The sequence below is a fragment of the Corvus cornix genome, chromosome 1, assembly GCF_000738735.6.
Source record: "Corvus cornix cornix isolate S_Up_H32 chromosome 1, ASM73873v5, whole genome shotgun sequence".
NCBI classification, from domain to species: domain Eukaryota; kingdom Metazoa; phylum Chordata; class Aves; order Passeriformes; family Corvidae; genus Corvus; species Corvus cornix.
In genome coordinates, this window is record NC_046332.1 from 84,050,298 (window position 1) to 84,122,386 (window position 72,089).

At 43.2% G+C, this 72,089-nt stretch overlaps 1 protein-coding gene and 1 long non-coding RNA gene across 2 annotated transcripts; one reads left to right on the top strand and one right to left on the bottom strand.

Annotated features, from left to right (window-relative positions):
- Positions 1-9,144: 9,144 nt before the first annotated feature.
- On the bottom strand, positions 9,145-25,688 carry SHOX (short stature homeobox). The gene is made up of 5 exons (XM_039569821.1): positions 24,666-25,688; positions 21,263-21,471; positions 16,832-16,889; positions 16,653-16,741; positions 9,145-15,222 (listed from the first exon to the last, which is right to left on the bottom strand). Exons 1-5 carry the CDS (start codon positions 24,937-24,939, stop codon positions 14,977-14,979), a joined length of 876 nt encoding a protein of 291 aa, XP_039425755.1. The 5' UTR covers positions 24,940-25,688; the 3' UTR covers positions 9,145-14,976.
- On the top strand, positions 14,974-22,531 carry LOC120411768. Its single transcript, XR_005604294.1, has 3 exons — positions 14,974-15,141; positions 15,524-15,651; positions 21,468-22,531. It is a non-coding gene; the product is annotated as an uncharacterized LOC120411768 (long non-coding RNA).
- Positions 25,689-72,089: the final 46,401 nt, after the last annotated feature.

A 72,089-nucleotide genomic window follows, 5' to 3' on the forward strand; every position in this document is an offset into this window, starting at 1 on the left:
GTTGTTCTATAATAGTTTACAGATCCTAGCTAGCATTACTCTCCCTTCATGTAAGCATAAAGACACCTAGATCAAGGAGGTATACCTTGCTACGCCCTATAAACTTCATAGATTACAGCCCAAGTGAAAGGCTGAGACTAGACTAGCTTGTGACCTAGCTGCTCTGTGCATGATAACAGTAAGGCTGTTACTTTTCCAAAATTCAGCGTTGCTCTGGCAGTGAGGGAACTCCATCACCATTTTTGAGAAAACTGTGAAAACTTATGTGATCTCGCTTTATCTCATTGTAGTGGTTTGGTCTAAAATACTCATTACTGTTTACCTTCTGTGAGATAAGAATTAGGAGAAAAGCAAAGCAGGCACAAAACTTGAAAGAATATAAAGAAGTTTATTAACAGACCTAAAGAAAGAAAGAGGGGGAAAAAAAATCATACCACACCTTCAGAACACTTCTCCTCCCCCCCACCTTTCTCCCTTCTCCCACTGACAAGGTAAAAAGACAACCCTTGAGATGTTCAGTCTGTTTACCACTTCCATAATAACCTTGTTCGGTCCATTTAGGAAGAGGAGTCTCTCTTGCCCGTGCTATGAACACGTTATCACAACAAGACAGCCACCTGGGTTGGTTCTCTGCTCGCATGTGAGTCCCTTCCCACGACTTGCAGCTTTTCCCACAACTGCTTTCGAGGGTCCACTCTTGAATTACTGGGGTACAATTTTAAGGTTGAGCCGTTCAGAAACAAAAGTTCTCTTCACCCATCTCTGGGAGCATTTCATCTCTAAGAACAGAGGCCCTCCTCCTTCCCTGGGAGCAAAGGGTCCTCCTCATCTTCATCTCTAGGACTATCTCTGGGAGCATCTCTAGGAACAGAGGTCTTCCCCTTTCCATGTGGAGTAAGAGTCCTCACCGCTTCCATCACTCTCTGTTCAAACTTCTCATCAAATTACAGCTGTTTCAGCATCTGCCTATCTCAGTGCAGGTGCTTTTGCTCACAAGTACAAGTTGAACACTCCACCCCCCATGCCTTCATGAAATTACAATGGGATACTCTGATAGATCATAGCTTTACAACAGAATTTCAGCTTTAAGCATCTCGTCTTTCTTCTCCCTCAGGTTTTCAGCTCTTCACAGCACTGAAAGGGTTAATCTCACCTAGGCCTTGCAGCTGGACTTTTGCTTATTGCTGTTGGTCACATGATCTTCGCTGGGCAGTGGTGGGCAGCTTTTGGCTGAATCTTGGCCGCACTGGAGAGGGGGAGATGGGTCACTCCGTCTGCAGAGCTGTGGGGGTTCCGCAGGTGGAGCAGGGCCCATTGGCTCCAGGATGGCCGTGGCCCAGCCCAGCCTGGCCCGAGCAGGGCCTGGGTCAGACCCACCAGCCCCCGCACGGGGCCCGCAGTCACCTGTCCCAGCACCGGAAACGAGAGAGAGCTTTGCCCAGGGTTTGTCTATTCTTAAGCGTGGATCACAGAGGCAGTCAGAATTTTAAGTGGCTTAAAAAATTGTCTATATTCAAACTAGCCAGCTGATAGGTTCTGTCAGGTCATAGAGGAGCTGTAAGAACCCCTTTGCAAGAGCATCACTTCCAGGACTATGCTTTGCTAACCCATGACACTTATTTATAGAAAGACCACTACATATTACAGTTACCAAACAAGATTGGATATAGAGCAAGTATCCATATAAAAGGAATAAAGCAACACCAAGTAACTCACTCTGCCACCCAGAGAGATCTTGATAGGCTGAAGAGGTTGGCCAGTGAAAACCTGGTGGACTAGAACAAGGGCAAGGTGCTGCACCTGTGTCGGGGCTATCCCAAACACAAATAATGGATGGTTGGAGAATGGATTGAGAGCAGCCCTGAAGAGAGGGACTTGGGAGATGTTCACTGATGAGAAGCTCAACATGAAAGACAATGCAAGCTTGAAGCCCAGACAGCCAAACAAAGCCTGGGCTGCTTCAAAGGCAGTGTAGCCAGCAAGTCAAGGGAGGGGACTCTCCCACTCTGTTCTTGTGAGATCTCACCTGGAGTGCTGCATTCAGCTCTGGGGCCCCCAAAGCATAAAAAGCATGTGGACCCGTTGGAGCAAGTCCAGAGAAGAGCCTCAAGAATGATCAGAGAGCTGGAGCATCTCTTCTAAGAAGACAGGCTGAGACACTTGGAGCTGCTCAGTGTGGAGAAGAGAAGGCTCCAGAGAGACCTTACAACACTTTCCAGTACCTTAAAAGTGCCAGAAAGAGAGCTGGGGAGGGACATTTTACAAGGGCATGTAGTAGCAGGACAAGATGTAACAGCTTTGAACTGAATAAGTTTAGATATTATGAATAATTTTTTTCTGTGAGTTTGGTGAAGCACTGGAAGAGATTGCCCAGAGAAGATGTGGATGTCCCATCCCTGGAAGTGTTCAAGGCCAGGCTGAATGAGGCTTGTAGCAACGTTGTCTAGTAGAAGGTGCTGCTGCTTATGTCGGGGGGTTGGAACTAGATAGCTTGAAGGTCCTCTCCAACTCAAACCATTCTATGGTTCTGTGATTCTGTGAACTAGGAATGCAGATAAATTAAAACTATTAAAACAGTCTGAGAGGAGCTACCACCTGTCAGGAAAAGCTATGCCTTTCTGCAAGAGTAAAAGCCATAGGCTCCAAGGTAAAGTGAATGAGGCCCAGAAAAAGACATTTACAGTATCAGGCCTGAGAACCTGCTTTTTCTCAGTTCTTGAATATAACTTTGATAAAGAACTAGTACTAGCACATTTAAAGGAGATAAGTGATTTGACCTCAACAGCATATTCTCCCTTATTTTCCATTATTCTTCTTCATCAAAATTACTCCAAACCTCACATTATCTTCTAGAGTATAATTTATTCTGGAAAAGTATTCATGGTAAAAAAATCTCTTCCCTCTTCTTCTCCATGAATAAAATGGTGAACCTTTCTCAAAGAAAAGATATTAGACACCGTTCAAGGCCCAGACATGATTTGTTTCCAAATGCAACATTTCCAAATGCTCCATACCCAACCCTTTAGCAATAAGGACGAAGGGACAAACAATGGCAAGGCACTGACAGATGAATCGTGTGCCTCACTGATAAGCAGAAGGGCTCCCATGAGCACAACATCCTAGTTCAAGCCCTGCCTCCCACAACTACTCCAAGCTGGACTTCCAAAGGCGTGGACATCTATCTATAACAGAAAACATGTATCTCTGCCCATCACTGGTCAATGAAAGCTATGAGCCCCTGTAAAAGTGCAAGTCTCAAACGCTAAAGTACCGGAGTCCCAGAAATAAACATTGCCCCAAAATCAGACTCTATCCTAATTCTACCACACTGAGAAATGGTTCAATATTTTAAGAACACTACAACCTTCCTTTTATAGCAAAGACAGTAACTAAAGGAGGAGCAGTAGCAATCTCTCTATTGGTAATGGCTGGCATCTCCTGTAAACTTTTTGTCATGAACAGTCCTAAGGCTCAGATATACAGAAAAGTCAGTTCATCCACAAATATTCATACACATGTTAATAGTCCTTGGCAAACATGGTCTAAAATAAATTAAATTAGCCCTCAAAGAAAGACCTCATTTGTCAACCAGTGATAAAAACCTTCATTCATTTCACCCTCTAATGCCAGGTTAGAGCTTGCAGGTCTAATGAAACCACTTTAGATTGGTCCAACTTCTGTATTTCCCAGCTGTTCCCCTTGCTTTGAACTATAGTTTAGCTTCTGCTTTCAGTCTAGAGTTTTCTACATCCTGAATATTTATATATTCAGCACTAGATCACAAGTGGTGATGGAGAACATTTAACAATGTATGGGTCACACTGGGATACATGTGGATGTGCTGAAAACAAAAGGAGACTAGAACTAATTTTCCCAAGTAAAAATACAAATTTTTCTAAGGTGAACGCAGTTTATTTGCCACAATTATTTTCAGTGAGCCTTTCATATCCTTTAATACTGCACAAAGACTCAGGCTGCACTGGAAGCTCATGTGAGCTGGGAACCTGCCTCTTGACTGATCTCTAATCAGAAGAGGCTGTAAAGCTCTTTCCCTCAACCATCCCTCATATCAGTGGGCTTGAATCCCCATAAAATGGAGTATTCTGTACATCTGGTGTCAGTGAGTTTAGCACCCCTTCAGGTGTCCCGTTTGCCCAAGTCCTATGTAAGCCTCAGACACCATAAGCATCTTTCTCTTCCCATGAGCATAAGTTCTTTTGTGAATCAAGTAACCTCTAGACTTCAGAAGAGAGTCCAGTGTCCCAGTATTAAGGGTTCTACAGTGTATGCAGTCCAGCTTTTTATTTTAATTTGAAAAGGGATAACTATAGACCATTTTATATGTAAATGTTGAAGGAAGAAGTTCTTAAAGCTGAAAAAAATAAGTGTTCATTAATTCCTTAAACAGCCAAAAGTCAGGAAGTGCCACTACTGGCATTTACTGTGCAATTGGATTCTACTCCCATGTGTATACACATTATGATACATTCTTTAATTATATAAGTCTTTTTTTTTCCACAGGACCCCAGCTTTATTCAGTGCACAGTGTTCAGTGAATACAGCAGTTGCCCAATATTTCTCTTTATCCTCATGCTTTATTTACTGCACATCCTCTGAACATTGCATTGAATATAGAGTTACTTGTTGCCTCATGGGTTTTGTGCTGATGCTCCAAAAACTAGTATATCAGTGTACTGTAAGGATTAATGAATTTATGGTCACAGTCCTCCTATGTACACCCTAGCAGAGTGTCATTCCTATGTACACATTAAGAGAGTGCCATTAAACCCATTTTATAGACTGAAGCAGAAAGACACAACGATTTGCCTGATGTAAGGCAGTAAGTCAGTGGTATATTCCATGGATCTACACTGGCACGTTATGCTGGCTCCTTCCCTGAAGTCCCAAACCTACATGCCTTGTGTTAATTAGAGTCGCAACAGTCAACACCGAGCACTTCTGTAAATCATATTCCTGGTCTTGTGCTTTAACATCCAGAAGACAGAAAGCTACACATTCAATGGTATCCTGGAAAAGTCTGACTGCCTTCAGTGTATCAGCTTGGAGGTCTGCAGCAGGCTAGATCCACTTCTCCTGCATGATCACTAGCTGTGCAAATGATAAAGCTAAACTTACACTTATTGATGTGTTTTCCTTCGTCATCTACATATAGACACCTGTTGGCTTCTCAGGCAAGTGAAGAATACTCCTAGAAGATGTCTTCCCTCTCTACACACCCCAGTTCATTCCTTGAGCACAGTTTACCCCATGCAGCAACTGATGCAGGAGTCCTGCGGCAAGAATGTACATGGTAGATGGAACTGTAAGAGATTGCTTCGTTAAAGACTCTAAGGCTGTGTATGTGGGAATTAAAATTCTGTTAAGTTTTGAGGGATTTGGTTTTTAATGTTTCTGTGTATAAGTACATCTAAATCCCTCATCTTAAGAGGTCTTTTTGTAACCAGGAAGAGAGGAAAATTGGAAACTTCATGAAATCCAGGAAGTCTACGAAACAAAGCTGGTATGCTTAGGAAATATTCAAATACCATATTGAGCCACACCTAGGGAAAACAATAAGATAATTCTTTTCCCAAAAAAAACTGTAAAAAAGCAATTTGCACTTTAGTAGACTATAATATCAGAAATCACAGTAGGGAAACCAGTTAGACCAAAAATTATAGCAGAAAGGTCATTTGCCTGCTCTGCCATCAAAGTGGCATCAGCTACAGTCTTGGGCTATACTTATGTCCAGGTAATCCATGTCTACCCTGCTCTGCAAAGTATTTCTCCAGGATCAAGAGCTTTAACTTTTCAGCTGCTCCATCTGTTCAGATAAAGAAAGTCAGGAAAACCCAGACCATAGAGTCCTGTGCTAATGCATTAGTCACGGAGTCATTGTGTAAAAGGAAATCTTCCCCTCTGAAGAAAACAAAGCCGTGGAACACTGTCCTTTGTGAAGGGGAGGACACACAAAGGAAGCACATGAAAGATACTTGTCATGGAATTGGACATGTCTGCTCCAAGAGAGATGTCTACAGAGAAGGTGCCTACACCTGAGGTAGTCGTCTAAGGCACACCTTAATATACTCACCGGAGGTCTATTTGCCTAAAGTGTCTGCTTGCTTCCACTGACAAAGTTCTGATGTGGCTGACTGAATTGGAAACATCTGAAGATAAGCAAATTTAAACAGATGCCTAATTTCTGTAATTCAGTCGGGCTAAGGAGAGAGCAAGCCTCCCAGCCACAGAGATCAGTCAGGTGCCAGGCACACACACAAGTAGAACACGAGGTACATGGAGAAATTAAATGTGGAACCGGAGACCTGCAGCCCTCAGGCTTTGGTAGAGTTTGAGAAGTAGCCAAGAGTCCTGTGTTAAGGTTTTGGAACTAAGTGCTTAAATTCCTCTGAAGTCTAACTTTAGAGTGAGGCATCAGGTCTCTTTTTTGGATCCAATTTTCTGACCTTGTATTTTTATAGCCTCTTGGTAGCAATTTTAAACCAGCAATTAAATATAAGAGTAGGATCATTACCCTTAATCATATTGGTAATGAAGTCTGAGTATTTGATTCGGGGAAATGAAATTACATACATTTCCTTTTGTTCTGTTATCCAATCTCTAGTAATTTACATGTGGTCCTTGAATGTAGCTCTGTCTTTCCGTGGCTGCTCCTGCAGACTTAAGTATACAGATTTCTCTCTACCTTTAACTGGACTTTTGGATATGCAGGCAATATAGGACTGAACCATACATACTGGTGAAATTTCAAGTGTTCAAGGGTATTCATGCCAGCAGATACTCAGTCCTGTTTCCTGTGTAGCTCCTCATAATTTTCTTTTCAGATGTTTCAGCTCAAAAAATAAGAGTCTGAGAGAGAAGCTACTCAAGAAAGAAAGGAAATTTTACTGACAATTCATGAGGAATTCGTTACCATGTTTATTTTTATCCAAATAAATTTAGAGAGATCTAGAGGCAGTATCCAAAAATGCTGGTGGCTATAGGGTCAAAGTATAATTTTTTGGAATTAAAAATAAATTTTCCTGCAAAGAAAAAGAATATACCCAAAGACAAGAGAGAGGAAACTTCCCTCAGAACTGTCAATGATTTTAGAAAGCAGTACAACAAGTAGCTGCTGGGAAAAAAAGGCTAATTAATGAAAATGAGGAGGAAAAAACTTCTCTTCCTGACAACCAAATTGCCAAAAGAACTTATCTCTTTTCAACTTGTAAACTGAATATGAATAGACAAAAGAAAATAACAGAGTTAGACCATATTTGTTCATAAATGGCTATTGGACAGTCTTCTGGAGAAGCTAATCTTTCAGCACACACTGTTACACTTTGTATTTTTTTCTGATAACTCTTACAGTATGTACTACTGACAACCATTCACTGCCCACATATCGTTGAGCTACAAAAAGGAAGGATTAATTTTCTTATAATAGCCTGTATCTTACACAGTTATTGACAGGAAAAACAGGATGTCAGTTTGTGGTGCTGGCTTAGAGAAAAACAGTAATCACGATGTGGGAATATTGCACCCTAACCCTAACCCTTATGTTCAGTTATGTTCCATGTCAGAACTCCAGTAAATGCAAATACTTGCACAAAATCCAAGGTTAGAAAAGCTAGATACAGGTTCTGACTTCAGCATACACAGCCAGCTGCAGACAAGAAAGAATAAAGAGATGCTGGGAGGACTTGTGGAAAGGGCTGGGATATGAAACTACCCTTTACCATAAGGCTGATAAAGTTTAAATGCCACTTACGTGTCAAACAAACTGACTTTCAAACAAGACAAGGTAACCTGACTCTTGTGACTAGTTTGGAAGTTTAGAACCTGATTCACAGACCTAACAAAGACTTCCAACCAATACAGTTTTCTTTGCTGCTGTTGATGAAATAAACGGCGCAGGGGAACAAGAGGACTCCCTAAATATACTTTTCAAGATCAGAATGCTGGATTACAACTAGAAAGAATAAAACTACAGGAGAAAATTACATCTAACATACCCAAGCAGGGACATGGAAAACACTCCTTAACTGCCTGAAAAATAAAAGCCTGATGTAGTGCCTTTCCTGTTGATTTGAACAGACACCAGATGAGAGCCATCACAATACAGTCCCTAGAATGGTCCATTCTGAAGGCTCCTTTATTCCTCCTAACACGAGGGGAAAACTATTACCCCTTTAAAAAAATAGGATGCCAAACTAGTAATAAATAGAAACAAAAAACCCCCATATTATTATTATTATTATTACGTGGGTACAAAAAGGAACTTTTAATTAACCATCACTAAGCTACAACTTGTTATAACAACTCTGTTGCATAAAAGCCAATGAGAGACTTGTAAGTGAAATAAAATGACTACAGAGTAAGATGCACAGCTTTGATTCCTCGCAAGGAGAAAGCAAATAAGGTGCTTGAAAAAGAGTTAAATACAGAAGTAAAAGCTCTGTTTTAACAAGGAGAAATACCTTGTTATTCATATTCCCTTTGGTAGTAGTTGTTCTGCGTATCCGTTAACACATGACTACAAATATTTATAAGTTTATTCATATCTCACTTTTACAAGATGTACATTCATATCATGTGATTCAACATAATACACTCCAAAAATGGAACTCAACGTGTCTGGTGAATTCATGTAGGAGCATGCTGGCATAATCAAGACCTTAGAAAAGGTTGTTTGCTTGTTTCCTTTTCTCTTCCACAATAGCAAAGGGGTACAAACTTTTAAGATTAGTTGGGTTTGAAGATTTTTTTTGTTTGTTTGTTTCATTTTAGCAATCCCTGAAATGTCTGTAAATCAGACACACTGTGAATATATAACCAAAATAATGCTATGGTACTGCAAATCATACTGGCTGCTCATACTTTTGCAAAAGCAACAGGTTTTTAAAATATAAAAATAAATGCAAAGCATTGTCAAATTTACACTCAACATAATTAAAATAATACACATTTAGATTTTTCAAACAAAAAATAAATAAAACATCCACATACATTAATACAAAGAAACAGAGATATTTGCCTGTCTTTGATGTAATTAATATATACCATAAGCCTAGATTCATGAAAGTATTGTCTTTCAATAAATATCTTCAGGTTCAAAATCTGATATTTTCTACATTCTTCAAGTGATTTTAGTTATATATCAATTTTCAACATAAGGTGTATGAACTGCATTATGTTTCAGTTATTTATTGGAAACCAGCAAATTTCTAGGCTGATTTACTAAAATTAGGCACCAACTTTTAGCATCAATTCTGTCTAACAGACAAAATTTGAGGGATATCTGGCATCATACCCCTTTTGAAGAATGCCTCAAACACCAAAGCCTATGGCCTTCCACTGACCTGGCTAGAAAAGCCAGCTAACAAAAAATAACAAATATAAAATTAGCCACCTCATTACATTGACAGGGCCCATGTTGTACCTTTTAAAGAAGTGACTTAGAGATGCCATTTTACAAGAAGCATGAGGCGTAAAGCAGAAGGCTCTAATCGTCTCAGAAGGATAGGAGATCACACTCTGCAGCACATCGCACTTCTTTTTATTTTTTGTTTTAGTTTCCAAGCAAGACCAGGCCTTCTCCAGCCCTATCACATCTTGCTGCAACCAGTAGAGATTTTCAAAGGACCAAATGAGAAGCTGTTGCCATGTTATCCACAGCTGTTTGAAAACTTTGTTGCCATGAAAATGCTGTCACATCAGGGAAAGAAAACAACATAATGGGGTGAGTAGGTTGCTTACAGATGAGAAGTGGGGCGCTTCAACCACCCTTTTTAAACAGGAACACAAAAAATTTCCAACCATATTGGTTGTGTGCACTTTATAGAGTTAAGTAAAATTAACAATTACAGGGACACCACTTGGATCATTACATATTAGATATTATAAAAATAAACACATTTCTAAGAAAGATGTGTAATCTATTTTTACTATACTTTAAAAGTTTTCCTCAAACTGAAGGGGAAAAAAAGCCTGCCATCTCCAAAGCAATAATGTCTCCAAAAACTAAAATTATCAGTTTAAAAAAAAAAGAGAGATTTTGCCTAGCACATTTAAACAAGCAGAAAACATGCGTATTTTTTGTCACCAAACAAAAAAATCCATAACCTGGGTTTGCCTTAGGGATCTCGATTTCTGTACTACTACATGTCTATTTTATTCGAGTCAACAGTCCCAATGTGTCAATGTTATGTCAATTCAAAATCATGTCTTATTATTATTTTATAGGCAAACATAGGACTAAAAGACATAGCAGGTAAAGCATGCAAAGAATTGACATCTGTACGCTTGGTCTGCGTGAAAAATTTATATTAGGGGAAGTTGGAAATCAGAGTTTCTTAGCAATTTGTGCATGCTGTTGGGAACTTGGAAATTTGGTTTTAGACTTAGCACTGACACAACTCAGCCCCATTGAGTCATAAACGAAATTCTCTTTGACATACAGGGTCAGAGAATTGGACAGTAACTTCATGTTTTGTGGAAATAACTCACAGGCACATTCTGACACTCCAAAACAAATTCAATGTGCCCCTTAAAACTTTTGCTGAAGTCAGATACAGAATTTAAATTTCAAGGAGCACGGCCCCAGCTATGTAAAAGGTTGTCTGCCACCACAAAGTTCATGACAGATTATGATCTGGGGGATGTTGCTGGATTACAGAAACAGAAGTAATAATACTCAGTGCTGACAATGGGTGATGGGACCTGGCCCTTGATTTATATGCCTTAATTTCTACAAAAATGGGGATAATAATTCTTACCTAGTTCATAATGGGTAAGGATTAAATAATAGACATTTATACAGGGCTTTGCAAATAAACATTATATAAGTGCTAAGTATTATGATATTAACCAAAATGTCACTACTTCTATATGACCCTACTAAACAAAAAAACTTTCAGTATAATTTTTTTCGCATATTTCCAGGTCAATACAAATGAGCCATGGAGTCAACTGGCTATTTTAGTACAAATGAATGAAGTACTTTAACTTATTTGACAGTTTCAAAAAATCCCAGAATCTATTCTTTCCATTATAAAGGGGCCCATGTAAGGCATGAAGCCTTTTTTATAGTCTTGCTTATAAACATCATTATTCATTTGGCATTCATTCAAGTTATTTTTCAAATACCAGACGAATCTTCCGAGAAAGATTCTTTAGCAATCCACATATGCTAAATGAAGGCCTCCTCCAAGGAAATTCTGCTCAGTGGCTGCTGTTTTGATGATCCTGGAAATCTCACACTTCTCAAATCAAAGATTACACAAAGATCAGGCTGGATGATGGTGAACAATAAATGAGGCTTGGAATGCCTAAGAATCTCAAACAATTACAATACTTTTAGACTTTAATGAGCACTTCAGGACCATGCCTATGTTATCTTCAACCTCCAACCTACTTAAGAAAACAAAAAACAAAAACAAAACAAACAAATGAACAAAAAGAGACCACACATTAACAGAGATGGAGTAGACACTTTGGTCCAAATTCTCAGCTTGTACAGATCACTGGAGCTCCATATGGTGAATGGAGCCACAGTGACTTAGAGAAAAGTACAGTCCAATACATGATAGGCCAGGTAGGATGCCTCATTTCTTCCCAATGATGTAAAGATGATAAGAAGAGGAGGTCACCTGTGTGCATCTTCCAAAACAAGGCAAAGCTTTTTTACCCTCATTAATGTAATTGGCCCATTAAAGAAAGCAAAGCAGAACCAGTTTTGGCAACAACCCTTACACAGCGCACATTTTCATTTCCTTTCATGCTAAATGAAATGCAAGAGCAGCATGAAGCACCTTGATAGATTCCCAGCAAGACCCTGCCCCTCTCCCCAGGCTGAGCTGTGGTACCTCCTTCAAAGCAGGCTAAGCTGATAAATCTTGCCACCTTCTTCCCTTCTGTGGTAGAGAGCAAGACTGTCCTTGAGACATCCATTGAAAGCACTCAGAAAAAAAGTAAGAATATTTCATTCTGCAAAGATGTATGCTACACTACCAGCCTTGTTTCATCTTAGCAGGGAATTATATTCATGTTGCCGCTGGTTTTTGAATACAATAAAGAAGTAAAATTTCTGAGAGAAGTCTACAGGCTTTTTTTGCTGTGTTTGTATCTAGAACAACAAAGGTAGAAAGTTATTCCTTCCCATACAAAGTGGATGCATATTGTATGTGTAACACTGAGATTGGTAGCACTTGTCAGCATCTCAGATGACTGAGAAAATTCATATCCCAACCCTACAACTTCAACAAGTTCATTCTATGGAATTATTTGAGGGTAAAAATCACTCCTTTCTGAAAGTCCAGCGCAGGACTGCAAAAAAAAATCATGTAAGCCTCTCTTAATTTCTCAAAAGAGGATTTGAAGGGCTAAAAATTAGATTACAGGTACAGATAACAAGCAGTCCCTATTCAGTCGATAGCTCTTTGCCTTTGGTCTTCAACACTGTATATCTAATTCTCCTTCAATGGCTGTGGGCGTCCATTACAACAGGTTACTTACTATAGCCTAAACCACCTTTATGGTAATGTTTATTCTTTTTCAGATCTGCATTTTAGAAGTGCTGGAACTACTTCAAATATTTCTCATTTTAGCCAGAATTTCATACATCATCATGAATAACATTTTACTTTCTAGACAATGTCTTGTTTCAATAAGAAATTGTTAATTGCCTCAGATTTGGTCTGTATTTCTCAGCAACAAGTAATGCTACCTTTATATTTTGGCCTTGCTTTTAAAAGGTACTAGACTTTCACAGAGAGGCAAAAAAAGGCAGGCAACTTTTATCAGCCCCAGCAAATCCAAGATATTAACTACTTCTCATGTAATAAATAGAAGGGAAATGGCACAATTTTGACATTCCAGAAATTTGCTTGCTAGAAAATATCAAAAATTGAAGGAGAAAAAAAAAAAAAACAAAACACAAAAAAGAAGAAAAGTCTCTAAAAATTATCCTAAGCATGAATTTTTGTCCTACAGTAATATTTGGATTTGATAAATATCAGCAAAAGCCAAAACTAGTAATGGATTGCTAAACGAGACATAAAAAGCAGGCCTAATAATGGTGCTATTCAGAGGATAACCTTCCATCAACACAGACCTGGTTAGCAAAGGCAACAAATAACTATCTTGTTAGATGAAGACAAGACCACTATTTGTACCTTCCTCTCTCCTCCCCAGTGAAAATTTTTAAAAAACCCCGAATCTAATTAGAAGTGAATAACAGAAAATGTAGAACTGGGGAGGAGGGTCAGTAAACCCAGACACTTTGGAAATATAATTTGAAGAATTTCTCCACTCTCCATCCTTGCTGGATTTGTAGTAGTTAATCTGCTTAAGCACTAGCTTACTGCTTGGTGTCCAAATCACAGGCAAAAATTAAAATGGCAAAATATTGAACTTGTGCTCTTCTACCGAACACTTCTATGGGTTGTTTTAGTTTGTTTGGGTTTGTTGCTTTGTTTTTTACTTAAAATCGTGTGAAACTGTCATACAGACTTTTCAGCCTGCTTCGCAGAAATATGGCACATTAAGTTGACTAGAAATTACAGTATCTACCTTTTCCCATATGTGATACATATAACTTTATCCATTCATAGAAGACTCAGACTGTCATTTTGGCAAGGAACTGCAATGCACCAGTCTGAGTGTAACGGATTTAAGTTATAGATCTTGCAGAATCGGTTATTAACAGAATAAGTACGGCTATTTTTTTTTAATCTATAATATTTACAGTATTGCACTTTACTGCACTTAATTGCATTTCACTAAAATTAATGCTGCATCAGTATTATGCCTTAAAACCGTATGTCCATCTTTGACATATAATTCATTCTTTCAACATCCTGTAAAACAGTGAGATTCTGATTCAAAGATCTAGGCATTTGGGGGAAAAAATGAAAAACTGACCTGTTTCTATGGCACAATACATCTCTTTGAGTTCAGGTAATTCTGGCAAAACAGGTGCATTTCTTATTGTTCCCATCTTTCAAGTTATCACTAACAATTAGTAAATTCTAGTCTCTCTCTTTTTCTCCTTTCAAAGGACATAGCCATTTGAGACACACTTTTTTGTTATTGCTGGTTTGGTTTTTTTAGGAAAGAAAAGAAGGAAAATAAAAACCTGCCCTTGCCTCAGATCTGAAATTCCACATTTAAATTCAAACCAGTTCTGCAGCAGCAGCAGCTCCTCAGTGATGGAAGAGATTCATGGCAGTGAAATAATACTGTTGGCAACAAAGAAATGTCATCTTTAATGGAGACCAGCCCCAAGGATTTATTATTTATTATTATTACTATTTGTTTTGTTTCGTTTTGTTCTAATATATTTCTGATCTTCAAAACGTGTTTAGTTTGACACATGCACAAGGTAGCAAAACTGACAGCAGCAGATGACGTTATGCCGGAGCGATCACTTTTGCCAGGGTCAAAAATCCAAAGTGTCCCCAATGTTCACAGATTAACATAATTTAGAGATCGTTTCCTTTCTTTTTTTTTTTTTTTCTCTTTTTGTGATTTTTTTTTTAAACTCTCTTTTCTCTCTCCTCCCACCTACTTTGTCCTCCGAGGAGTCTCTGACTCGCGGGTGGGTGTCTGCTGCTCGCGTGTGTTGAGTCCGCGGGCCCGCGGCGGGCGGAGCGTCCCCACCGCGCCACGCGGCACCTCCCGGCCGCCGAGTCCCTGGGGCCGAGCGGGCGAGCGGAGTGGCGGGAGGGCGCAGCCGCCGAGCGCTCGCAGACCTCGGGGAACGGGAAAGAAATAAAAACAAAACAAAACAAAAATATAGAATAAAATAAAAAAGAGATAAGGCGGCAGGGCGGCCGGAGCGCTCGCTGCTCGCCCTGCGGCCAGGAAGGAGGAGGATGAGGAGGAGCGGGGGGGCAGAGCGGCGGTCCGTGCGGGTCACACACCCGCCCGCCGCGGGCACCCGGGGCGGGGTGTGAAGTGGGGCTCGGGGGAAGCGTGTCAGAGCCCCAGGGCCTCGGCGTGCTTGCGGGCCTTCAGCCGCAGGTCGGCGATGCTGGAGTTCTTGCTGTTGCTCTTGGCGGCAGCGGCCACCACGGCGGCGGCGGAGGCGGACTCCGCCAGGGAGGCGATGGGCAGCCCGAAGGGCGGCGGCGGGAACATCAGGTAGGGCGCGTGGGCCGCCAGGTGCGGGTGCAGGTGCGGGTGCGCGTGGGCCACGCCCTCCAGCTGCAGCTGCGCCTGGACCTGGGCGGCGGTGGCAGAGACACGGCGTCAGTCCCGAGCCCGCGGCGTGGGGCGCACAGCCCCCCAACCCACCCCGCACCTCCACCCCGCCCGGGAGCCCGGCGGATGAAAAGACCAACTTGTGAGCGGAGTTCCCCCCGCAGTCAGGGCGGCAAACCTCCGCCCCTTGCTCAGCCAAGGGCACAGAGACACGTTCAACCCTCCTCCTCGTGGTAATAAATAAATAAATAAATAAATAAATGCGGCCCAACGCACGGGCGCCAACAAGTGCTAAATAGCTAATTTTTTTTTTTTTTTCCAGGGATGTTTATTTATACCTTGCTAAAAACTCTTTGGCCATGGGTCCCTTCTATAGCCGGCTACTGTTTGCTTTGGAGCTTTCTAGACCTACACAAACACGTTGGGTTGACTGAGAGATTTCAGCTCCGGGTAGGTTCGGGGAGGAGTGGGGGAGAGTTTATTTATGTATTTAATTATTTTGGTCCAAATATGTCTTTTAAAAATCAATACAATTAATCTGTCAGCTCCACGTGTCTCCGAGACGGAGAAGGTGGTGGAGGGTCCCTTTGGGCTGGAAAAAATCAATTCCCGGATTAATTGACCAAAAAAAAAAAAAAAAAAAAAAAAAAAAGAACGAGGGAGGGAGAGTTACAACCGGCTAGAAGCGGGAACGGAATTTCATATCCCTGGCCCCGGTTTTCCCCAGCGGCCTTCCCCGGCTGGCTGTGCCTCCCTGGGGCATGGACCCAGGCCTCACAGTGGCGTCGGTGCCTGCACTCTGCCACTGCCCCTGTCCTGGCTGACCACCACGATGGCAGAGCATTTGGGAGCAGCCTCCCACCTCCGGGGGTGGCCGCGTCCATCGGAAAAGGACCGGTCTCGACAGCCCGCCTCGGAAAGAGGAGGGGAACGACAGCGTAAGGGTCCGCATAGCTTTTCCCCCTTATGGTTTCGCCCATCGGGTGGAAAAGCCTTCTCCCACAGCCCTCTCCGGCGCCAGGAGGAGACCGAAGCCCCCTGGGCTGCTCGGGACCGAGCCGCTCGGTCCTCGCAGAAGGCGGACGGGCTTTCCCGGGCGCTCCCGGGCCCACCCTGCCCGGGGAAGGCCATGCGCCCCCGGGAGGCCAGTCCGGTCTGCGGGCGGCCTGGGGCCGTGTGCCAGCCCATCGCACGGCGGCGGAGGGGCCCTTAGCCCCGCCGGCCCCTCCTGGGGCCGCGGGACCCCCCGCTCCGTCCTCTCCCCGGCCCCGAGGAGCGCTGAGCTCCCGAAAGCAGGGCAGGGGCTCCTTCACGAAGTTTTACAGTCTGTTTTTAATACCTGCCAACTTCTATATAAATGGCACTTGTAAACGTGTCCGGCTTCCTCCCGGGCAAACGGATGGGGGTCGGAGCTTGCTGAGGGAAAGTAAAATAAAACCGGAGCTAACTACCTGTTGGAAAGGCATCCTCAGGGCTCCCATATTCACATAGGGGGCTACTCTGCAGGCGTCTAAATGGCTGGCGGTTCCCAGGATCACACCTGCGGGGAGAGACAGGGCTGGGTGAGTGGCGGAGGCACCCCGGGGCTCCGAGGCCACCACCGCCCGGCCGGTCCGCACCCCTAACCCACCTTTGTGCATCTGGTTTTCCTGCTTTCGGCACTTTGCTCTCCTGTTCTGGAACCAGACCTGTAAAAAGAAAAAGCAAACAAAAACAAAACAACAACAGAAAAATGGAGGTGGCCTAGGCAGCTGCTAAGGGGAGCATTTTCGCAGGAGCTAGGGATGGAAGGGTGAGGCGAGTGACTGAACAACTCTGCTGAAGTCCCTCCTCGGGAGCAGCCGAGGGGAGCCTCTCAACCCAAGGGGGAGTGAGCCCCTCTCTGTGCTGCTGTGGGGGCTGTTGGGGGGAGAGGTCCTGCTCCTTGTTGTGGTCCCCCAGTCGAACATAGGAGGTGGGAAGTGCCCTCGCAGCCGAAGAGACCGGGAGCCTGCCGCTTAGCCCCGAGTCTCGGGGGCCCCCTCATCCCCTCGGCAGGCAGTGGCGGTCTTTGTGCCACCCGTCTGGAGCGACAATAAGACCACCCGCAGGACGGGTGGGACCCTCGTACCCTTCCTAGTAATCTTAAACAGCCCGGGAAGAGCCAGCGTGGGCCAGGTCAGACTCCGGGGTCTGGCCCCCAAGAGACTGGACTTCCTGCCCTCTCCCGAGCCGGGCTTGAAATCGATGATCTCCGACAAGATGCGAGACACTGAACTTTCGCGAAAGGGTCTGAATCATTCACCGTTCCTTACATGTTAAAGAAAATAAAATTCTCTTCCTCCGACTTCTGGACAGAGAAGAGCAGCATCTTTTGCAGGCTGGGATGTAAAGAAGTGCTTATGCACCCGAGAAATGCCTGTAATTTGATAATACTGCCCCAATTCCAGCCGTTCTCACTCAAACAATCGCAGAACTTTGCAGTTGCCACTGCGCTTCCCGTGCCCCTTTTCCAGGGGCATTTTAGACCTTCCTTTACATTTCCCCTTCTGCCGTGCTTGATTAGCATCTCTCCGCAAAACATCGTCAGAAGTGCGGGCCAAAATATTTTGCGGACCCTTATCTTTACACCAAAACCTACCGAATATGGACAAACATTGACTTTCACCGCTGATAAAATCTTGTAGCTAAGTAAACACCTACAACCTTTGATGTTCTTGCACTTGCCAAGAGATCATACGGTTAATTAATACTAACTGCACTTCCTACATCAAATTTTCCCTTCAAGCTTTCTTCAATTGCCTTAATGATGGTCATTTACAACGGAGTAATTAGTGCAAAGAAAGGCTTCCGAAGGCATTAATTACCTCGGGTACCTCAGTGATTTTCTTAAGTAGGTATTGGCCTTCTCTGATTTAGCGCACCATTTTTCCTGCCTAGGGTGTCTGTGGGGGAAGCGCGCAGCGGGCAACGGCGGAGCGCCGCGGGTGCGGACAGATCGATCGATCGATCGATCGACCGACCGACGGACAGACAGACAGACAGACCCACCCACCAGTCCCGGTTCCTGTCCCTTACGGCTGTCGCCAGCGCAGCCCTCCCCGCGCTAAGCGGGCATCACTGCCGTCCCGCTGCCCTGCACAGCGCGGCACAAGCTTATTTTTCCCTACCAACAATACGCAAATGTTAACAACATGCATCGCTTCTCCTTTTAACCGGGCCGTTAGGGATTTATATGCATGTATATACGTATTTAAATATGAGCATGCAAAATATTATCGAGCTGTAGCGACAATAATACGTTTTTCTACTGTGGTAAATCCTTGCAGGAAATCTCCTTGTGTGTGTTCCCCACGCCCCCCCGCCTCGCCAAAGCAGTGTAAATTGTCAGAAGAAATTTAAGCAGCGTTTAAACAACTTCTCTTGCAAATCAGAACATCTTTCAAACCGAAATTATATTTAAATCTCGAAAACGAAGTGCCCTTTCCCTTTAGCTACGAAAAAATAAGGTTATGAGGAATAAAAGTGATGAATTAGCCACTGCGTTAAGCGATAATAAATCAGGCTTGGTGTGATTCGCGATCAATTCCAATTAGTCATGAATATGCTAAGTAAAGCACAGTACACTGTTTTAGACAGTTATTTCTTCATTAAGGATCACTCAGTGATTTCTTTCACAAATGCTCTAATCTGATTTCCTTTTGATTTCCATTAGAGACAGTGAATAATGACATTTAATTTAGCCCTGCACCATAAACCCAAAGATATTTGTTGTAATTGAATTACTGCCTGCTCCTCACTATGGTCTCATAACTTTCAATTATAACCCTGACAGCTGGGTGATATGAGTTTCCAGTACAACACTAAAAATAAAAGGTTAATAAGGACTAGCTACCATAGGAGCTTCAATTTATTTACAGCAAATTTCCACGCTAAATTGAAACTATATCCTTTAACAGCAAGGGACAAGAGGTTCAGATAGGAATTAGAGAACAATTCTAAAAGTATTAGAAAAAAAAATACCTTTCCCTTTTCTGTCTTTTTCTCTTTTTTTCTGCTTCCACTTATTGATGGATATTAATTCTCCGCTTATTTCCTAATTAATTACCCATTTTCCTCTTTTTCCTCTTTATAGTTATTTTATGTATGGGGGTTTTTAATCCATGCAAACCTCTTATATAAAATTATTAAATACTCTTTTTTTTTTTTTAATCTCGGTCATAATCTCCTCCTGACTCTTTTTGTTTGTTTTTGTTTGTTTGTTTGTGTGTGTGCTGTTTTAAGATCTGTAAGCACTTGAAGCACCAATTTTCCTGTAACTATGAACATCCTGTTAAGGTGCTCCTCAGTAATAAAGTACTTGAAAGAAAGAGTGCAGAATTCAATTACAAGTAATTTATTTTTATAGAAACAGTACATCAAGGCCTTGGAAAGATATTACAGAGCCCAAGTAAGAAGATCTGGGAAGATGACATAAGAGTTGATGTCCCCTTCAGCAAAAGTTTAATCTTTTCATTAATTTATATGGTGTGGTTAGATCAATCTTCCAGGAGAAAGTAGGCCAGCAGCACTCTGAACCCCTGCAACACTCCCTGCAAGCTGCCATTCCTAAGGCGTATGCCCAGCACCATCCCTTGCCCAGCTCGGTTTGTACTGAGTGTGGCAGGAGCTGAGGGGAGAATAAAACCTTAAAAGAAGGAGAGAAAAAAAAAAAAAAAAAAAAAAAAAGAACGGAAACAACCCAGATAGTCCATTTATTTCAGGATTTGCCTCCAGGAGATAGTTGTTTAAAGCGAGGTAGTGGCTTGCTCAGGCAAATGCTGGCTGAGCAGTGTGCTGTCTGCTTGCTTTCCACGGTTAAAGAGGGGGTCAAACAGACCCCTCTCCCCACTCCATCTCGGGGCCATATATCTTAACTTCTCGCTGTGCCCCGGGAGTGAGGGCAGGGCATGGAGGCCTTCATCCATGCCCACAGAGCCGTAGCCATAGCCACCCGCACACTCCTATAGGCAGATATACATATACATGGGCATCTCTTATCTCCATGGTGTGAAGGCGTTTTGTTCTGTGGAGGGGTTGCCTTGGTGACTTTTTCTTCTTGAGTTTTAGTTTGGTTTGTGTCTGTTAGGCCAAGCACAGAATTTTAATCCAAGAAGGGATTTCCTTCAGGTTTCTCCTGCTCTGGGCCTGCTCAGAGAGCCACAGGTTGATCTTATTAATTTTTTCTAGGTCAATTTTTGATAATTATTTCTATGTTGGGGTTTTTTGTTTGGTTGGGGGATTTAGTTTCTTTTAATATTATGTCTGTTTTGTGGAAGCATTCCCTAGTTGGCTTGGGGGAAAGGAGTATTTTTCCTCTGCATCAAACTGAAAATCGAATTTTAAAATAATCGATGTGGAGCCACCCAAACAGACAGCTCTGGTGGCCCCAGGACTACAGCAACCGGGATCTATTTTCAAGATTTCGAAGTCTAATTGGCATTTAGCTGCCTCTGAAGCGGGATGAGAGGGACGGGGGGAACCTCCACCAGATGGGGTGGCATGCATTCATATGCTTGCTGTGCGAATCAGAGCCGGCACCTTTCCCCCGGCCCTGGCTAATCCCGTCCCTCAGCACCCAAAGTGTCTAGCCTTATTCAGGCAATTGTTTTCTGGCCTTTTTCTTTTTTTCCCCATAATGGCCCCATAAAATAAAAAGCGGGAAGAAAGTAAGGATTAAGGGAGAGTAAATGGCACGTTTGCAACGGGAAAAAAGAAATTTTAAATTAAAAAAAAATCGTTCAGTTATTAGAGACTTGTCAACATTATCACCACCCAACCACCCTACCCCACACACGTACCAAAAAAAAAAAAAAAAATTTAAACCGCCTTCCTAGGAAACGCAAGACACGGGCAGATATTCCCAGAGCAGAATAACTGTTTGGCAGGACAGGTACAGCAGACTTGCAAACAGCTTCCCCATCACACGTGTCACCTCTGCCTTCACCTCCCCGTTTTGCATGAAACGGGGCACTGTGCTAGGATCCGCTGGCAGTTAGGAAGTGAGGTGAGGACGTTTCCAGGAACAGAGCCCTTCTCTTACCTGAACCCTAGCTTCAGACAGTCCCAGCCTCTGGCTTAGTTCCTCCCTCATGAAGGCATCTGGATAGTGAGTCTCATCAAAAAGTCTTTCCAGCTCGTTCAGCTGCTCTAGTGTGAAATTGGTTCTGCTTCTCCTTTGTTTAAGCTTGGTCTGTCCGTCTTCATCTTCTGATTTCACATCTTCTCTCTTCTCTTTGCATTCGTAGATGCCTGCCGGGAGGGGGAAGAAGAAAACGACACTGAGCCTCCCCTCGCACCTCTTCGAAATTCTCTCACACGGGGGTCTCCCTCCTCCCGTCTTCGTCCCCAAACTCAGCACAACTTGCGGGTGCAGCTGGCGGGCGGGCAGGAGGTCCCCGGGCAGGCCCCGCAGGGGCGAGGGGGGCTGAGCTCCGCTACAGGCTCAACGCCGGGCAGGGGGCAGCTCGCCCAAGGGCCGGAGGGTGGAAGGGAGCCGCGCTGCCTTGCCTGTCTGATGCCCTATCAGAAAACCTATACAGATAAATATCATTTTATTTTCTTTCCAGGGTTAGGAGGAAGCCCTGCCGGCCCATTGGCACGAGCAGTTCGGGGAAGGGGTTGGTAGGAAAACCGCCGGCCCCCCGATACCTCCAGCAGAGAGAAGAGGTGGGGGAAGGGGGTTTCTCCGGCGACGTTTTCTCCCAGAGAGGGTTATGCAAGAAGCTCCCTAATGCTGTCATGGTGAATCCACTGTGAAAATATTTGCCTCGTAAAAGAAACTTTCCCTGGGCATGAGACCGAGACCGCCCGTCTCTCTCCTCCTTGTCAACCCTCTTTCCCCCAAAATATCTGCCAGCGGGTCGAAACCACGGGGGCAGCGGTCCCGCGTGGCCCTGTGCGGGACAGAGGACTCCAGGGCCATGGGTCACTCCCAGCCCCTCCGAAACAGCAGGAACCCTCCCAACCTTCAGGGACTCCAACAGGGCTTGTGGAGAGCTTGCGACCAGAGGCAGCCGCTGAGCATGTTTGTCCCGGGCAGAGGGGAGGTGGGCTGTGGGCGCAGCGGGTAAAACAGCTCCCCTTTTCTGTCTTGGGTAGGAAGATTTCTTTTGCTTTGGCAAATTATTTCCTTCTTTTTTATTATTATAATTTTTCTCCTTTTCCTTAATGCCGGGAGGCCTAAGGCACTGTCCCTTTTTTTAAATCCAGCTAACGAAAAGAGGAAGAGATGCTGCAGCGGGGGACACCGCTTTAGGCTGAACCGGTTCCCCGGGATCCCCTGCCTGCCTGGGGCGCCCCGCCGGGTGCGTATCCAGCGCGGGCACTGGCGGAGTCCCGGGACGAGCCAGTTCTGACTGCCTCCTTTGTCGTGCCTCACCTTCTGGGTGGTGTGGATCTGGGGGGAGACGCGTCTGCGGATGATCCCGAATTAAGTCCCTTTTCCTCACCAAATACACAGATATTATATACATATGTACGTGTGTATACACACACCCAGTAATATGTGCATGCACATATGTTAACCTATATACTTAGGGGCATCCCAAAATGCAAATTATAAACTGCAAATCGTAAGTTAATTAAACATAATAAAGCGTCCTGAACTGCATCTGGGCTTAAGTAAGGCCAGACCCAAGTCGAAGCACTCGTTTTCACTTCCAAAATGAAAACTGTCCCTGGCCGTGATTGTTCCTCCTGGCTCCGGGCTGATACTGGCTACATAAAACTTTGGGAAGGGTCTGGCCTCCGGATGGGGATATTCGGTGGTTGGTTTTAATGGCGTTTTGTTCTCATTTCTCCTGTAAAGGGAATCCCTATGAAAAGACGAGGGTGCTAACCCAGCAAATGCCTAGGGAAAATCAGGCGCGTTCAAAAGCTGTCTCTTTTCCGAGGCTACAGCATGTCCGTGATAGGTATAAAATATTAACTAGCATATCGGTGGGACTGAAATCACACGGCGGAATCAGTTGAAATTAGACTGAAACCTGGCATGAATTTAAACTGTCACAAGCATCTCAGCTCTTTCCAACTCCTCCCTTCCATCCCCACCCCCAGCCTCTCTCCATAGATTAGATTAGATTAGCTAAACATACAAACCAGAATTTCGATTCACGGGGAAAGGGAGAGTAGTAGAGGGGTTTTTTTCGTTCGTTCGCATTTTATTTTTGATTGCTGAAGCATGCCCTGCTTTCATTTTTAAAAATCATCTCCTGCGCGAATGATTCCCTTAAACTGAACGTTCTTATTTTTCAGTCTCTCGACCAGAGAAGGAAAATAAGCAGAGCTGAGTGGTACTGGCTTGTGCAGAAATACGGGTACCCGAATACGTGGTTATACCCCGTTCTTCTGTTTGGGGAGCAGGTAGAAAAGAGAAGGATATAAAATAAAAGTTTGGGCTGTAAATTAAATCGCCCAGTGTTATATTAAACAAGATCAAACAGTAGGAAACAGCTGAAAGGCTGGTTGTTGCTCCCCAACCTATTAACTGGTTTTTATTACCCCAAGCTAGCCAGTAGCTCCCCAGGCAGGTCCACCTGTCTAACTTGCCTAGAGACACTTTCTCAACTTTCTAATCCCCCCGTCATATTTAGTCTCTCCTTCCCCAGTGAGCCTGTGCGGGATTTTTAGTTGTCTTGCTTCAAAAAATACACATATTTTAAATTTGTTGTTGTTGTTGTTGTCGTTGCTTAGAGAAGGAATGCCGTTTTGCCCGTCGGTCGGCGGGGTGCCGTGCTGCCCTGGCCCAGGTGAGAGAACTGGCAGGGGACCGAGGGAGCAGTCGGCCGGGCCGGCCGGTGCCTCTCGCCGCAGCGACGTTCTGTCTCACCGGGTCCGGGCAGCTGCCCCACAGCCAGGCTCCTCTCCTCCTTCTCGTCCCCGCCGGTCGGAGCCTCTGAGCAGGACAGGCTGACCGACCCAAGACAAAACGTCCAGGGAGAGCCCTCTCCACACGCCGCTTTCTCCCAAAACAAGCAGCAGCATCCTGACGGCCCGGAAGCAGGAAGAACAGGTCTCCTAAGGCATTAAAACTACCCGGACAAGGTTTCCTCGTACAAAAATACACAGATAGACAAAAACGTCTGACGTGCTGCGCTGCCCCCTTCCCCCAGGCGAGAGAACGCCTAACGCACCGGATCGATTTCGGATGTGAACGGGGGCCGGCGGGGGGGCAGGACCGAAGTTGTGACTTATTTTTCACGGCTACACTCACGTTATGCATGCAGGAGTACGTGTTCCTAAGCCTGTGTTCCCGCCGCTGCGGGAGGGAGGTGACCGCAGGAGGGAAGCAGGATGCGGGAGGCGATCCCGCTCGCCCCGCCGGGGCCGGAACCGGGGCCGCGGTGACCAAGTCGCCCCCGCCGCGGAAAGCCAGGGGCAGCCGGGAAGGGACCGGGGCTGCCGGCGAGAAGCGCGGGGCCGAGGGCGCCCAGCCCTGCTCTTACCTTCCGCTGTCCTGCCCGTGTTGAACTCCTTCAGTTTGTCCTTGTCGCTCTCTACGTGGTCTTTGAAAAGATGCACCGGGCAATGGTTGCTGCTCTCGGTCATGTCCTGCAGGTTAGAATCAGAGTTTCCAAGCTCCCTAGAGCGAGCCAACCCACTCTCCAAAACTTCCCTGTACGTGATCGTCTCCTTCTTGTTGCCGCTGCCACTGCCGCTGCTGCTCTCTTTGCTTTTCTGGTCAAAAGATTTGGATACAAAAGCCGTAAGTTCTTCCATGGCTGCCCGGTGATCTTATCCACAGAGATCCACTTGTTTTCAATCGGAGATGTGGCCGTCCTCCGCACGCTGTTTTTGCACGTAGAAGATGGGCTGTATAGGGTTAGATCACTCCTGCTGTTATTTATGCCTTTCAATTTGAGATCACACTATTTATACATGGCTACCTCAGCCCAACCCCCAGCTCTCCCTGTCTCCAGCAATTACTGACTGCTCCATAGTCGCAGGCGGACTCCGAGCAGCTATCTCCCCCACCTCAGTCCAGCAATTGGCTTTCTTTTCATTTCATCACTCTTTGGCATCTTTGCACCTTGATTTAGGGAGGCAAAGAGGCAACAGCGAAAAAGCGGGGGGGAGGGAGAGAGAGAGAGGAAGAGAGAGAGAGAGAGCGAGGAATAAAAGGAAGGGAGGGGGGGAAGAGGAAAACATGAAAATAGGTATCTACATTCTGTAAATGGGTTGCAGAAATGAGAGTCGAGGAAGACTTAATTGATTTTAAGGACATCCTGTGCGTGGCAACACTGTGAGTAAAAACGGACCCACAGCTAACCAAATAACTGTGCTCCTGCAATTTAATGTATCGCTGTCAAGAGGAAAGGAAAATGAGTGTTCAATAAAAAAGGTAATGAATAAAAAGCCGGAGATGTGCATTTGTTGTAATCATTGGAAATTCTACCTGATTTGCTATTTAGCTAATTTCTCTTAATTAAACGGTCAAAATAATCGGCGAAACAAAAATGCTCTTTTAAAAGTACTGCCTGTTCTGGCTGGCGGTGGGTGGGTGGGTGGGTGCGCGGAGGGGGACGTGTGCTGCAGCTAAACAAGTTGCGAGGTGCCTCGGAGATCCGTGTCGGTGTGTTCGGAGGATTTGGAGTGGGTTGTTTGGCTGGGGGGTATCCGTAGGTAGGGGGTCTCTCCAGACGCGTGTGAACATTGCAGGATCTGTTTTCTTGTTTATTGTTATTATGTTGTCTGTAGGGGGAAATTAAAATATGAAATGTTTCTCTGGATGTCGAGCTATCCTGCTGCATGCAGCAGAGGGGTAATTTGTTAACACGGGACTGTGTGCGCGACAAATAGAGCATTAAGCCTTTTTTTTTTTCTTTTTTTTTTCCCGAACGAAACATATCCTGCTGGATTTAACATAGAACTGGCAATAATTTCCCCACCTTGTTCTTGGTAGGCTGCAGTTATTTTTGTTGTACTCCTGGAATAATTATTATTCTGTGCTCTTGAATAGCTGCCTGAAATTCGTCTCCAGATAACAGCGCCGGCATTCCCAGCGCCTCTCCGCATCGTTTGATCCCCATGCGGAGTCGACTTCCCAGCTATTTATTTCTGTCTCTTCTCCTCGGGCTTTAACGCGAAGGGTTATTCGGTATTTGAAGGAATTTTGTCTTCTGGTCATTTGGCTTTTTACGTCCTTCCCTTTCTCTCGCCTCGAGTTTGAGATAATCAGAGCCCACCATCACGCCACCCTCTGCTCTGAATCTCAACCAAAGCAGGCTCCTTGTTGGAGCAAGGGGCCATTGTTTCTTTTCCGGGGGAGTGTGGGACTGTTCTGAAAATTAGCAGAACATTAAAACACTAAAAATACGTTTAATTAATCCAAAGGTGCCCCCAGCACCAGAGTTAACACCTCCACAGGAGGAGGGGAAAAAATAATAATCGAGGAAGCAATTAATAAAGGGCTTAAAAAAAAAAAATCAATCTCCCCCTGTGCGAATTTAAAATGATTATCTAGGGGACAAGGATTGATCATTTGATCTCGGCACTGCGGATACCCCTGACATTTATTATATTGTCGTGTCTCGGTGGCATCCTTCCTCCAGAGTTCGTTTAACAAGTGAGGGAGCGGAGGAAGCCTTACAACTTAACAAACAGGTCTTGTCATCGCAAACGCCAATCAAATCGGAGGCTCTAATGTATATCACACGGCACCACATAAATAATAAAGGCAAACGATAGACGGGGAAGTAACGTATGGCTGAGGAAAGATTCCGGCGCGACACGCTGCTTGTGCCTCTCTCATGCAGTCTGCGCGTGTAAGGGCTCGTAGTGGATTGCTGTGCAGGCTGGTGCGTGGTGCGGGGGTGTCACGGACACGCGGGGACACCGGCACGCGATCCCGCGTGGGAGAGGCTCCGTACCGGGGCTGGGCCCCAGCCGCGGAAACTTTCCCCATCCCTCGGTTCGAACGGCACCGATCCCCACCGTGCCCTGTCTTCCTCTGCCTCCCTCGCAGCAAGCAGCAATCAAGGATAAATATTTACTGACTCCGCGTCCCCAGCGCCGGAGAGGCACGGTGCGCGTCGGCTTTCCCGAGCTGCCGGAGTTCGCACCAAGTCCGCCGGATCCCCTTTTTCCTCCCTCTCGCCCCCGTCCCGCTCTCCTCCCCGCAGCTCCCCCCTGCGCCCAGCCCCACGCCTGCAGCGAGCGCGGGGCCACGCTCCCCCCGGAGACCCTCGGGTTCCTCCTGCCACCGCCGGCTCCTGCGCCCGAGGACAGGAGCAAATCCAAGCCTCCTCAGTTAGAGGGGGGGGAAATGCCCCATCCCTAGCCTGTTCCCCATCCCTCCCCTCCCTGCTTCCCAGCAGCGCGGGGGCGCCCGGTGGGAAGGTTGGTTGCCCCCCGCTTCCTGCAACGCGCGGGGCGCAGTTCGGCGCGGGGCAGCCACCGGGCGCGCAAGTCGCGTGGCGGCCCGCGGGCCACCGCCACCGGCCGTCCTCGAAGGCAGCAGGGATGCCGCCGGGGGGGAGCCTTGCAGCCGGGGGGAACTTGCCTCAGACTCGCTCCGAAAGAGAAAAGCGAAACAAAGCACCGGAAAGGGAAAGGGAGAAATCCGGGAAAATAATAAAAGCATGCGAGCAAACAAACAAACAAACAAACAAGAACCAGTGCAAAGCTCAACTCTCCCGGGGATCCGGCCTCCACCCCACGCCGCGGACCCTCGCGGGGGCAGGCGGCGGAGAGCGCAGAAGCGCGGGCAGCCCCGCAGGCGCGCACGGCCCCCACTACGCGCTCCGCGCAACGCGGATCTCTTCGAGGGATGACGGGCCCGTCCCGTCCTGTCCCAGCGGCGCGGCAGGGAGCGGCGGGAGGCGGGGAGCGCCCCCGGGGCCCCCCTCTTCGCGCAGCCCGCGGCTTTGCGGGGACCTAGGGCAAGGTGGTGCAGGTGGGAACAAAACTGGGGGGCAATTTTGACCCCACTACAAACTCTGACAGCGGGTTCAGAGAGAAATTACCTTTATTGCTGCTCCTGATAATGGGCTGGGGAGGAGGGATAGAGGGAGGGAGGGCTAAAGGGAAGGAGAGAGAGAGAGAGAAAGAGGGGGAAGGAACTGCCGTCCAAATCCCATTCCATTGCAGGAACGGAACTCCTGGAACCCTGTCGCAAAACTAAAAAGTCACCAGCGCTCCTCGGAGCTTCCTTCTGCCCCCGGCTCACCGCGGCACCTTGGGTATGCCTTTGCCGTGCCACAAGCAACCCCGCTCTCCCAGACACCCCTTGCAGGACCGGCCATTAGCGGCACGTTGAGGGCTGTCCCGACAGCCCGGCCTGCCGGCTCACCTGCGGGGCATCATGCCCCCAAATCCTCCTCCTCTTCCCTCCCTACTGCCCTGGGGCAACGGACAGGAGCCCTCTGCTCGTCTGGGGGTCCCAAGTGGACAAAAGGGGTGGCTCGTTTATTCAACCCCTCTTCCTTTCCCCACCTCCAGCCCTATGGGGCTGATTCCCCCCCACAGACCCCAGCCCGCCCCCTGGCTGCCCCCTTCCCAGAAAAAGAGGGGGTATCTGCGAGCAGGGCAGCCTGGCAGGGGATAGTCCGGACCTCGGACTGCAAAGGAGCGTTTATTTAGCGTGGCATCAACCCATGCGTTATTTTTTAATTCCTCTTTCAAAGGAACCTCTTGGCCATTGTGGTTTTTCTCTGAGTTAAACGAGAGGAACAATCATGAATGAGTTTAAACGTTGCATTAGCTTTAAGCACATCCAAGGCAAAGTATTGAATTTCATATTTATACGAGGAATTTACATTTGTACATTGACTCATGGTATGACGTAGGGCGAAACTGATTTCCTCCCACCCACCCCCCACCCCCCCCTTCGTCATAATTTGGTCGAAATGGGGCAAATAAACAAACAGAAAAATCATCGGTTTAATCCACGTTTTAATGAGCGCTGACCCGAAGAGCAAGATTTTGTTGAGTAGATAACTGAGTCCTCTCTCTCTCTCCATCTCCCTCCCTCCTTCCCTCTCTCTCTCTCTCGTGATTAATTCAGGGACTGTAATCATGGACATTGTACATCAAACCTTTCTGCTCACGCTAGACTCCTGCAGATCTTTATTGGTTTATATGAAAGCGAGTAAACATATTTCAGAGGATGCCCTTTCAATCTGGCTCCATTTCCACAGCACATAATTCCAAGGACAATTTGTTTTAATAATAAGAATGGATGCAGTGTTAATGGTTTTCAATTTGTGTTTAAAAAAAAAAATTAAATATTTATAAGTATCGATCGAGGGTTTCAGGATTTTACAGAAGTCTTAACACATTTCATAGATGGGATTTTTTTTTTTAATTTAGAAACCTGTGTCGTATTCTCTTTTATGCTGTTTATTGATTTAAGCAGCATCCGTGTCTCAAGCGAGAGACTAATAGATTTTCATTAAAATAGGCTCTCTTAATCCTGATTGTGAATGGATATGATTGATCCATCCAGCACACTACACATCTATAATATTAATAAAGGACATTATCATGGCAGGATTTGCTTTTCCGTCATCAGGGCACTTTTGTTTTTTCCCCTTCCTTGCAACCTTAAAGATTTATTTGCGAGCTGTAAAATAGCCCACAGGAGGGAGACGCTTTGGGAAGAATACATTTTTATATTAGACTCTTTTTTTGGTAGTTTTAGTGGAAAGATTATTTTTTTTTTTTTTTTAATCTACAAACTGCTGTGGCAACATATGGTGAAAATTAAACTGTTTCCCCCGCAAATCTAATCTTAAAACATTTATGTTGAGTTTTATTTTTAGAAAAACATTTTTAAAGGAGCGGAAAACAATCTTGTATGAAAAGTAAAATAAAGAACATTTGAAAGGCTATAGTTTAAACTAACAATAGCCTACTTCACTGGCTGATGCTGCTGGACTGGTATCGTACCTGATGAATATGTTACGAAGTGGTCGGGACAGCAGCGGCTACAGTAATTAATGGAGTGTGACAGAAATGCTAAGGGCTTAATTGTCTTTATTCCGACTTGTGGTAACGTAACCAAAGGGATACATTAATTCAGCACAAAAACATATAAATGCTCTCCTCTCTCCTGCACCAAGGTACAAGCAAACACACGCGCTCACACACGCTCACATCTCTTTTCTATCACAGCATTATTTTTTAAAATATATATAAAGCTGTATCTTTCCAGCAACATTAATTACTCATATATTCATTACAGGGAGCCTAGACGTGTTCAAATCCTCATCTACTTTTACTTCTGCAAAATTAAACATTCACGAGGTGAATTACAATAAGCAATTGCCTTTGTGTGTAATTAATTACGATGCAGTGGGCCAGCATAATGGGCGAGTAGCCCCCTTGCTTTCAGTTGCCCTGGATAACTCGAGCAGAATAGGAAGAGTCTGTGAGGGGAAGAAAAAAAAAAAAAGAGTGAAAAAAGTTGAGAGCTGTAAAGTTTGTACTGAATTTAGCAACACGAAATACACACAGAGAGAATTGTTTGCCTTCTCTAGTAATGTGCGAGGGACGCTGCAATTTTGAACTCTGTAATAATGATTAATAAGTCAAAAGGGCATATTTTTCTTTTATGGTATGCAGCGCTCAAGGGAATATTCCGTGTATGTCTTTAAAACGAAGTAGGAATATTTACACACATGCACAGAGTTAGCAACAGCACCAAAGAAAGAAAAAAACCACGAATATTTCAGTGAACTATTACATTTTTTCAATTATTTCCCAATGAGTATTTCAATGAACTGTTACATTTTCCCAATTCACAAGGAAGATTTATGGGATTATTAAGATTTCTAGTCGAAATATTATACAGTGGAAGTTTATCGTCTCTCAGGGATTGTACACCATTTGATATCAATTTCCAGATGTTATGATCTTTTTTCAGAAAATAATTGAGTATATTAACTTCTTCCCTACAGAAGACTATTTAGGGCTTTATTTATTTATTTATTTACTTACTTATTCTGTTAAGGGCACAACTATTTTCCTCCCACCCCTTCCTTACAGAACTAAATTGTTGAAACGTAAGAGTAAACTTCAATCAGATAGCAGCTTGATACTCAAGGGAAGGAATAATTTATTTGCCACTTTATTGCAAGAAGAAGCCCGTGAATTTAGCTATGTGTTAAAATAAAAACAAGGTACATCCGAGAGCGCCCGCCTGCCGATTTCGCTGCCCCCCGCCTTGGGCAGGGCGGGAGGCCCTGCGCTCTCTCTCGGTGGGCGCCGGAGCCCCCACGGAGTCGCGGGGCTGTGCCGGGGGGAGGCGCGGACCCCCGGCCGAGCGCCCTGAGCTCCGGCGGGACCGCACAGCTAAGGCACGTCAGGAAGGACACGCGTGTTTCTGAGCGCCACGCGTGCCCGCCTGGTGCGGCGAGTGCCCGAGTCCCGCGGGGCTGGGAGCGCGCACACGCGCGGGCTCCTGGCGCACGCAGCGGCGCGCAGGCGGATCCGACCGCAGCGGCCGCTGTGCACGGACACGCACAGACACCCACACGTCCTGCGGCCCCCACTCCGCGGCCCGGCGGGGCTCGGCCACAGCGGCTGCACGTCCCCCCACTCCCTCGCCCCCCGCTCCGGCCGAGGCCCCTGTGTCAGACGAGGCGGGATTCTGCCCTGCCGGGGCTGCACCCGCGCCCGGCCCGGCTCGGCCCGTCGGGGGAGTGGAGCAGGAGGCCGAGGCTTTGTAGCTGTGCCCGGGAGAGGCGCAGGGCGGACGCGCCCCTCGTGCCCGGTCCCCACTTTTACAGGCTGTGGGTGGGCAGGGTGTCCTTTCCCCTGAGCTCTCCTTCGACCCCCGGGACGGAATCTGTGGGTCTTGCAGCGGCATATCCCTCGAGGAAGGGTCGATCTGGGTCCCCCCGGTCCTGCTGAGCTGCTTCCGGCCCCGGCTGTGGTCCCCGCCAGCCGCGGCCCTCGACGGACAGAGAACCCCCCTGCCCGGCCGCCGTGTGAAGAAATGGGGCCGGCAGGAGCGAGGTTTTACCCCAAAAGAGGAATTAAGGGCTGCGTCGGGCTTCAATGCCCCTACAAGGCGAGGTGAGGAGCAAGGGGGCTAACATTTCACAGGTTACCTCACCTCGCGTTTATCGGGGTAGTTAAAGGGAATAAAAGAGGTGGAGGAGAAGGAGAGAGAAAGAAAATCAACTTTAAGAGACTCTGGGTTTAAATAGCAGCCTTTGATATTTTGACAGTAAAATGGAAAACACTTAACAGGAGTCAAGTTTTGATGTCTGAGGCTGGCAGCGCCGCCTAAAATTATATTGTCTTGCCTGCTGCTTCAAATTGGACCCAGGACCTTATAACGTCTCTCCAGGTCTTTATCTGCAGCCTTTCTGATTGCAAAACCATAACTGTATCATTTTACACCAGTCAACTAAGCAAGTGCCAGTGGAATAAAATCCACAAAGTGCACACACATACCAGCTCTACAGCTAAAGTAGTCTGTTCTTTGCAAGTTGTAAAGGCCTGCAAATTAAATACCAATTACTGGAAGCAATAAAATGTTTTTTATTGCACAAAATCTACTTAAAACAGAAAAGAATAGTCGTTTTATTTTGAGGAGGGGGACAGGGGGGCAGCTCACGAAGACATATATTGGCAGAGAAAGATTATATACAGCGCCTGCACAAGGCCACAATGGAGACATTCTATGGCCGGCAGCAGGCAGGGCTTCCCCCTGTGTTGTACAGAGGGGGGTTCTGCAGAGGTGCTTATGATAGGGATTATTGTAGGTGAGACTTGGGGAGGTGGGAAGCCAGGGAACAGTAGCTCTAGGTAGAAGCAAGTGATGCAAACAAGTTATATGACAGCAATCCAGTGTGCTTTTAAGGTCCTTTCCAAATGAGGTACTAAGGGGTTGGTGATGAAAACTACCTGATGTCTCCTCCTTCCCCTGCCCACTTTTCCTTCCCCTCTTTGGGGAAGAATGGGTTACTGGCTTTCTGTCTTATGAGCATCACATGAAAAGGCTCCCAATTTCCTACTGTACTCTCTGGGCCCCTCAGTGGAGGAGCCCTCTGGGAGGCAGCAAGGCAGGGTGCAGCTCCCCAGAGTTACTAGCTCCACGACAAGGCTGCCATTCCCCCACAAACATCCTCAAATTTCTACAGACCAAAACAACATCAGCAAACCTGCAGGTGGGAGGAATGTTTATCCAGATGACACGTTCAGCTTTGCCAGAGTTCAGGTGTCCTTCACGACAACACAGTCCTGTGACTAGCACAAAGAAAGAAGAGTGGAAGTAGCCAAAAAGCCATACTCTGGCAGAGGAAAAGCAGTGTGATAAGCGATATGACAAACTTTATATGCTCAGCCCTTGAATTGCATATCGAAACCTCTCTCCAATACATGCGTCCCACTCCTCATTTCCTTACTCTTTCATTACTCCTAGAACAGCCCATCCTTGTGGTTTGCCCTTATACAATGCCTGTGCTTCACCTTTGGCTTCACTTAATGCCAGGAACTGCCTGTGCATGGGACAGGACACAGCCCTTGAGAGCACCTACCATGCATGGTGGGTCATGACACTTATGCTGATGGGGGCTTGCATCGTACCGCTTTAAATAGGCTTTGAACGACTGGGGTTTCTTTTTTTCCAGTGACAAAAGCAATTTGAGGATTGCAAGCTTGTTTCTTAACATGACCTCATTCTAAGTGAACTAGAATCTCCTGCTCACCAGAGTGTATTACACAGAGCCAGGCTATGGCAACAAAGACCTTCCAAGCTAATTATCCACAAGCGTGCAGGCTTTCTGTGGATGAATTGGGTTTAGAAATGCTTGAAGACTAGATTCGACTAGACTTAGAAACACAGGGAAAACTGAAACTCTGCCATGTGGTTTACTGCCACTTCAAAGGCTCCCCATGCTTGCCATGTGAAATCTACAAGTTTTGAAATGAAGGATTTAAGCACTGCACTGCTGCTTGTGCTGTAAGGAGAGCAAAGGTGCAGGCACGCACTTGGGCTGCAGGTTCCACATGGCTTTTGTCTGGCCTGGAGGAGACATCACCACAAGAACTTGGGTGATGGAAAGGGCCCTGGAATGGTGCTCACTTCCAAGGAGCCCCCAGAGACAATGGTCCTGAGGTAACTGGGAAGTGGTGGGGTCACCCTCCAGCACCAGTGGAAAGAGTGATGCTGCTGGGGCTGCTGGCACCAGAGGCAGCAAAAGTGAGATATTTTCCTTTCTCTGTTCAAAATGGAGGGGCCATGGGTCTTATTTTCCCAGATTATAGCCTTTTTTTCTCAGTTGAACTTTCCCTCCACCCCTGAAGCAAGAAGTGCCCTGCCAATGGTTGCCCAGGGTTCACTCACAAGGGCTCAGCTGCTCGACAGCGAGGATGTGGCTTTCAGAACTAGTTGGGTCTCTTGATACCAGCCCCAAGGAAATGGAGGCTCAGGGCTGACATCTGCAGATCCCTCTTCTGCCCTGGGTCCTCATTTAACGCTGAGTGAGGAAAAGCTGTGGGTAGCAAAAGGTTTAATGGCATAGTAATGCTGCTCTGTTTGGGGCAGGGGGTGAGAGTCACTGTTACAGACAAGAATATTTATTCTTTTTTTTTCCTTAAAGAGGGGAATTCTGTCCTCAACATTGCTAAATGAGTAGGACTTAGGCTACTGCACACCGAAATCGCAGCATGCGCTCCCGTTTACACCCCTTGCTACATGTCCACACACACAAATATTCACCCATTGACAAGGCTGTGGAGGTTTCTGGTTTTGTTTAAAAATTGGCTGCCTGCAGCCTCCCCTTAGTTCCTCTGGGTATGCATGAGCAGCTGTGGAGAGCTGCAAGGCTAGCCAACAGACCTTGTAGCCCCCACAGATGTCAATTAGTTTCTCTCGGGCTTCCTTTGGATACACTCAGGTCTTGAGACCTCCATGTGCTGACTTATTTGTAAAGCATGAGTTATTCACTAACTCCGTGTTACTAATTAGAAGATTATCAGCTCTTGGTGGTTCGCTTGCCTGCTGCAGGGAGGTTCCAAGGAAACCCTCGTACAGACCACACTGAAGGAAAGCATCGATTGATTGCTCTGGTGCAACACTCCTGCTTTACACATTAAGGAGCAACTGGAGGGATATGAAAGGTTTTGGAGACCCTGAGTGCCTTTCCAGGCTTGGGTAACCCAGAAAGCAGCTTGCTGCATCTGCACCACCCTGGGTTGGTGAGAGCTGGCTGTCTGCTGGTGGAGCCAAGCCCAGCGTTGGGGGCTAAAGATTTCGGGAAAACGTGCAACAAGCCCATGTTGGGCTGTAGGAGGGGGGGAAAACGAGCATAAACCCTTCTGGCACCTAGGAAAAGACAAGGAGCTGGGTGCTAAAAGGGCAAGGAGGAAGGGAACAGTTAAGTACATTGCCTCTAGACACTGCAGCTTTTTAAAGTAGTTAAACTGACTGCACTCCTCTGGGAATCCATTTTAGAAGAGGCAAAATTGAGTGCATCTTTAATTTGCCTAATTTTCTTCATCATATATATTTTTGGATCCTCCCTGTGCTAATGAATCCTTGCTGTGTTCACGGGGAGTGAAACTTGTTAATATTAGCAGAGGTCATCATGGCCTTTCTCCGAGCCATCACTGTCCTTCCTGTGACTCGACCAAGCATTCACGAGGGTCATGCTGGGGAAGGAGGAGGGTCAGCTCAACCTGCCTGAAGTTTACCCACTTGCCTTTGATAGAAGGCACCACTTTGATCTAAGGTGTGGCATGAAGTGCAATAGTTAATATAGTTAATATTTATAAGCTTATGTACAAAAAAAAGAAATAAGGAGGCAGTAACATGAAAGTCTTGGTGCAGATAAAAACGGCCAGTGTAAAGCAGGAGACAAATCTGGGAACAAAAGAGGTTTTGCTGATGCTGCTGATGATGTCCTGGAATATCTGGGGTTTTTGATCTGTGACTGTGCCAGGGATTTCTCGTGTGCAGTTAAGTCACTTCATCTTTGTCTGCCTCGGTTTCCCACCAGCAAGGTGGGAATTAAACAGAACATTTTGTCTTCTCTTCATTTGTATGCATTATCTACACAATCTAAAAAGTTTAGTGCATTGCTTCTATTTTTGTTGTGTCTACTGCTTGGCAGTTTCATGTTCCTTGGGATCCTTAGGCATTTTCCATAACACAGATAATAAGTTTAACAGGTTCTCTCTCTCTCTTTTTTTCTTATGCCTTTGGCCACAGAGCTCATCATATCTTGTTCTCATAAGCCAAATGCAGGAAAGTATCTTCAGAGCATCTCTGTGGGATCTCTGCTCCTCACTGAACAAGGTCTTGCCAGATTACAAGGAAATGAATGATGCTTAATAATTGCAGCTGTCCAATAGACTGATCCATCACATCTGTTCTGCTTGCCAGATGAGTCCAGACCACCAGTGGCCCAAAAATAGCTGCTCTTCTTAAGACTGCTCTGTAAAGCAAGGGGATTCCTGCAATTTTTAAAGGGATAAATCACAAAATGAGGACCCATGCAGGATGTAAACTCCATGCTGGCATGACAAAGATGCACAAATCCTTCAGTGGGGTGGCTGGGAAGAGCAAAGCCCTTTAAAAAGTGGCTTAGTCATTTATGTGTCTCCATTCCCTCTCTAATTTGAGACAACGTGTTCAGATTTCAAACTGTGGTGTGTGTAGTCAGTTTTTGTTGTCTTCAACACTAAGAAGTTAAATATTGTGCTCTTCAAAAAGCCATGTCTCATATCTCATAAATCACCAAAAGGTGAGTCACCAGTCACCTCAAATTGAGAGTGCATTTGAGAGGGTTAGTTTAAGTAATTAGTTGTTTGGGGTTTTTTTCCACCATTACAGGATATGATCAGATTAAATCTGGCAGACCTAGCTGGAACAGTTTGAAAAGTTACCATCACCAGCTGCTTATTGCTGTTCCTCTGCCAGAGGTTACCTCCATCCCCCACACGCAGAAAGAGCAGTGTGAGCATAGACCTTGGCCACTGATATGCAGGAGTGAGCACCTTAACACAGTCTGGCTTTCCCTTCTTGTGCCTCCGTAGCAGGGTATGCAGGGAGTAGGTGTTGAGAAGTACTATATTCATAATCTTGACCATCAAATGCATATGTAACGGTTTGGGACTAATTCCTACTTTTTATGAATATGTGAATAAAATTCATTCTATGTTATGAATAATTTTCCCTATTTAGATTTTGATGTAATAGTTCATGTGATTGTTTTTCCAGAAGCCCACTGATGCAATTAATTTTAAACACAACTTACTAGTAATAACAGCAAACATGGTTGTGGTTTTTTGTCCCTTGCTTTCTAAAATATTTTAAAGTATTTTTTTAATCTTTGTTCTTTTGTTTCCCCATGGCAAATATTCAGGCTCTGTGGACACAGATTTCATGCTGCTTGAGGGAGGAGATATAAAAATTATACTTTCCTTTAGAGAATTATAATGTGAATGAGAGAAAAAAAAACTCCCTTTGTGATCTATTTATGCATTACCAGGCAAACTTTTCCTATGTTTCAAGATCCTTCATGTTCAGATGCATCATTCTTTTATAATAGATAGACTGGATGAAATGTCAAATACAATTGTGAACAATTCCTATTACTTCTAAAGTGATTATAAAAAAAATAGGCCCAATGGGAGAAAAAATGTATTAGTATGTTTGCTAATCCTAGGTTATAGTTAGAGAAAGTTTTTGGCAGGGGTGGTTGAAGAGGTATTTCCTAAAACTGCTTTGTTGTTGAGGTTTTTTTATTAGACCATTGATCAGTAACATGGCTCAAGAGTAGCAAGTTTTTTTCTCCAAAGAAGATGTATGATGCAAACTGGTGACTTCATGTGATTTGCCTGCTTACCAAGATGAAGAAATCAGATTTAAGTCTGCTACTGAAAGCCATTTTCAACATAAAGAATGACAAAAGCAATGGCTTTCCAAAATTATTATCAAAAATTCTGAAATTTGTTTTCCAAGAAAAACTATTTAGAGGACAACAGCAATGCTTCCTCAGTTTATTAAGATTATACTTCTACAAATAATATATGATATAGCCTCCTTAATCTACACCTGCTCTTTTATTAATCAAAGTCTGCAGTACAGGGGAAAAAACATCAACATTCATAGGAATTACATGACGTATACAGTTGTAAATGCAAGTGGATTAGTTTCGGAGCTGATCCCATTTAAAGCAGGACTGGGTGGCTGAGGTCCTTTTCTACCTGAATTATCCTATCATCCTAGAAATCACAGCTCAGAATCATGCTTCTGATGCCCATGCAGGCCATAAATTCCCAATGTAAAATTTTAAAGGCTAACGTCAGCAGTGCCCTCACATTAGAGCAGCAGAGTACACTCCAGTCTGGAGTGAGACACTCCTGGTGTCACTGGGAAATGAATTTAGATGCATGACCACATTTGAAATACTTAATAATTGCCTGCCTTCTTCACTAGATGTTTTCAAAGGCCTGACCTTGGGAGTTAGTTTCCTGCGTTCTCATACCAATCCCCCTGTTTGCATTTAGGAGCCCAGTCTCAGATCCTAGATGGACATGCACACACTGCTGAGTGTACCACCACACTTAAATTTGCCAGTTTTGAGGTTGGTATCACTGCCTCACTCCCACACCCAGGGGCAGGAGAAGGTGCCTCAAAGGGTCGATTCAAAGCATCTAACTGAGGGTCTTTTCTCAATCTCTGCCAAGCAGACAATATCTTCATGCAGAAAGACTACAGCTATCAGCCTGCTAATGTCGGTACTTAAATTAGGTATCTACTATAGCCCATACAAACAGCTCTACCTCCTCCAGCCATAATCCCTCTTTCCTCCTCCTCTCTGCTCCCAAAGAAGAGAATGATGTATCGAGCCCACACCATGGACTGCCAGACTTTTAGTGCAGACCAGTGCTAATCCCATACATCTGATAACTCTGGGGCACCACTGGAGTCTTTGCACCAGGAGCTGAGTTGGTGCGCAACAGTGTGACTATACATAGGCCAAAGTAAAGCCCCCAAGAATGCAGATGTCGTGGGTGTTGCATTCCCAACACTATTTTACTCCAGTGATCAGCTTCTGCTGGGATGGGCTACTTGCCAGTGTGGACTTCACCAGGATACAGATCCCTGTCGTGCTAATACAGCTACCTCTGTCATTTCCCTGGTGGCAGACAAAGATGAAGTGCTTCCCCAGAGTTTCTGCATGAAGTACCGAAGACTGGATTTGTTATCCCTGATAAAACTGAAGGAATATGATTGTTTATTCAGGCATTGTGCTCCCTACAACTGTACTTGCTATGCCTTTCAATGAATCCAACAAGCAATGTTATCCTGTGCTAAAGGCAATTGAAGACAGCCAATAGGGGTACCTAGTATAAAACTGACCTAGTTCTGCGCTGTATGAAGTAGACAGATGATGTCAGACAGGAGCAAAATTTTCTTACCCCAAAGCAAGGTACAGTGTTACTTTGAACTCCTTAAAAACTTGTGGAGAGATACCATATGTAGAAACAGCTAAAAAATAAGAATTTAGATAACAATAAATTAATTACATATACTCTTTGCCAGTACAGCAGCCACACAAAAGTGGCAATTGCACTAATAATTGCTTTCTTGGATAGTATCAAGGTGGTGGGACTATGGACAAGAGTAAATAAAAGATATCACAAGCAGGTTGTCTAGGCCAAACACACACATTCCGTTGATGCCAAATACTTGTTATATTTAGATTTCCTGTTTGTGCAGAGAGAAGAAGACACCATCAAGGACAGGTGGTGTGTCTCAAAACATGTGAAAATAAGCCAGCCTTGTTATTGATAGGGTTGCAAACCCTCATTCAAAGGCCTTCAGTGCAGGTGCAAAGGAGCAAGCAGATGGACTGGAGTAGATTCACTGATTGTCAGATTGTGCACCAGCACAATCAACACAGAGATGTGAGAGTGATGCAAAGGTCCAGAAATCCATTGAAAAGTTGAAAGAAGGAATGGATATCCTATTGAAATTATTCCTGGGGACCACCATGGTCTCCTACAGGTCTCTGTCATCCTGAATTTTTAGAAATCTATAATAGAAATACTAAAGTCAGTCTGCATGGAGATGGTTTAATGTGGGGACACCAGATAAAAGAAAAGGTAGAAGGGACATATGGCTTTGGCACCTAGATTAGCATGTCATTAAAGTTGTGCCGGATTTACATGCAGCTTCTCAGTTCTGGAAAACAAGAGAGAGCAGATAAAAAGGAGAACAGGATAGGACTGGAACCTCAAAGCAGTCAGAAGAAGAGATAAATGAGAGAGAATAAATCTCAATCTCAATCTCAGAAGAGAGGAAAGAGAGTAATCATTGAAAACCCCTAAACGTGGGTACATGAAAAACTGGAACATTACCACAACTCTAAAACACCAAGAGATGTAAAGAGGAAGGTACCCAGGCTGTGCCTCTTGTCTTGTGTGTTATGGAATCAGTAATCTAGAAACACTGGCTGGGCTGTGTGGACAGGCTCAGGGCATGGAAGTGTGTGGGTGTGAGAGCACGAGGCAGACAGACCAGTTCTACTGCAAAATAAAATTACCTTTTCTTCCTATAAGGTCTCACCCTGAGCTCTGCTGCATTGTTGCTGCAAGGCTGCAATAGTGTACCACCTTAATTAACAGAAAAGGGAACAAATAGACACAAATTTGGCACAGAGATTTTAAAGAGAATTTTTTTCAGGCTCCTGCATCCCACAGAAAGTAGCAACTAAAGGATGGAAGCAAACAGCTGTGGTGAAAGCCAAAGACAAATCAGGCATTTCTTCACTCCTAGCAGCAATATACTGCAAAATTAAAAGGCTGATTAATGAAGATGACATTACAATAGGCAGCCCTTACAACTTCTACATAATTCAAAGGGTAAGTTGGGGTACAGGTGTTGATAGCTTAAACACACACTGACATGGAGAGTGCTAAAGCGATAGTGGAAAGAGGCATTTATAAATGATGGAAACAAACCATTTCAACAGAGCAGCTCTTCACTGGAGGAGAAAATGCAGACCCACAGGCAGCCAGTGATACACTGGTGTTAAAGGTGATGGGAACCAGAAGAGACTTAGTTCAATAGCTAAGGAGGCTTTAGACCATCAGCATGGGTTCAGGCAGCCAGAGCCTCCAGGGCCGGGGGCGAGCACTCAGTGCTCAGGGCCCTTCAGACGCCGGCATTCAGATTTGGAAGCTTCTCCTGCACAACTGGCCTCTGTCAGGGACAAAGAAGACTATGGACCAGTGGTGTTTCTGGCTCCCACTGCTCTGCTCAGCTCCAGAATGCCTTCTTTTTAATGCAGTTTTCCTTGTGTATTCATTTTGTTCACATTTAACCTTAGTAGAGATTAGTTTTGACTATTGGGAGAAGAGGAGTAAGCTCAAGCAGATGCATGGGGATAAACTGAATCTTCAATATGCTCGGTTATGTATGGGTATGTTAAAAAAGGGAAAAAGAAAGAAATTGAAAAAAATGCAATATAGTGAATGTTTTAGTTTTAGGCCATATGTCCTTAACAGCTATCTTTTGCATGAGTTGTTGGAAGCAGTCTGGACATAAGAGTATTAAACTACTGAACCTGATAGTGAAACAAATGAGATCTAGAAATAGAATAAGTACATTTATTTTTAATATTTGTCTGTAATCTTTTTGTACTTGTAACTCACCAGTAAGTAATTCTCAATTTTTTTTTAAAAAAGGTATTTAAATTTTCAGCAAGGATCACCTGTAATATGGTTCTGAAATGTTTCATTGGTGTTAGGAATTCTTAGATGGCTGATATAAACTATGTGGTTGAAAAATGTCTGGTAAAGATTCAAAAGCATAAACAAGGCAAAAGGGTTTGGTTTTGGTGTTTTGTATGTGTGTGTGCATGTGTCTGTGTGTCTGTCTGTTTATTTATTTAGGTCTCTTCTTAAAAAACTCACCTTTTCAGTACCCTCTTTTTCCACAGGTTTCCCCTTCTTTGAGCCAATATCATCTATAGACCCTTATTCACTTTGCAGCATTTCCCTGAGTGAATGTGTTTTTACAAAGCTTCCAGGGTTCCACACCTTTCCAACTGTTCATTTGGGGGAAATAAAAGCCCTAGCTGTTTGAACAATAGCAAAAGCCACGGAGTTAAATTTATGTGAGAGAGGTGTGACAAATAAACAAGCAAAACTCCTCCTTTGAGTTCCCAGGAAAAGGTGTAATGAAATTCCACAGGAATAAATGGAATTACTCCACATACAGACTTCTTCAGGAGGCCACAACCTGATCCCCAAATGGTTGGACTAACCCCTGGTTACTCTGGGAACATGCCACCCTGGTATAAAGCCATAATAATGGTGAGTTCAGGAAATCTGTAGCCCTTTTTATAGCATGGACTTTTCCTCCCAACACGTGGCTACTTGATAACACCCAGTGGCAGCAGCAGGGCCTGAGTGTGTGGAGCGCACACACAGGTTCCACTGAACATTAAGCCAGGACGTTGTCCTCAATCCCCAGTTGTTCCCTGAACACGGCAGAGCTGTGTTTCAGCTCACAGTCCTTGTTTACTACTGTCTGCCACTTGTCACCTGAATTCAGTGTGCCCGCCCAGGCAGGTTGACCCAAGCACACTGCCACAGGATGTTCACTTCTCAGCTATGTACTATATGTAAAGTATAAACTATAAAAGTCTCCCATGGAAAAAAATCCAAGGAACCCTGTGCCACATAATGGAATCAGAAAGAGGAAATTATTACATAAGATGTTAGACCGTTTATTTTGCCTGAACTGGGTGAAACATAAAAAGCAAATGGAGAATGTAGCTGATGAAAAGCGAAGTTGATTTTAAATTAAATGTATGAATTAATCACATTTTAAAACATAACAGTGAAGGTATTGGATAATTAGAAGTGCATTCACATCACTTAAGTTTACTTAATCTAAAGGTTAGGTGGCCAGTTAAGGCTGGTGATGTGGGGTTCCACTCCTATACTGCATAAATAGGTTTTTGCCTCAAGGTGGAAATTTGTTCTGTTTCATTTGTATCTCCTGTCTCAGCCCATGCCTCATGCCCCAGAGGGATAGCTCCCATTCACTTTCTGAAGGGCCTTCTTTGTCAAGTCCAGAATAATCCCAAACAGATCTCTGAGAGTCATGCTTAACTCTAGAACAAGATGAGTCTTACCCTCCTTTGCACTACTGTGGGCTCAAAAGTTATTGCCTGTTATCTTCATAATTATTTAGAAGTAGCTATAAGACAGTTTTATTCTGGTAACGATGTGCATAACTGTGGCCCATGCTTACTGACAATAACATCCCACAGCTTGAAGACAAACCCTTTCGGTTCTTATAATAAATGTAAAAATACCCATTGCCTTCTACTGAACTGAGTAGGATCACTCATGCACATATCAGTCTCTATACTTCTAACTGCTTCTGCATTATTCATACACAAATTACTGTCTGTACATGGACATATTAAGAAAATGATTGCATTTGCATACCTTTGCATTTAAGTGTTTCTGAATGTGAATAATATAAAGATAGCTTGCACAGTATGGACTAGTAGCTTATAATTTGAGGATATCAAAAAAGCAGGGTAATTTTTCTTGTATTTTTAAATAACAGCTGCTTCACTGTCTGTGTGGCTTTATCTACCAACTAGATTGTACTGTCAGATATCACTGAAAAGGTATCAGCTTTACTTATGCCGTCTTTTGCTACAGCGATGGTTTACGATAAGGAAAATGTTAAGGTGTGTGGCTCATTTAATCAGCAATTTTGCAAGTGTTTTACTTATGTCAACAAAGAAAAAATTGTTTTTAGCGTCTGGTATCTAGAAGGCAGTGTGCAGCATAAATTATTCAAATCAAAGCAACATAAATCTTTGTACAGCAAAGGAAAAGCCTCAGAATTCATCTCTGTGTGTTACAGCTTTGGATAGGACAATGACCTCTAATCAAAACTCCGCAGTACAGTCCCTACACTTAAGATGCCAACTTGCCACTAAGGACCTGATTATCTATAAATTTATGGGAAGCTGCAATAACTGGTGTTTGCCTCCTGATAATGTTTTCTGACACACATCAGGAGATTCAGCTGATCTGTGTTAGAGATTATTGTACAGAATCTGCAGTTTATACGGGCAATGAGTAGACAGAAGGTCCATTTGAGACCTTTAGCTATAGACAAGCGCATAAGGAAAACTGTTTCCATAGAAACATGCCCCACAGCTGTAGTTAGTATAGGAAAAATAGTTTTATGATTATTTCAGTGAAGTTCTACCTTTTGTTTTCAGTGCAAGATGTATACAATGGGTTGTTTCATAGTGTGATCTCACTGTAGCTAAGGTCTTACATGAGCAATTCACCCCGAAGAGAAGGACACTACCTTTCCCTTATGTGTTCCTAAGAGTTTTATTAGATTGTGTGGACGGTGTCCACAGAAGAATGATTTTTATATAAAACAATATTGGTTTTCAGAATTTATTCTCTGTACAATAAATGCTTACTTTTACATGAACTCAAAAAAAATTGTAAATACAATTTTCAGATTAAAAAAAGAACCAGATAAGTATCCAACAAATCCGGGGGAGGAATGTCCAGTGATTCCAGGGGGGAATGAGTCAGGCTGAAAGAGAACTATAGGAAAACAGAGGATGGGCATGAGTAATTCGCTAACAGGTTTGGCAATATCTTCTTTCCATTTGGGTCATTTTTGATTTAGATGGAAAATTTCCAAACAGTTCCCTGGAAATGACAGGGTTGGTGCATCTCCAAACTAGTTAATCCAAGACACTTTTAAGAGAGCTCTTGTTTCTGCTTCTTTGCTTCTCTGCAAAAGCACAAGGCAGAATCCATCTTGTGGTGGCAAGCAGACGGACCTGCACACCTAGTTGAGATTTTTCTCCCTTTCATTTCAAAAGTGTCAACAAGGCTGCAAATTTCCCCTTCCTGCCTGGCATAAGCATGGACTTTATCAGCTGCTTCTGCGTACATATGCAAAGTGCAGAATAATATGACGCTTGGATATTTTCTTAATGAGTTTGAAATTAGCAGAATTGCACCAAGTCACACAACAGGCTGGGATGTGCATGACTAGGAGCTGGATTTTGTGCATAAGTGAACGAGCCCAGTAAACAAGAATTCAGCACTGAATGTTCTGAAATCTGTTGCCATGTCAGCTGTGGCACAGGTTTGGTGTGCTTATTGTAATGAGTGGTTATTTTGTTTATTCTGTCAGTTCCAAACAGGATTGAAATCACATCCTCCTAGACAAATCTTGTTTGTGAACTTCATATCCAAGCAAAACCAGGACAAGATGAACAGATCTGTCTTGATGTCTCTGAAAGACATATTTGCCAGGAACCACGTTCTGTACAGTGAAGGAAGACAGAGCCAGATGAAAGATATTTAGATGATAGGACATAATAACTTACAGAGCAGGGGGAGAGGCTCTTAAGTTAGATATTATCCCACATACTGCATAAAGGAGCTGTGTTTCAGGGGCACCATCTGCCCACCAGTGGTCTCTGTATGAAGCTAAGTATTAAAGTTACAGGCTTAAGTTAGTGCTTAAAAATAGATGTTGCCCATACACCTAAATGACTCAGTCCTGCTTTAGAAGTGATGTCCAACAATCCACCAACTCAATAAAATGTATGCTTGTAAATCCCAGGCAACTGATGTGAAAGCTGCTTTGGTGGAAAGTGAACCATTTCTGCCATTTTAGGCAAGTAACTTCAAAATCTATGTCGATTAATGGTAAGAAGAGGCAAGAGGTGGCTTTATATTTGCTAATTGTACAAGATCCCACAATAGCACTACAGAAAAAGGAAAAAAAAGACGAAATTGTGTAACATTTTGTGCACTATTTTAGCAATAACATATTAAGATCATACCAGTAGGAACTGGTTTGGCTACAGAGGATTTGAAAAAGTACTTTAATAAAAAATAACACAATAATACACAATTCACATATACCAGACAAAAAAAAAAATCTACTCCCACATGCCTCCAAAGCACTTCCAAAGAAAAAATTCTTTCCAAAACAGGAATCACTAGCTTAGTAATTTTCTTTTTAAGTTTGCAATATGAACCATCTTGGCTTCCCAACAACTGCAGTGAGGCTTCAAGAAGATTTTCCTCATCGTATTTAATTTGTTAATAGGATTTGCATGCACCCTTCCAAAGAAGTATCAAGAAGTATCATTGTTCGTGATGGCCAGACAAGGAGAAGAATATTTGTGTCATACAAAATCTATCCATGCTCTCCCCACTGAGAAATAATTACTTGTTCAAAACTTAGAGAGGTGGAAGAGTCAGCTCAGATTCCACCTAAGTCTGTAGGATTAATCTCCATGTCAATTCTAATGGTACAAAAGACCTGAATGTAATTTCCTCTTTTGCCTTGCGGTATACCAGATTGCAGAAGATTGCATGTATTATTTTAAGGTTCTCCAGAGAAAAATTCCCTGGGCTTCCCTAAAGGACTTCAACCACAGTACAGCTTTTAAGAGGAAAAGCATTGGAAGAAACAGAAACCAGGAACTTAAGGAGTGTAGGAAGCAAGTTTCAGAGCAGGCAGAGGTGATAAAAGAGGGAGCAAATTCATGACGGTATCTGAAAATCACAGAGGAAATCTTGGACTGATTAAAGGAAAAAGCAAAATTACCACTGACTCTTCCAGGAGAAAAAAATGTGCTGCAAGGGAGAACTGTCAATAACATCAGGAGTCTGAGTTACATCAGCAAGCTGAATTGCCACATTTTCATATGAACTTGAGTGCCACAAGCTGATACTCGTGGATGCACAGAAGAAGGGAGCTGCAGTGAAAAGGGTCAATGTAAACAACTATTGCTGGTGGCAGCATCACCAAATACAAAAATTTTGATGAAAGGTGAAAACAGAAATAGTTTTAACTTGGAGATTCTGAGTGCAGGCAAGATATAATCTTGTCCTCACTGTAAGCTGACAGGACTGCAGGAGCTGCAAGGTAACATTTCGAAGACACCCAGCCTGCTCAGGAGCCTCAGCCATTGGTCTGGGCATGGCTGAACCTTTTGTTCATGGCAGAGGAGCCAGACCCACAGCTCCAGCCTTTCCAGCCTAAATGACTGCTCTGTCACAACAGAGGTGTCTTTGGCTGCTTGTTTTGGAAGAGGTTCATGGGGGGAGGTTTTCCCTTCTTTGTTTTCAGGAAAAGCATAAAGTGTTTCCACCCCCCCCTCCCCCCCCCCCCCATATTTTACAAAAGAAAATGAAAAGAAGAAGGGGGCTCTGTAAATTGAATCAAAAAGCAATGAGTGTTTCTTAAGCTTCTGAAATCAGTTCAAGCATTTGGGCAAAGCTAACACAGCTAGAGGCTTCTTAGAGAGCCACAGCAAAAGGGGACTTTACCCCCATCAAGCACATGTGACAGTCCCGCACCATGGGGAGAGGTGGGAAACAGCCAACAAGTTCCATGGTCCTTTCACCAAGCCTTCCCCTTGCTTTCTATTTTGACTGTGTTGCAGGGGTCCATTTTAACATGCTGGTTTTATTGTTTTATTTTGGTTTGTTATTTGGACTGCTCTCCAGTGCCTGACTGCTGAAGAGAGAAAGACTTAAGAAAGGCAAATCCATTTTGCATCAATAACAAAACATCACATTTCTAAAGGAAGGAAAGCAACTGCTTTTTAAAAACAAGGCAGTACTTTTTTGTTTGTTGGTTCCTACAGAACAGTTATCAAGCCAAAGGAGTCCTGGTGATCGTGTTTTGCCAGCACAGACAGAACAAAGGATTATTAAAAATAATATAAACTGATGACATATGTTACCAGTATTAAAATTGATGCACATTCCTGTGTAGCTTAGGGGGAGCCAGGAGCTGGATTTTATCTTTAACAAAGTCAGAAAATAAAAGCAAACCATTTCAGTCTTATAACAGGGAGGTATTTCTTTCTGTCTGCTTGGAGAGGAGAGGCTGGGGGAAGCAAGGTTTGGTTTGGATAAAACTCAGACAATCCCTCTCCCCCTGCCAAGCAGATCCAGTTTGACACAGGTACTTCTGCGAATATTTTTCCCACTGAAAGGTTATGAACTAAAGCCAGGAGCAACCAGATGTCTGTCAAAAATACTGGGATCAGACCTACCATTTTCAGACACAAAACCACATTTCACAAAACATTTTAATATCAAGTGTTAAAATCTTTCAGTGGTGGTGGCATTTAGATGTTACAGTCAGAAAAAAGGATCCCTTTGTCCCAGTCATAAGAAAAAAAATTGCACAAAAAGCCACCTCTGCTTCAGACAGCTTTCTCACCTAGCCTTTGACTTCTGTACCATCACAAGCAGTTCAAAACTGTTCACTGAGGTCTTCCCTCAGGTTGCCCCTTAACCCATGCTCACCTGGTCTTTTGCTTGGTCTGGGAATCTTCAAATGAGCCCAGGTTTGCAGTTTCACTCTACTGCTGACCTTATGGTTCCCACAAAGCAAAGGAACTTGTTTGTAATGCTCACACATTATGCCGGGATGGTGCCCTGTCAACACATGCAGCGTTATGGACTGGAAAATCCAAATACAGTTTGCAAAGCCATTGGAGGTTTTCCACAGAGTACTTGCTAGGGCCTCTCCTAATTGAATTTGCCAAAATTCACATGAACTCAGATTTAATCCAATCAGTTCTACATCACATGTCTTTCAACATTGACAAAATATTTTTTTCTAATTGCAAGTCTCTTATGGAACCAAATGAATCAGAAAGGGATTTAAATGAAAACCAGTCCAGATTGTTCTACACTTTAACCTTACATCTGTGCTTAATTAGGATGCTCAATTTCCCTAAACTCAAGTCATAAAATGGAAGTAATCTGTGGCCTGTTTGTCAGTCATTACAGGGCAGCAGACCTGCAAATCAGGGCAGGCTCAAATGCACAGGATCCTGTTCAATGCAGCCATTGAAGGAAACATGGGAGATGTTATTGTGCAGCAGGCTGGAAGGAAGTTGGGAGAAAAGTTTGCTGAGAAAGACACGTGTGCATTACCTGTGTGCTGAGAATGTGGCTGAACCTTGAAAGAAGGGAGCAAACAAATGTGCAAAACATGTGTGATTATTTAAGCTCCTCCATTCTGGCCACATGAGGCTCTTATGGAAGGCCTGATAACAGCTGGTGCTGGACAGTATCTTTGGCTCAAAAAAGGCATCAGCCTCCTCTTCACAGCTAAACTATTCTTTTAATGGTGCCAGCACCTTTGGCTGGTATAAGCTTTGAGGGTGTAATTTTGAGACATTACAAAGTCCTCAGTAGCTGCACCACTACCCCAGTCCTGCTCTCTGGTCCTGGTCCTGCACACCATGCAGGCGTCCCATCTTTCCCTCCTGGTGCAGTCGTGTGAGGAGCTGTCCCATAGAACTGTGCAAGTAAAATTCCCCGTAACCTTTTCCAAGGACTTTTCTAAGGAGCAGGATCATTTCCCTGGCTCAGTCTTGCAGTCCAGTTCCACATACTGAAACACCAGCTGAGACTGCCGCAAAGGGCTGGCGTCTCCTGGAAAGGCTTTGTCACCAGTGATCTTACTGCATAGAGCAATGTCCTTGAACACCTTGGCTCCTTGAAGGTAGCAAAAGTAGCTGCAATTAACCCTCATCCTTAAAAGTGTGAGAAAGCCTTGTCATCTAGAATTGTTTAAGATGCGCTACCCAGGACTATGGCAAATCACTGGAGGAACAATAAACCCTACCCCACGCAGCAAGGTCTGTCATCATTCATTTCAAACATCCACTTCAGAGTGTTGCTGTTATGTTGTTTTTTGACATCTTGAGATCTGCATGAGAAATCCCTGTGGATGTGCTGTAAATCCATATCTACAGCAGTAAGTTTTCATTGCATCAGTGTTATTAAATATATATATGCACTTATATATATATTATTTGGCGATGCTGAATGAACAATTGGCCTTTAACTCCTCCTAGACTATTAGGTCGTACTATAGGTCAGTGAAAAAGTAATTTTCCCTAGATTTGTAATAAGGTCTGGGATTTGACCTATGACCCCAATGTCACAAGGTATTCATTATCTCCACACAGATGATATACAGGCAAAGAAACATATATTTTTTATAGAACTGGAAGAATTATATTTGATGGATACATTTTATTAGATGGATTTTATTACCTGGATAAACTCAATTAGCAGACCTCATTAATTTTGAAAATGTAACTTATTTACATTGAGTTATTCTTCTTGTGGCCATTAGCATTCAAAATGTATAAACTGGAGCTCAGGGCACAGTTGAGTTTTTTTGGTTCAGTGGCCAAATGGAAAAAAACATGAGGGAAGAAAAAATCTCCTAACACAAACAGAAAGATTATTTGTATAGATGCAGAATGCTTAACTTAACATGGTATTAGACTTTTTTCCCTGGTTCTTAAGTTATTATTTTCTCTTTCATTTTTAAAAAATACTAACATTCAAAATGTCATTTCCTAATGAGAAGCTGAAATGTTTTGCTTCCAAAGCAAGAGAAACTAGCACTTTTGGGGTTTGGAGGTTGTTTGCTTTATCTTTATTTAGTAAATAGTTTCAATCTCCTGCCTGTGGACTCAGGAAACTTCTGCCCACACTGAGTACCCTATTTGCAGAAAAATAGTAGTGACAGGTAGTAAGCAGAATGCAAAAGGCTAAAGACATAATTGAAAGACATCTACATAAAATATACCCATACCAAAACAGACAGGTTGCAGGAGTTTGTGAGAGGTAAAGCCCGAGTCTGTGTACCACTTGTCCATATACTATTGTCCCTCAGCTGATTCCCAAGTGCAATTCTGCCACAGCCATAGAAATCCACCCTCTGCCTCTCTCCTTACCACAAAAGGGGAGTGAGAGGCCATCAGCAGATTATGAGGTTCATTTTCTAATCTTAGGCTTCTTAATAGGGTGGTCAGATTGAGCTATGATTGGAGAGAGATAAAACTCCACCTGAGACCCAGCCACCACATATGGAAGTGCAACAGTTGGAGGGGGCTGGAGAGGGTGACCCCCCTGTTGGGGTCTCTGCTGCTGCCCCCGCTGCGGGGGGAGTCCAGGCAATGTCCCCAGACCAGGTGTCTTACATGCATGTGGTTAGAGTTAGTTGAGGAGAATCCCATCCGCATGCATCCTGGAAAGTCTCCAGTGATGGCATTAGCACAGAGCGCAATACCCAGGATGAAGCTCCCCTGAGCTTGCCTCTCCCAGTTCCTGCACCCCAGAGCTGCAGTGAGCAGCCAGGTGGGAGACCCTCAGCAGAGGGAAAGCTCCCAGGGGTGTACAAGGTCCAATTATGGCCATATTAGGAAGAAAGGGACACAAGACAATGGTATTCCTGCTGTCTTCCGCTGCAGAGCACCTCCTCTGAGAGCGTTTCTAGACAACTGTAGTTAAGAACAGCCATTAGGGGCCACTGGCTTGGCTGAGGACTGGCAGTGGGGCAGCACAAAGTGTGGCAACACATCGTGAATAACCAACCCTCTGATGCAGAGGATCCAGCCCCTAGAGCAAGGTCCACTACTCTATTGTCAGCATCATGAAGCAGCTTTTATTTTGAGACTGAGCTACTTGTGTGTCCATCCACTGAATTTCTGTTAAAAAGACTAAACCTGCTTGGGGATAAAAATCCATTACAAGTGAGAAGCAATTTACAGTAGAGAATTGACCTATAAAACCAACGCATTTCTATTGCACTAATCCAAAACATATTTCAGGTCCGCAGTCTGAAAAAAGTCTCGTTAAAATGACCAGGCCATTAAAATTGTGGGTTTAGTGCAGCAAGCCTGTATATTTTAAGAGAATTTTCCTGTTTTGGGCTGTAGTCCTAGGAAATTTTCTAATACAGTGACCTCACTCCTCAAAAAACAGTGGGACGTTTAAAAGTAAGGAACATCCCCGGGACTTCAGAGCAAGCAGCTTACAAGTCTCTCTGCCTTTCAGATTTCTCCCCCTCCTGCTCCTTTCTGCATCGTCTCTCATACTGTCCTTTACACCTGGAACATTTTGGCCTCTTTCTATGTGCCAAATATTTTCCCTTCTCCATTTCAAATTCCTCCCTAACTCACTAACTCACTTCCCTCTGACTTCTTGGATCTGGGGCCCCATTTTCCCCCACTGAAACTCACTCACTCAGGGGGAGAAAGCCAGACAGCCAGTACGTGTGCTCTGCAGTTGCCTCTCAAAGCCCAGGATATGTGCACATATGCACATATCAGTGACGCGGAAGAGGACTCCCAGCAGTCAGGACAGGGGTGTTTCATGTTATCCCAGATTATGAAACTCTTATTTTTCAGGAGGGTGTCCACAGTACTTGAACGGGTCCTCCAGTACTTGTGTAGAAGTCAGAGGCTCGAAGAAGGGAAGAGCAGCATCCAAATTTTTGGGAAAGTCAACTTCAGTTCCTGAGGGCTCCAGGTCCTGTTCCAGAGCCCACTGAATGCTGTGAGAGGAATTCAGTGGGCTTTTGGGCACTATGGCAGCAGGGTTGCATCTCAGCACAGAATCACAGAATCACAGAATCACCGAGAAAAAATAAACTTCTGTCATGCAAAAGAGTTCTTCCCTGATAAACTATTTAGTGGAAAACATCTCCACAAGATGGAGAGGTTCTCAGTGACCACTGGGAAGCCCCTGTGTGTTTGTGCCTTTTTATTCAACCAGTACAGAAATGCAACTTCAACTTAAATCCACTCCTATGATTAAGTATGTTGAGAGAATGAGAACCAGAGTAAAACTAAAGCTAGCGGATCTTTAATTTTTTCCTCTTCCTATCCTCTTGCTTCCAGATGTTGCAGTCATCAGTACTTCAGACACTACAAAAGGTGGTAAACATGAAAGATTTTATAATAAAACAAATGATGAGTGTGACAGAATACTTCATTGCAATCTATTTTATTAGGATACAGGTTATAGCGCAAGGGTAAGATTCAGCAAGGAGGCAAAGTCACCTATCTCAGCCTTGCCTGTGTCCACTGTCACTAATTCACTCTTCCCACTCTGTGATGGGCAAACATTTTCCTTGTTCAACATTTTGCTCCCAGTGTGGCTGGAGAGACCCTCCCTATTTTCCCTGATGTCACTTGGAAGCATTATCTCTAGGCAAGTTTGGGTTTTCCTGACACCATCTCTACCTATTTCTATATTCTTCTTTTATTGCACATCTCTGCTTCCACCACCTGTATGATGCCTTTTTGCATTGGAGATTCACTGCCCTGCTTACTCAAAGGAGTCTTCTGATGTCTGCCTGTCTTAGTGAATACCAGAATGAACTGTTCTTTTTCTTGGAGAATGCTTGAAAGCATGTCTCTTTGAAAGCATGCCAGCTTTCTTGAACTTCTCTGCCTTTCAGAGCTGTGTCCACTGGGATCCCACTTACCTGTTTTCTAAATAAGCTGAAATCTGCTCTCCTAAAGTCCAGTGTCTGCTCTCTGTTACTCTCCTTTCTCACTCCCTGCAGGACCTCCCACCCCACCAGCTGTTGGTTCAGACATCCCCAGCCCATTTTCCTTTGTCACTGAATAGCAGACATAGTTATCCCTGGTTGGCCCCCCCTTGTGCTTATTTCAAGAAGTTATCCCTGATGCCCTCCAGAAACCTCCTGTGCTGTTGGTGTTCCACACTTCTCTTCCAGTAGATGTCAGGAAGGTTAAACTCCTCTGTGAGAAGCAGGGTCTGTTCTTCAGGCCTCTCCCCCAACCCACGGGCTCTTAACTATCCATCATCCATCCCACTGAAGTGATCCTTATACCCAGGCTGATCCTTCACAGTGAGAGCAAGCCCCTTACATCCTCATCTTCCCTGCCAGTCAGTCCTGCAGAGCCAGTACCAGCCCATGGCAGCCACCCCCGCCGTGCAGGCTGACCCACCACTTCTCAGTTATTCCAACAACATTGCAGTTAAGTGGGGGAAAAAACTCTTCTAGTTTTCAATCTCGTTGCAGCACCTTGGGTTCTTTCTTAGGTCTGTACCTGCAGACAGGGGCTCAGGAAGGAGAAATACCTGCGTGCTTTGGGTATGACAGGAGGACCCAGCGCCAACAACAGCTCTTATGGCAAACAACTGGCCTCTGCCCTGAAGAAAGCACAGACACCACAAAGAGCTGGCAGCAGCAGGGTTAGTTTGTGGACAGGAGCACTCTGCAGGGGTCTGTACCTGTTCCCCTTGCATCTCTCCCACAGTTCCTTCATGGCTTTGCTCCTGTCAAGGGGGATAAGGATGGCACCAGGATGCGTAAAGCTAGAGAGGTCCAGGAATGTTCAGAGGCAGTCAGAGAGGTCATTTGCTGCATGATGAGAGTCTGGGGCTGAGTAATTCCAAGCTGACCAGTCTGCTGGAGTCAGCAGAGACCTTAGGGAAGCACAGGCTGTGCTTTCAAACCACTGTTTCCTCCACACTCCAAAGCATGTCATACGCCTTTCTATCGAAGAGCTCTGAACATCTCACCCTCTCAAATGGCTAACAAATGTGTTTGATTATGTGGCAAAGCAGATTTTCAGATGTTGACAAAGCCTTGTTAATCAGAAGAGCAGAGCTCTATCTACAGAGATACACCATGTACAAGGAGAAATTTCAGCACCTCATTAGAAAAATAAATTAGTGTCTTCTCTGAGCTTGTGGCATGGGCAAAACATATCCTCATATGGATAAGCATAAGCACTTGGTGAGATGAGCGTCATTGCTTTACCATGATTTCACCACACGAGAGTAAAATGGCCATTCCAAACTGACACAAATCAAAACTTTATGCTACTCTAGGGCATGTTCTGCTTCCCCTTCTTTTTGTGATGGTCTCCATCAACCATCAGATCATATAATTTAACATAACACAAAATATGGACCTCTTGACACAGATCACCTCCTGTACCCGAGGAGGGACAGTTCTAATTTATACCAGATTGCTTCAGACTACAAGAAACACCATGTCAGCGGAGGGCTAGCCAAGCACAGGTGTGCCTCACACTGTCCAAAAATGCCTTTTCCTATTCTCCTTCTTTCCACCCAAACAGCAGAAGATGTGGGAGGGAACTGGCAGCACCTCTCTGCACCAGCTGAGAATGATGCCAAGCCCCAGTTAACACACTCAAGGGTCACATCCAAGATGTTCTCTACAGAGGTGAAAGGAAAAAGAATCTGCTATTTTACTTTAAGAAGAGCCACACATCAGCAGAGAAAAAAAAAAAGAAAATTTCAGAATTAAATGCATGAGAATGTTTAATATATTGCCAGAATGTCAACAAAAATTAAGCAAATTCCAAGGAATCTAGAGAAAATGATCCCTTTGAGTCAAACATTAATAAAAGTCTGCAGTGATATAGAGATGATCTCATGCTCATGGTTATTTCCCGTTTGTAGATTTTTTCTTGGTGTAGTTTTGTGGGGGTTTTTTAACTCCCAGATGTTGTAAAGTTAATTACACAATCGCTTGTGCATTACAAGAAAAAAAAGCATAAATAATATTGGATACATGAGTCACTGCAGTGCAGCACAGAATGAAGGAAAATGATAACCAGAAACAAGCAATTTATACATAGTTCCAGAGCTGAAATTCTTCAGTATTCTTCAGGCAGATCCTGCTTTTTTCAAGGGAGAAATTTTCAGCTCAGATTGGAAATTGCTGGGGGCCTCCTCTGTGCACAGTCTGGAGGAGCATCAGAACCCCAGCTGGAAAGTAATGCTTGGCAGTGAAGGGCAGTATAAATGCAAACACATCTAGAGGAGAGTCTTTTTCAGATCAGTACTTCGTAAACCCTCTTCTCATTGTGCATGGCAAGATGTCAGAAGTTGTGTCTTTTAAGGGCCAATTGTTTTGGGAAAAACATGCACTTGAGTACCATTAGCATCCATGCAATGCATAACTGTGCCACCAGCCTGGTTCTGGGAATGTATTGAGTGACTCAGCACAGCTGCAAATTTCCCGGATTTGTGTTTATAAATATGTGTGTGCAGGTTAACAGTAATATTTGGAAAGCATAGATGTTCGTCCCCTTTTTAAAAAATTGATGCATTAAAAGTTACTTAAAAATACATACAGCTGGCTTCAAAACAGCATTCAAGCTCCTCAGCTTCCTTCCTCCTTCAAAAATATTCATACTCACTGGAAAGAGTATACCTGTGAGCAAAGACCAAAGAGATCAGCCACCAATTTATTCACTTTAAAGAGAACACTCTGCTTGTTGAAAGACAACCAGCCATCCAAGTTTGGGCTATGCTGTACATTGGGTTTTGGGCTGGAACATATGATTGAGCCTCTTCCATAAGGATCCCAACCAGGCAAGTCACTAAATACATGTCACAGCAGACAGAGAATGATTCTCATGCTGGAATGTGGTGTCACCTGCCATCGATGGAAAGGTGCTTGTGTGTAAATAGCAAAAGAGAGGACAGATTTAATGTAAGTCAAATTCTGGAAATAGATGATAGGGATCTGATGGTAGCATCTGGCCTTTGAAATTAGGAGATAGTTTGTCTAATAAGTACTAGTGATAGCAAAGAGATTTCTAGGAAATAATAATTCATAGATGCAGTGAATTGGAGGCATAGAGTTGTCATTTCAGTTCTTAACAACCATTTTCTGCTTTTTCCTGTCTTTCTTCTGAAGGCTAATGGGTCATGTTTTGGCACAGAGGATGACAGTTCACTACCTCTGACTATTTGTAGTTAACTCTTTGACTCTGCCACAGGGGCTTGGGGGATTACTTTGTAAAACAGATTTTAAAAAATATTTCCTACTACATTTGTCAGGTGATGAGACATTTTATTAACTTTCTTGCTATGAATTTTTATCAGGCCAATGAGGAATATTCATTCCTAAGGGGTTTAAACTAATAAAATTGTAAAATGAAAAGCAGTAACAAGTGCTTCATCTCTTGATCGCTATGTTTTTAAAACTGAATCTCATCTTGTAACTAATCCCAACTATTTCTGCTTTTGAAAATACTTAGGTTTTCCTCTGTTGCATTGTGTATTTTAAAGCCCTGACACCTGGAATCCTGTGAATATGTAAGAAACAAAGTTTCATCTCAAAACCAAAATGAAATTCTCCCAGTGTTGTATAAAGAAATATATCAAGCTGTGATTGGTGTAGGTTGCTAAACTGACTGGTTTTAGAGCCAAGAGGAATTGTCGTGATTGTCTCACTACTTTCCATATAATTGAGCCTCTAGAACTTCCCTCTGTTAATTTGTGCTTCAAGATTAAAAGATGTACTTGCAGCAGAGTGGCTCTTTAAAATAAAAAAAGTTTTGTTTTGATTTAAAAATCTCCATTAATGAAGAATCCAGCACAATTCTTTGTAAATCATTCCAAATGATTAATTATCTCTGCTGCTAAGAATATGCACCTTCTTTTTTTGGCCTGAATTTGCCTCACTTCAGTTTCCAGCCACTGGTCTTATTAGTCACTGTACCTTTGTCTGCCAGACTGAAAAGCCCTGTATTACATACATCTTTTCCTTGTGGAGGTACTTACAGGCTATGATCAAGTCACTGCTAACCTTCTCTCTTGGAAGCTGCTTTCTCTACTAGCTATCCTTTAATTATTCTCAGAGCTCCTCTCTGAACCCACACCAATTTTTTTTTAGAACCTTTTTGAATTTTGAGCACTGGATCTGGGCATAGGACCCCAAAAAGCACAGCCCCAGTACCAAGGATGGCAGCAATAGCCCACTCCCTATTTCTTTTTTTTTTATACTAGCAGGAACTGATTTAGCCCTTCTGGCCTTAGTGCCATGCTGGGAGGTCATGCTCAGGTGACTTTCATCCTGGCCACAGTACCATTTCCAAAATTTTCTACTTCAAGCAGAGCTCTCCTGGAAGCGCAAACTGCATGCTCTGTTCCCAGACTGGTCATTTCACATTCAGTTATCCCAAAACACTTCTGCTTTGACCAGGTTCAGCATTTTCTCTCTCTATCAGCAGCTGTCTCCAAATCATTGTCTCAGCTGTTAGGAACTCCATCCCTACTCCTCAAATTAATGCTAAAAATGGGAAACAGCAAGAAAGTAAAAAATACCCAGGGAATGTACCTTCTTGATGTAAACTCCTTGTTTACAATCAGATTTGGATGCACCATTGAATTCACTTTCAGTCTGTTTATTGTGTGACATTGAATTTATAACATTCTGATTTGTTATTCAATATATGTAGTCCTATATGCAATAGTGCTGGAATTTTATTACACTGCAAATGCTATTACTTCTATAAACCAAAGTTGTAATCACATTAAAATTTATTCTGAGCTAGTCTGACAAGATTCTTCTATAAATAATTATTAATGACATTTTCTTCCTTTAAATTATTATTAATCTGGTCCTTATATGCTCTTCCATTACTTTGTCAAGAATACTATCCAGCAGTTTTGATGACTTATCTCTTCTGCTTTTTCTAAATATGAGTGCATCTGCTTTTTTCCTGAAATCTTCCTATTTCCCAGAATTTACTGAAACTCACCATTAATGATCCATCATGCTTCTTAGCTCACAGCCTGAAACTCTCGGACATGATAATATGAAATGTACTATTTTGGTAACTGTAAATCAACACCATCTTTAGACACTGTGAAAGAGGGACTCATTTTATTATTATTGCATGACTTAAATACACTGTTTTCTTGTCTCTTCCTCCAGTCAGGATATAGAAAGGCTTATTGAATATTTCAGTCTCTTGTTGACAGTTCTGCCATGTCTAACTCATTAGTGAAACAACACTTTTATTGAGATCTTTTTTGCTTTTTTTTTTAGATACTCAAAAACTCCTTCCACTGCCTTACATTCTGCTGGCTATAGCTTTCCCTTTGTGTCCTTTTTCTTTCCTCATCAATTTTCCTAATTTCATAATTTATCCTTACTGCTATTCACTTTTATTTTTTCCAAATACTGGTTTCTAATTGCTATGACTGCTTTCTCTTCCCTTATGTACCTGGCTGGTTTTATACCTTCTTTCTTGACTTTATGTTTTTAGCACTTGGAGAATTCATAAAAAATTATAAAATAATTCAGTCTTTCATAGTTTACCTTTTCAGATCATCTAAGCTGATTCATATCTTAACTATAATATTTTTGTGGAATGGGACCCTTAGAAACTTTAAGTAAATGTACTGCTAATGTGAACTTTATGTTGTTTGCATAAACAGACATAGTCAATCCAAGCCTGAACAGCTGCTGACTTCTACTTCTCAGTTCAGTTTCTGCCTGTTAAGATGAGGCCAAATCCCATTGTCCTCAACAAATGATTGACAACAAATTGTCCTGTGTTGGTTGTCACCCTTTCTGAGCTAGAGTATTGTCATCTATAATTTTTCAGAATTTCAAGGGTATTTTATTACTTGGCAGCATGAGACTTCCAACACGTGTCATTCAGACTGAAATCCTCCACAATAGCACAGCTTTTCTTTTCCTACACCTGATAGAAGGGTGTTTAGGCAGCCAGTCATCCTGCTCTGCAGTGTGATTTGGCAGTCAGCAATAGGCACCAGCAGCTCCCCGTCTACTGCTTTATGTTTTGGAACAGCAGCCCATAAGCATTTAAGAGTACTTGGCAGTGATTCAGAGGCAGCTGTTGCTATTTTCAATGTAGACTGCCTTTCTCTGTTCTTTTATGCAAATTCCATCAGCCCTTGAATAAAAGTTTCGTACCACTGATTTTAAAATTCCAGTCATCTCAATTTTCCTTCCGGTGGCTTGTAATACTAAATGGAGTGTATGTGCATTAATCAGTGAGCAAGTCCCTTTCCTTTTGCTTATTACTGGGATACTTACGATCCTGGAAGCAATTAGAGACTTTTCTTCAGGTCTCTGGCACCTTGATTAATTTTTTCTGGGTATCTTGAATTTTCTGCTTTCTCTTTCCACCACCAGCTTGTCCTTTTGTTGTTGTTTAGTTCAATACCTTTCAGACCAGCCTAAGCAGCCCATGTCTCAAAAAACCTAGCTTCCATCTGCTATGATAACTTCTGAGACTAGCTAACCAGCCCTTCCTCTCCACAAGAGAGACAAAAATTCCCTTAAACAAAAACAGTCTGCCCAGTGCAGTTTACCTCACCAGCAGCTCACTTCTGGAGAGCATTTGGGTGCATCTTCACTCTGTCTGTGGTGTCTGGACACATGCAGTCCTGGGTCACAAATGCTACGCATGGCAGAGGCAACAGGAATGAAGGGGTGAGAGCCTTCCCTGGCAGTACATTCTCCTCCACTGACAACAAATCCACCCAGACCCACTCTAATATGGCTTTTTTTAAAGGAGAGTAAAAGTTTGCACCTTCTTATTTCATAAAAGTGTAGGACTTCATGCTTGGCCATCAAGACCTTCTGCCATTTTGGGTTTCCTCTTACATCACTCATTGTGCTGGATCAGGGACATGAGGATGTGGGGGGCAATCAGGGCTCAGCTGATACAGATGGGCATCGGACTACTCAGAGCCCTCAGAGAGCAGTTAGGGGACCACAAGTTCATTCCTTGCCAAATACACTCCCCATCTGGTTGCTTGCCAGCAGGATCTCCGGTTCCTCAGTGGGGGTCTTTGGGAACATCCCATGCTGAGATGCTGGATTGCCCTCTGGCATTTAGGCTGTTCAAGTCCTCCCTAAACATATGATTTAATTTCAGTCAAACATAGCTAGGAAATAGGCTTAATTCCCTCACTTTCCTCACAGGTTGTAGAAGAGATCGATTCAGCAGAAAGACAAAGTTTCATGTGTATCCAGGCATCTTTATGGCTCAGCTTCTGCAGGATTAAAGGTTGAAACCATGCTGGTTTTGCAGTCTGACAGGTCACACTGGAGCAATGATGTTCCTTTCCTTGGCAAGTATGTGTGGAGCACAGCAAGTCCAAGTGAGACCTTCCTCAGAGTGTAGGACATTTTCTTCCTTCTTTGTTCACCTACACAACAGTCAGCCTGTAACCTAAGATAGTTATTTCACTTTTATTTGTTTTCATTCTGCTACTTATCCATTTAGCATCATCCCATACAACTTTCTGTGCGCTGCACTGAGAATCATTGGGCTTTGCTGCTCATCACTGACTTTCCTGCCAAGCAGAGTCAAATCCCAAATTCTTTTGCCCTCTCTGTTTTATTTTATTTTTTTTTTCAGACATTGATTATATCCGTAGAGTGAAGGAAAGTATTACAGGGAGAGACAGTGTGGTAAGAGAGGCATTGGACGGGAAGTCAGCATATATTTGTGCTGTCAGTTTTAATGCATCATTTGTTGACTCTGTATATTTTATGTAGTCCAGAAATAGTTTTTGCATATCTTGTCCATCTTCTGTTTTATCCTGAATTTAGATGTTAGAGCTTCATGTTCTTTATTGAGTTTAGTCTCCTTTCTTTGATTCTTGGGACAGATACTAGTTTCCCAGGTCTGACATTTGCAAGGGGTCTGTGGAACGGCTAATTCTTCCCTCTAACAGGACATTTTCTATAGTATTTGATGAGACAATGTCATGGTTTCACCCCAGCTGTCAACCAAGCATCATTCAGACTTTCACTCCAAATGCCCCCCCTCTTCTTCTTCTTTCACCCCTAATCAGCCTCTGAAGAGGTCCTCAAAAATTGCCAATGCCGACTACGACTACGTTGCAAGTTGTCATGGAGGAGTATTGGCAAAAGTTTAAAATCTGGGAGTTCCCAGGTACACCCACAACCCCATATTAGCCACTGTAAAGAAAACCAGCCCCAACCAAAACCAGTGCAGATGGAAATAATAACATTGTTTCACCTTTAAAATTGTGTTTAGTAGTTTCTTTACAGAAACTGCACAGCACAGCGAGCTCTTGAGCAGAGAATAGGTAGTTTTGCAGTCTAGAGAGTTACAAACCCTACATGTCACACACACACAGACAGATCCCTTTAATCATTAAAAACTGCTGCACTGTCTCTTTTTAAATAGGGAATAAGGACTGGGACAAGGTTAGGCTTCAGGAAGTGAACCATGGAAGTGAAGTGATTTTTCCCCAGGTAATGTTAAACCCTCAGCAAAAAGATATTGGGGGATGGGGGAAAGGGAGAGGAAGCACGACACCTTTTTCTATTCTTTGGAGAGTAACTAGAACTACTACTGGGGAAGAAAAATCGCTGTGTATCCTGTTGACCACTGCTAGCAATGTTGAATATTGCCTGCATGACCCTAACTCTGTACCAGCAGGCAGAGCCAACACTGAGGTGCTGGCACCATGTCCTATAGAGCTAGCATGCACCAGCTGATGACCATCAGAGCTTAGAGTCCCTCACAGAGATAAACAGCAATGCTGTGTCCTATGTGCACTTTCAAGGTGGTCTAGTCAGGGTTTTAACAAAATAATTTTACAGAAGGAGAAACTGAGGTAAGAAGATACAAAGTTTTCTGCAGTTTATGCAATGCAGCCAAAAACACCCCTTTAATTTCCCAAGTTTCCTAAAAGATGGTTAAATTACCCTCCTTAATATCTGTACTATTCAAATACCAAAACACAGTTATCTCTGTGCCAGGGCAATGGGACAGAGCTGCACAGGCTAGCTTAGAAGCACCAGATCAGATTACCTGTTAAATGTCTGTTTCTATGTTTGCCAACAGTCACGATGCTTTGACATGAGCACCAAGACCAGTCCAGGCATTCCAGCTCCTGGAAAACAAGGCAAGCATTTGGAAAGCAAATGGTGGGACAAATTAGGTTGAACTGATAACTACAAGGGTATCTTTGAATTTTTTTCTGGAATTGACTGAGAAATTGTATGTTTATTCTTAACGGAGTGAGGGTTTCAAACCCACCAAAACAAACACAAGAAACTGCTGGGGGATGCAGCTCACAAAATTACAACATGAGACATAAATTCAGAAAGTTGATTCTACTGTACTTACAGTGCCCAAGTGGAGAGCTGTTGACTGGGGTAACACAGCTTAACAGACATCATATAAAAACTGTCATCATAGGCTGAGGAAATATATTTTTCCCTTTCAGGAAAGGGCAAATAGGAGAGGAACAATGATTTTCCTTTGCATTTCAGACCAACTATTTGATCATTCAAGTGCTGCTATACAGATTCTGTTGGCTGAATCCTGCACAAGCACTTGTAGGGGAAGCTGCCTGCAGGATAGATATCCTGGTGACAGAGAAGAATTTCAGAAATTGATTTTGGTTTGTCTTGATTTCTAATGGGAAGACCTTGAGAATATACCTTGAAATACTCACCGGCTGAAATGGGAAGGAGGAGGGAAGCATGTAGCATTTATGCCTGGAAAGGAAAAGCAAGAGAATTGTGGATGTCAGCTGTGGACACTGTGGACTACCTTTTGTCATCCTTTGAAATGCATGAGCCGCTGCTACTGTGGACATCCAGGTAACCCAAGAAAAGAAGCAAACAGCAGGAACTGAATGAACACAGTAGAAACCCATCTCCAGCAGAAGGTGGAGTATGAGAGCTGGAGACAAGACAACCAGTCCCTAATTCCTCCTCTCCTTTTATTGCATTGTCTGATCCTGTAGAGGTTAATACCAGAACTCCACAGACACCTAAATGCTCACTTTCACCACTAATCTGGAATCTAGCAAAACCTCACAAATCCATGGTTGGATTTCTGCTGTATTTAATAGGAACACAAAGAAGTTCAGTGTGAGTGTTGTAAATGTCCTTCAGAATTTAGAAATTTAAAATTAGGTAACTTGGAAGTTTTCTTGATTCTTACAATCCTTTGAAGCAACTAAACAAAATGTGCATTACCAACAAAACAAGAAACAATGTGGGAGGAAAGAAAACTTATTATCTATGTAAATGAGAAAAAAATACAGCACTGAAATGACCATCCATTATAGTTCACTGTTTTCAGACATACTTACAAAATACATTCTCATTAAAAGGAAAAAAAAAATAAGGAGGGAGAAGTGGAATAATTGCCATTATGTGTCTGAGAGAGTGTTTTTCCATTAGCTGCAATTAATACAGTAATGGTAAATGAAAATAATTTCCCATTTTGTACTTATTCTGAGGAAACATTAAAGAGGAAAAAAAAAGATAAGTGAAATGAAAAAAAAAAAGCATAATAATTAATATATTGATGTTTAGCCATCATCTCTGGCCTGATCGATCATCATGAGGTTTTGGTTTTATTTAATTAGCGTATGGTAATTTCATACAGAATCCCAATGTGCCGATGAAAACTGGCATGTGAAGACATTGACCTTCTGCTCACATATGCAACATCTTCTTACAGTGCTAACAGCCTATATGCATCAATGTTAAAAGGCTTCTGTCTCACAGGAGAATCCCTGTATCGGGGGGATGTCATTACCGCTTACAGCGAGATCAGAGTTTGGCTCTTCTTGGTGCATAGGAGTCTGGGGAGCAAAAGGGAAATTGGGTTCGCCAGAATAATAATTGGGTGCTATGAGATTATGGAGTGCCGCCATACACTGAAAATGAGCAGACAAGTTTCTTTTTGTTTGTTTTTTTAAATTCTATTATTGTTATTTATTATGTTCTTGGTCATCAATTTTCTCGGAGCTGCTAACAAAGTGTCACATAAATCCAGCCTGTCCCTTTCTGACCCTTATAACATCATGCAATTTTCCTCATTCACCCTTAATTTGAGGTATAAACTAATGTGAAAACATGCTTTTTATTAAATGGCAAGTTTTCTACTAAATACATTTCTTTTGCAGTAGGAAGCAACTGCATAAGAAATAAATATCTCAGCCAGACCTCCTGCATTCTTCTCCCAATACATAAGCAAAAAATTATGTATGTGTTCCATTTTCCAGTTGCAAAATAATAATAATGTTTGATGGGCAAAAACTCAGCTGTCAGGAGACAAGACAGACGATTCTGCTTCTTGAATGCTATTGACTTCATGGGGCCAATAAAACAACTTGCAAATAAAAGAAAGAGGAACCAATTCACGTCCTAAGATTGTGTGACGTAGCTTTTTTCTGTTTGTATAATGTTGTGATTAAATATGGTGGAGCCCTAGGGAGTGAATTTTTTATTTGAAGGTTAAGCCAATATTAGGAAAAAATAAAATAAAATTAATCAAATGGCCCAGAGCATCACAGCCACAGTTGATTCCAAGAATGTTTGGTTACAAAATGAGCAACTGACTAATTGTGTAAATGCTGTTAATTAGCTGTGCAGAGCCCCTAACTGGGCTATTCCCTGTAACTAATAAGAAATCAATTAGCTAATGAAGTGGCCATTAAATGCTATGCTAATCTTAGCTGGGATATTTTTAATGTTTCTTCTTCTTCTTCTTTTTTTTCTTCTTTATGATCCTTCCTAATTGCCATTGCCATACGGAGCTCACAGCTTTCAGCATGTCTAATGAAACATCATTATATCATAACTGGCATTCTTGGAAGAGTTAGTAGCAAACCTGCTTCCCAATTATTTTTAATTGCCAGACATACTCATAACTGGGCCTTCTACCAAGTAGTTCAGATCCCTGCACTGTCATGTAATATACCCAAAGATTGTGTTTTCTTTTCTTTGCATATGCAGCATGATGGTAGTGTTGGCCACAATGAGGGATGTGCATAGCACCCTAAACAAGGAACCTGGGTGGCTGCCTTTGCTGTTCCTTTGATTGGAGCCTGCATAGACCCAGCACTACCCTCCCGCTGAACAGCTAAAGCTAGACAAATCTAGATGAGGTTTTACCTTTATTTGAAAGCTTCTGGTGCCCAGTAAACATTATTTTCCACCAATGATTCCAAGCTTCAGGATGCTTGTGCCAAAACACTGCAATTTAGCAATTAATATTAGGATTAGCAATTGGGAAGCGTGAATGTCTTCAGTGATTCCCACAGATTTTGTCACTTCCTAAGAATTCATTATCACCACTTATTTATGTCTATAAATTCCAACTTTGAGAAGGCATAAAATGTGTCTTTAGGTGTCATGGCTGCAAAATCTGTGTCTCTGGTTTAACAGAGCCTGCTATAAGAGGACGGAGGCAAGAATAAGTTTCAGTTTTTAAAACACTCCTGCCGAGTTTTTATTTACCAACCTGGCATCTATCTGGTAACACCATCATATTTAAACCCTGAATCTCAATGAACTTCCCTAAATCTACTTGTGCTGAAGTACGTTATGTGTCAGGATTAGACTGGCTCCTCCCCACCCCCCACAATACAATAGTCCTCAGGACATCTGTGCACAAAATACATGCTTTTTAAAAGAATGTTTTCAAAAGACAATCTTGCCTCTCCCTCTCTCTCTCCCTCTCTCTCTCTCTCCTCCCTCCTTTTTTGGATAACATGCAAATTGAATTGGTTAATTCTGCACCCAAGTTTCAGGAAATCTGCCACCAGCAGCTGCCACTGTTTCAGATGTCAGGAGGATGCAGATACACTGTGACATTTTGTTCATTAAATAAACAAACCAGGTTCAGGCTAACAACATTAGGTAGAAAGCCCCATCAATTCTTGTACATTTAGTTCACATAATAGGAAGTGACAATTGTTCCTTAGCTTCATAAGCACTATATTGAAGAACAAAAGGAAAAAGCATACATAATGTGGCAACAGCAACAACAGTTGCCATAAAATCCTGCAAGGTTGATTTAGATTAATGAGGCACATAACTTTTTGCCCAAGGCTACTTAAAACAAATATGGCTGCAAACATGGCTACTAGGGAAGAGGAAAAAAAGTCAGTATTTTTTTTTTCTCTTGTCTACCATTTTGGTCTTATTTATTTGATTTGACTATCAAATAAGAAAACTAATCCAGCAATAGCCCCTCTGTAGAAGAACAAAAAAATTTGTACCACACAGTAGCATTAAAATAAATGAAAACACAAAAAAACCCCACTTTTGTACATTTCAGTGGCATATTTTATTAAAAAAATGTTAACTTGTACATTGACCTTATATTAAAATGGTAGATATCCTTAAAACTAACACTAAAAGCCATATGTCTTTTCCATTGTTACAAACAAACTACCTAAAATACCAACATTTCTGGCTTTTGCACCTTCAAATGTATTCTGGTTTCTGAATCTAGGAATGCAATCTATATTAAATCGTCAAGATAACAGATACAATTTGTCAGATCTACATCATATAACATAAAAATCACCAAAACTGCAAATTCTGTAATACCAAACAAAACAAAACAAAAAAAGTACGTTGCCAAAGAGGAAGAGTGGCCTATCTGAAAATGAGACTTGGATATTATAGATAAGGCTGTCAGTCAGACTTAGACTGAAAGGTACAGACAATAGAAAAAAATCCTCACACATTAATATGTATAGCACCATGATGTGGCTTTTAATATTCCAAAGGGACTTCAGCAACTCCATGGGAAAAAAAGCACCAAACCTGAGGCTGGCTCGTGTAAATCCTTGCCAACGGCAGCAGTCCCACTGGAGGACGTGTTACGTGGACAGGCGAGCAGTGGCCCTTTCCTCACATACCCACTTGTCCCCAAGGCATCTGCAGTGGGGCACTCAGCTGAGGCGTGGGGTGGCTGCTGCCAACAAACAGCAACACTGACAACCCATTACCACTACCTCTGTGATTTTATTCTGGGGTTCCTCTCCTTCCTGGTCCCTGTCCTCCATGTTGCCAAAACTACAGAACCAGTCTGGAGGATTTTCAAAGACCTGCCTATGCCCCGAAAGCCAGTGGAGAGATGGGGATGTCAGTCTTCCCATCCCAGGCTACATGTGCAGTACCGTGTCCCCACAGCAAGATTTGGTGCTCGTACCACGTTCAGCTGGTGACTTCAAAAATACATTCTCATCCATACACCTCTCTAGTGCCTCCATCTGTGCAGAGGGTGAAAACAGGAAGTAGTTCCAGAAGGAGGTTGGCATCAATTTAAATACAAGGATTTTGGGGCCCTTTGGTTTCTTGCAAACACATCCCTGCATAATGTCAGGGATCCCAGACTCCTTCACCTGCTGTTAGGGCATCTCCTCCCCACATGGGAGCAGAAGGCCCATGCTTTCTGAAGGAGAGTGGTGAAAGATGAGAGGAGAAGTTTTGAAGCAGATGTGCAGGCCTGTGGTGCCCTGTGGCTTGTAGGGTTCTTGGGTGCCAGTAGAGTCCAAATTGAATGTTGCTGAGAGCAGACAGTGCATTTCCAGTGTCAGCTTTCTTATGATTTCAGGTTGTCCATCAGAAGCCAAGCTCTGGTCCCTCCTAAGGCTGCAGGTAGAGAAAAAGTAGAGGCAGTGGCCCAGAAACAAGGAATGTTACATCTGCAGTCTTGCTCTTACTTTCTTTCTCACTCTCTTGTATGAAGCCTGCTCTAAGTGTGGTGTGGTCCAAATCAGACACAAGGGAGAATTTTGCCAGGGAATGGTAAGAATAAGATGATGGCATCAATAGCATAACCTCCCAGCTTGGACTAGCTGTTGCTGTGGGACCATGGAAATTATTTCTGAGGGATCTCCACAGGCAGAGACTTTAAATCAGCCCAAGCCCTAGGGGAATCTGCATTTTGACTGGAGAATGCTGTGCATCCATCCAAAATTTAAAAAGAAAAGAGCTAGCATTTATTCATTGGATCTTTCTAGATTACATTACGTTTAGCAGCAATGGGAGAAGACTCAGACTGTAACAGAAGCAACTCATTTCTTTATTTCTGCAGACTATTTTTCTTCAAGATGAGACAACATGATCTTAACTTTATGTATTCCCACTTTTTGGAATAATTCTTAAAACGTTATTATGGAGACTCTGCAGTGGATGAGAAGCTTATTTCCTTTTAAATGAGCCAATTAATTTCCCTTGTGTTGCAGAGGCCGACAACACAAAACTTGCATGAATAACATTCCCACAGCAGTGACATGCCTATTTCCAGTAAAAATATAGATACAATTTTAATTTCCTTGGTATAAACAGCTTTTTAAGTGAAGAAGTGTGATAGATGATTCTTTGCAAACGGAAATAAGCACTGCAAAATCTGTGAAAAAGGTTAGATACAACGACGTAAGAAGTGGATCAAATTTAGAAGACCTCCCATTAAAAAAGTAACTGTCATTCTGAGTGGCATTTTCAACAAACAATATAAGAACAATAACTTCTGCAGTTATTCTCTTGGGTAGGTTCTCTGGTATTTCAGTAACAGGCAGATGGAACTCCTTTCCTTCTTCCCTCCCTCCCTCCCTCTCTCTCTCTCTTTTCCCCTTCCCCTTCCCCTTCCCCTTCCCCTTCCCCTTCCCCTTCCCCTTCCCCTTCCCCTTCCCTTCCCTTCCTTTCTCTTCCCTTCCCTTCCCTTCCCTTCCCTCCTCTCCTTCCCTTCCCTTCCCTTCCCTTCCCTTCCCTTCCCTTCCCTTCCCTTCCCTTCCCCTTCCCTTCCCCTTCCCCTTCCCCTTCCCCTTCCCCTTCCCCTTCCCTTCCCCTTCCCCTTCCCCTTCCCCTTCCTTTTTTTTTCCTCCTTCCTTCCAGCATCAGGCAGGGGTTTGTCATACTGAAGTTGTACACCAAACCCTTGAATTTTCTCTTACACCAAACATGAGAATTTTTATACTTTCATGAGCTTTTGGGTCTAGGCATGCTTTTTTAACATAGTTGTTAAAAGTTCTCATTGGGAATCAGTACTGTAGGGACAAAAACATGTTTTGAACCCTGCATGTTTGGGGAGCCAAGTACCATAGATGATATGAGTAACAAAGAGGGGAAATACAAAGGGGAATAATTTCATCCAGGGGTTCTGTGGAGTTTACAAAGTATGACATTAAGTCCCAGTCACTGCGGTGAAGAGCTGCCCAAGGATTTTAAGACATCAGGGTGGAATTTATATAGATTTATTTGAAACCGGTAATTTACCAAATCAAGGTAAACTAATTAAAGCAATGTTTAAACCAGTTTATATATGTCTAATTGTAGGATATGCATCAGTATCACCAGCTGGATTTAAAATCATTTTAGTTGACAGCACTGCAGATTTTCTAATGTCAGTGAGTGTGTTTGTCAAAAAGCAATGTGAAAATGAGCAAGTTAAATGAAGGTTAATTATTAATTTCCCAAACAAAATTCACACTGTAGCCTACATATCACTAGGGAAAAAAGAAAAAGAGATAAAACAGGAATACATGTAACCAACTTTTTTTTAATTAATATTTCTTTTTACTTTTGAAGTCCACTTTGAAAAGTACTGAAACTACCTCCAGAACAAAAGAAGGAAGAAAATTCATGCTGAAGCTGTCATCACCTCCCACCCTTCATAGTACACCCCAGCCACTGTGTTTCTTGTAAACATTGAGAAGCTCAGTAGAGGACTTGGGACCTTTGAAACACAGATGATGTCTTCCCCTTCCCCGTAGTGACTGCAGGTTTCACAGCCTTGTGTCTCCTTGATTTCTGGAACTTTGTCCCAACCTATTTCTTCAATAACCAATTAAATAAATGTCCATGCTTTGTGACTGTAAGATTTTTAGCTATAAAAGCTGCCTTGTGGTACTTTGCCTCAGCCAGCCTCTAATAACGCTCTTTCAGCTCCCCAGGCCGGCAGATCTGCACTGGTGCTCTGTGTGTAGTTAACAGCTTCCCCCGAGCAGCTACAGAGGTTGCCACTAACTCATGGGGCTTGTGTGTACATGGGAAACACAGTCAGGAAATTAAATTTTCCCTCCCCATAATTAATAAGAGCTAAATATATATGTGTTTGTTGTCACTTTTTAAAGCACTGAAGCCAAATCAAAAAAATATGAGCATTTTCATATAAAAAGTGAATATTTTTTCTAAAAGAGTTTAAAAAAAAACCTCAATGCTGTGCAGTTTTGCAAGAAGAAGAAAAAAATCCCTTTTTTCCCAAGTTTGTTTAAGGAATTCTTTAACATTGCTGAGGCTGATTCACTGCACTGTGTAAGCATGCATTAAATGTGTAAGCACATGAGTTATCTCACCGACTTCAATGTGCCTGTTTTCATTCTGAAAGCGAGCACAAGCTTCAGAGCTCCACAGAGTGAGAGGCTAAGTTAGGAATCCTCCTGCTAGGAATGTTGCTGGGGATTGTACATTTTGCAGAGGTCATTACACGGAATACTGTCCTTACGAATAAACCATGATTTTTATGAGAACTGTTCTGTGGAAATTCTGTGACCGTACAAGTGCTTGGCAAAACAGGAGAAACAATATGCAACTGATCTTCCTGACAGCATATTGCCAGCACATTTTTAGGTGAAATGCACTGAGCCCTGAAAAGAGATAATAGGCATTCTTTCTCTGAAATATCCAGAGCATCTCTTGGAGCATGGCATGAGCTGTGCCGTGGAAACAAGTTCCAAGGACCTTTTCAGTTCATGTCTCATTTTGCTGCTCTGCAAAATCCTGTGTAATATTCAGACTGAGTCAGGCAGAAAAAAATCCAAGTGGGGTTTTTTTTAAAAATAAATGGGTGAAAATCATTTAAAGATACAGGTAAACCTCAGGTTTTGCATCATTTTTAAACAATTGTGCACTGGGCATTCCAAGCCTCTTTTTTAGATTTGATTTTTTTAAATAGAAGTCTTCATATTTGAGTTCCTATTAAGCCTCCATTTTGAAAGCATACTATTTGTTTTCTGTTTTAAGCAAAATGAACACTGGATCCTACAAGAAAAATTTGTAAAATCAGGTCTAATTTGTGTCTTTATCATGAGCTGTTATTTCATTGTGATTAAAAATGCAACCTACAGAAAGATAGGCTATTTGAATGATTCTGTCAGAAAGCACTTAAAGGAGGCAAATATCAGAATTTATATCTAAGATGTGTCAAGGGAGGCATTTTAAAAAATTATTTAAAGCTGTATTATACCACTGACAGCTGTAGAGAACCTATGTAAAATTTTGGATAAACACCTTTGAGCCCGCTATGTGTTGCAAAACTGATTTCTGTAACACAGTGAGCAGAAAAACTACATTTTGTGCTTATCTCATTAATCCAATAAGTTCATGCAAAATTATTGTAATTACCTTTATTGAAGCACCGTGTACACCTATGTCAGTGTGTATATTATAAATAATAAATTATTATTATTAGAAA

Coding starts and splice junctions, on each gene's coding strand:
- SHOX (XM_039569821.1), bottom strand. CDS start 24,939: ATGGAAGAACTTACGGCTTTTGTATCCAAATCTTTTGACCAGAAAAGC. Junction 16,742..16,831: donor GGAAAACCAGATGCACAAAG/GTGGGTTAGGGG, acceptor CTCTCCCCGCAG/GTGTGATCCTGGGAACCGCC. Junction 15,223..16,652: donor TGAGGATGCCTTTCCAACAG/GTAGTTAGCTCC, acceptor ACCGCCGCCCAG/GTCCAGGCGCAGCTGCAGCT.